The following is a 72,089-nucleotide window of genomic DNA, read 5'->3' as shown; positions in this document are numbered from 1 at the left end:
TATCTGGTCAGTGCACACCTTACCATTGATTTAAAGCGGTTTTGCTCAAATGCATGTTTTTTAATGCAAAATGCATCTTCGAAAGAAAAGGCTATGTTTGATCTGCCTTCTCTGCAATCCAAACGCACCTCAATAGAACATGTAAGGGGGGAGGATTTACTAAAACTGGTGCACTCAAAATCTGGTGCAGCTGTGCATGGCAGCCATTCAGCTTCTAATTTTATGTTGCTCAATTAAAGTGGTTGTAAAGGCAGAAGTTGTCTTATCTTAACCACTTAAGACCCGGACCATTCGGCTGGTTAAAGACCAGGCCACTTTTTGCGATTCGGCACTGCATCGCTTTAACTGAAAATTGCGTGGCCGTGCAATGTGGCTCCCAAACAAAATTGGCGTCCTTTTTTTCCCACAAATAGAGCTTTCTTTTGGTGGTATTTGATCACCTCTGTGGTTTTTATTTTTTGCGCCATAAACAAAAATAGAGCGCCAATTTTGAAAAAAAATTAAAATGTTTTACTTTTTGCTATAATAAATATCCCCCAAAAATATATGAAAAAACAATTTTTTTCCTCAGTTTAGGCCGATACATATTCTTCTACATATTTTTTCGTAAAAAAAATCGCAATAAGCGTTTATTGATTGGTTTGCGCAAAAGTTATAGCGTCTACAAAATAGGGGCTAGTTTTATGGCATTTTTATTATTTTTTTTTTTTACTAGTAATGGCGGCGATCTGCGTTTTGTATCGTTGCTGTGACCTTATGGCGGAAACTTCGGGACACTTTTGACACATTTTTGGGACCATTGGCATTTTTATAGCTATCAGTGCTATAAAAATGCATTGATTACTGTAAAAATTTCACTGGCAGGGAAGGGGTTGACTTTAGGGGGCGAGGAAGGGGTTAATTATGTTCCCTAGGTGTGTTCTAACTGAAGGGGGGGTGGACTGACTTGGGGAAATGACAGATCGCTGTTCATACATTGTATGAACATGCGATCAGTCATTTCTCCCCCTGAAACGACCGGGAGCTGTGTGTTTACACACACAGCTCCCGGTTTTCGCTCTGTAACGAGCGATCGCGGGGGCCCGGCGGCAATCATGCCCGCCGGGCACACGCGTCGGCACCAGGGACGAGCGCCTCTGGCGGCACGTGCGCCCCTAGTGGCTGAAATGCGAAATGACGTTATATTACGTGATTTCGCACAGCCAAGCCCACCTGCTGCCGTAAAACTGCTGCGGCTGGTCGGCTGCATTCTATGCATAAAGATTAAAAACCTTCTGTGTGCAGCAACTCCCCTCAGTTCCCCTAATACTTACCTGAGCCCCATCTCGATCCAATGATGTTGCACAGGAAGCTCGGCTGCCCTGGACTCTCCCTCCTAAATGGCTGAGACACAGTAGTGGGCACCATTGGCTCCTGCTGCTAACAAAGTCAGTAAGCCAATGAGGAGAGATAAGGGGTGGGGTCGAGTGTCTGAATGGACACATGGAGCAGCAGCTCTGCTTGGTTGCCCCCACAGCAAGCTGCTTGCTGAAGGGGCACTCAGCAGGAGGAAGGGGCCAGGAGCGCCGGCGAGGGACCCAAGAAGAGGAGGATTGGGTCTTCTCTGTGCAAAACCACTGCACAGAGCAGGTAAGCATAACATGTTTGTTATTTTTAAACAAAGAAAAACAAGACTTACTTTAAGCATAAAAAACCTGGAAGCTGATGCGCACTGGAGCAAACTGAAGCAACGGCACTTTTGTGACATCATTGCGGCTTCTGACAATCACAGCGCCGGAGCCGCGATATCCGTAAGTAACCCCCGGGAGAGAATTTTGGTACGAGGACCGATGCGGGGGCTTCGATGTAAGGTAAGTAATTCATAATGAGCTAGTATGCTATGCATACTAGCTCCTTATGCCTTTGTCTTGCATGTTTTTTTTTTTTTTTTTCTAGGGTTTACAACCACTTTAATAATAAAAAACGAATATCAATACTGGGAATGCTTATTAAAGCATTCCCACTAATAAGCAGGTCAAAAACACTCTCTGAACTGTCATCAGAAATGCATCAAATAACATTAGAACATCACAATCACAGCAAGGCCTTGTTCACACTTGCTCAAAATACCGACGCTTAACAAACACGCCTATAACGTTAATGTGAATTGTTTGTTGAGTTTAATGCTCAGTTAAGGAGTGTTAAAGGTGCATTAAAAACACTCCCTAAATGCCCTATGCATGTTTGACGCACTTTAAAGGTGTATTAAAAACGCTCCCTAAATTCCCTATGCATGTTTAAAGCATGTCAAAGACACATTAAAAACACACCCCAGATGCATTTTTTGTTCCTGTTGTGAACAAGGCCTAACGTGCCACAAAAGCATCGCAAACACACTGCAGATGTGTACATGCTGGTGCAGTACCATAGCCCTAAATAGCAAGCGTTGAGATGCTTCAACTCCTTCCAAACTCCACATAAAGCTTCATTTTTGAAGTGCAGCTATGCAATGCAATTCAAATGTTTCATGTTTTGATAATGTGAGCTGTCCATATTCTTAAAGTGGAGGTTCACCCAAAAACTTAATTTTTAACATTAGATTGAGGCTCATTTTGTCAAGGGGAATCGGGTGTTTTTTTTTAAAATCAAAGCAGTACTTACCGTTTTAGAGAGCGATGTTCTCCGCCGCTTCTGGGTATGGGCTGCGGGACTGGGCGTTCCTATTTGATTGACAGACTTCCGACAGGCTTCTAACGGTCGCATACATCGCGTCACGACTTTCCGAAAGTAGCCGAACGTCGGTGCGCAGGCGCCGTATAGAGCCGCACCGACGTTCGGCTTCTTTCGGCTACTCGTGACGCGATGTATGCGACCGTCGGAAGTCTGTCGGAAGCCTTCAATCAAATAGGAACGCCCAGCCCCGAAGACCATACCCGGAAGCGGCGGAGAAGATCTACCTCTAAAACGGTAAGTACTGCTTCGATTTTAAAAAAAAAAATTCCCCTTGACAAAATGAGCCTCAATCTAATGTTAAAAATTGTTTTTCGGGTGAACTCCCGCTTTAATTGCAGATTACTTTACTAGGAGTTTGAGGAGAGGTAAAAACGCGCACCAAACTCCTGCTTTCGATGCCAGTGTAAACAAGGTATAACTTTGATGAAATAACTGTAACCTCCTCACATAGTTTCCCTCTGATGCATTGTTGTTCAGTCGACTAGTCGTGTCCAACTCTTGGTGACCTCATGGACCATAGCACGCCAGGCTTTTCTGTCCTCCACTGCCTCCCGAAGCTTGCTTAACTTCATGTTCATTGATGCATAGGACTGTAAAAAATAAATATGTACAGAATTGTTGAGTTAAGCAACTTTTCTGTGCTTTGTAAGGCTTTCAGCTGTGAGCATTTTCCAATGGCTAAAGGCAGAAAGATTTCACATATGACTACTCACAGCTTGCACCCTTTTCCATCTCTCTTCCCATATGTCAGAGAACTACAAGTGAGAGTTGATACAAGCAGTAAGATGCAACTCATGCCTCATATGTAGCCTTCAAGAGCAATATGAAATACAGATGTCTTCAAATGGCTTCACTGGCTCATTCACACTGGATAAACGCCAGTCACTGCTTGAGCACATAGAAAACAATTGTTATAAAAAGTAAACAGTACTGTGCAATACCACCTAAAAAATACAGTGCAGTCTTGCTACTTAATGATTCGTGTAGAAGCCTTTAAATTATAACATGCAAGGAACAATAACATCAAATAAATAATATCAGTCCGTGTATACATTATGAAATGTTCTTATTTCATAATGTCCACAGTCCTTGAATTAAGAAAGTTTATATATCAAACTTCAAATCTTCTCCTTGTTTATAACCGTGTTCCAATATCACCTTAAGGCTAAGTTCACACTGCCATTAAAAGCAGATGTATGAGAGGCATTAAAAATGCCCCTCAAACGCCTATCCAAATGTTACAAGGGAAAGCACATAGGGCCAGATTCACGAATAATTGCGGCGGCGTAACGTATCGTAGATCCGACAGGTGTAATTGTTTTACACTGTCGGATCTTAAGATGCAATACCGCGGCCGCCGCTGGGGGGAGTTCGCGTCGTAAACCAGCGTCGGGTATGCAAATTAGGAGTCACGGCGATCCACGACGGTTTTTCGCGTTCGCGACGTCGCCGCTAGTCTAGTTTCCCGTCGCAAAGTTACACTTTTTTTTTGGTGCCTGGTGCCTTTTTTTTGGTGCCTGGTAGATACGTTACACCGCCGCAAGTTTTCATCGCAAGTGCCTGATTCACCAAGCACTTGCGATGAAAACCTACGCCGGCGTAAGGCGGGCCAATTTAAATGGGCGTGTGCCATTTAAATTGGGCGCGCTCCCGCGCCGGACCTACCGTGCATGCTCCGTTTCCAAACTCCCGCCGTGCTTTGCGCGCCGTGACGTAATTTTTTTCGAACGGCGACACGCGTAGCGTAATTCCGTATTCCCGGACGGCTTACGCAAACGACGTTGATTTTTAAATTTCGACGCGGGAACGACGGCCATACTTTAGACAGCAATACACTTGCTGAGTAAAGTTAAGGCACCAAAAAAAAAGTGTAACTTTGCGACGGGAAACTAGACTAGCGGCGACGTAGCGAATGCGAAAAACCGTCGTGGATCGGCGTAAATCCTAATTTGCATACCCGACGCTGGTTTACGATGCAAACTCCCCCCAGCGGCGGCCGCGGAATTGCATCTTAAGATCCGACAGTGTAAAACAATTACACCTGTCGGATCTTATGGCTATCTATGCGTAACTGATTCTATGAATCAGTCGCAAACCTGTGAATGGTGCACTTATAAAACAAACAAAGTGTATAATATAATAATAAAATTATATAAATGATCCTCTAAAATGAGGAATATCACAAAGTGCACAACCACCACATATGGCACTGTAACAACCAACGTGATAATGCAAACCAGAGTGAATCAAATAAACTGAAAATAGTGAATATAAATGTCCCAGGTAACTGGCATGAAGAATTTCAAGAGGCAGAGATAAACCATAGATCCATGTACAGGTGTTGTAGAGAATCCACAAAGTAGCTGGGCTCACAGAGCGCTTACCTCCCTGACGTGGGGAAACAGCATGAGAATCCTCAGATGGATTATGGATACCCTTCTCTCTCTCTGGATGGGCAGCTACGATCCTGGATATTCTCCCAAAAACGTGTCCTTCTCTCTGTGTGTCGACTCAGGGCTTCGCCAAAATGGAGGCTCCGTGCCCAAACATTGACAGGAAATCCACGAGGTATTAAAAAGAAGAGAATCCAATAGTGTAGTAGTTCTCAAAGGATTTTAATGAAATTCCAAAAGTATATAAAAATGCTCAGCATAAAACTAAAATTCAGGCCCTGATAGACGTGACCGGAAGTGTCGTGACATCCCGTCCGCACATCCGCAGCTTGTTTGCAACTTGTTTGCCCACGTTTGAATTTTAGTTTTATGCTGAGCATTTTTATATACTTTTGGAATTTCATTAAAATCCTTTGAGAACTACTACACTATTGGATTCTCTTCTTTTTAATACCTCGTGGATTTCCTGTCAATGTTTGGGCACGGAGCCTCCATTTTGGCGAAGCCCTGAGTCGACACACAGAGAGAAGGACACGTTTTTGGGAGAATATCCAGGATCGTAGCTGCCCATCCAGAGAGAGAGAAGGGTATCCATAATCCATCTGAGGATTCTCATGCTGTTTCCCCACTTCAGGGAGGTAAGCGCTCTGTGAGCCCAGCTACTTTGTGGATTCTCTACAACACCTGTACATGGATCTATGGTTTATCTCTGCCTCTTGAAATTCTTCATGCCAGTTACCTGGGACATTTATATTCACTATTTTCAGTTTATTTGATTCACTCTGGTTTGCATTATCACGTTGGTTGTCACAGTGCCATATGTGGTGGTTGTGCACTTTGTGATATTCCTCATTTTAGAGGATCATTTATATAATTTTATTATTATATTATACACTTTGTTTGTTTTATAAGTGCACCATTCACAGGTTTTTGCGCTCATCATTCATTTATTCATCCAATTGTTTGTTGTTAGCACAAGTCAGATTTGAGCAGCATTTATTTATTTATTTATATTTTGTTTAAGTCACGATTTTCATTCCTCACCTTATTAGTATTGGCGAGAGCTTTAGTCTTCCCCCTTTTTTCAGTGGTTCCTTTTTCTGCAACTTCCAGGTTTCCTCAATCCACCTCCATCCTCATCACTCCCTCATGAAAATGTAATTAAAAAAAAAGATGCCGCTGTCTGATCCAGTCAGCAGCGTGTGACATCAGTAAACACAAACTCAAACCCGACGCACATTTCGTCCTATCAGACATCATCAGGGGCCTAAATTTGAGGGAAAAAAATATAACCTCCTCACATAGTTGCCCTCTTATGCAGAGGACTGTAAAAATACATATATACAGAATTATTAAGTTAAGAAATCTTCAATGCTTTTGTCTGGGAAGAATTCTGAAAAGACCTGGCACATATGTTCATATCCAATATGCTACATAAACAACGTCCTTGTCCTCTGGGCAGGCTGTAATGTATTGCCAGATCCCGGCAATATACAAAAAATTTTGGAAAAAACTGCGTAAGTTCCCCCAGTCCATTACCAGGCCCTACAGGTCTGGTGTGGATATTAAGGGGAACCCTGTGCCAAAATGTAAAAAAAAAATGGTGCTCCCAAAATCCATATCAGACCCTTATCCGAGCATGCAACCTGGCAGGCCTCAGGAAAAGCGGGGCACGAGAGCGTCCCCCCTCCTAAACCGTACCAAGCCACATGCCCTTAACATGGGGAGGGTGGTTTGGGGTCCCCTACTCATTCACCAAAAAAAGTGTCAAAAGTAAAAATGACAGGAGACAGTTTTAGACAATCCCTTTATTTAAAAAAAAGTGTCCTGCGATGTCCATCCATCTTCAATCACGGCGTCCAACGGTCCAGAGAAAAAAAAAACTCTACCTCCATGGGAGGCATCCCACCAACTGCAGCCTTTTCACAGTGACAGCTGTTATATAGCTGAGGGCAGGGCCAGCCAATGACATAAACAGGTGACCGCACCCCTCTGATGTTATGTGACATCACATAATGTCAGAAGGGGCGGGGTCACCCAGTTACATCATCGGGAGGCCCTGCCCTCAGATGTATAACAGCTGTCATCCTGAAAAGGCTGCAGTCGTCTGGGTTTTTCGGTGGGGGGGGGGGGGTGATTAAAGATGGACACTTTTTTTAAATAAAGGACTTAAAACTGTTTCCTGTCACTTTTACTTTTTCACACTTTTTTTGTGAATGAATAGGGGTACAATGTACCAGATACCCATTCACATAGGGGTGGGCTGGGATCTGGGGGCCCCCTTGTTAAACGGGGCTTCCAGATTACGATACGCTCCCCGCCCACAGACCCCCACAACCACCTGGCAAGGGTTGTGAGGAAGAGGCCCTTGTCCCCAAAGCACTCTCCCAATTTTGAGTCCATTTGACCTGCCCCTTTTCCTTCGGCTTGCAAGGTTGCGTGCTTGGATAAGGGTCTGGTATAGATTTTGGAGGGACCCCACATAATTTTTTTCTATTTTGGCATGGGGTTCCCCTTAAAATTCATACCAGCCCTGAAGGGCCTGGTATGGATTTTGGGGGGATCCCCACGCCATTTAAAAAAATTATAATTGGCAAGTGGTTCCCCTTAACATTTATGCCAGACCCAAAGAGCCTGGTAATGGACTTGGGGGGGAGGCACGCCGTTTTTGTCAATGATTTTTATCTATATTGCCAGGATCCGACAATACATTACAGCCGCGACCAGTTTTAAATAAAATGATTTCCTTTAGAAATGTCATTTTGCTGTGGTACTGTTATGAACATGGGAAAGATGCGCTACTTTACAGGCAGACTACGGAGACCCCCCCAGTCACGATATTTAAAGGAATGTTTTATTTTTATTGTTTTACTTTAAGTATTATTAAAATCACTGCTCCTGAAAAACTGCCATTTTTAAAACTTTATGTGGCATTAATATATGTCCTCTGGGGCAGGACCCAGATCCCCATACACTTTTTATGGCAATAACTTGCATATAATTCTTTAAAAATTAGCACTTTCGATTTTTCACGTTCATGTCCCACAGACTTTAACGGTGTTCGCACAAATTTTTTGCCTGTTTGCATGTTCTGCTGCGAGCCGAACTGGGGGGTGTTCAGCTCATCCCTACTTGAAAAGAGGAAAATAACATTTCTGGACTTGGTGGTGGAATTTGTTGGAAGAGGAGGGGTTAATACCAGATTGTTTAGAAAGTCAACAGCTACTAACAGCCTTCTGGATGCGAGTAGTTTTCATCCTGGTCCCCTCATTCCAGGTATCTCAGTAGCACAATACCCAAGAGCACGTAGGAATTCTTCATATATAGTGGGATTTGAGGTGGAAGCGGCTAATCTACGCAAGAGATTTCTGCAGCAGGGATATAAAAAGAGATGGCTCAGCAAAGCCTATGAGAGATCTAAGAACTCAAACAGTGAGGAGTTTATTTTTAGGCAGAGAGAGGTTGATGAAAATTCCTGGAACACAGCTAGGTTAAGCTTACAACAAACAGAGCTTACGAATGAAGTGAAGAACATCTGTGCCAAACACTGGCACTTACCAAAGGAGGACTCCTTGGTAAAAAAAAAAAAAATCGCCACAGAGCCACCAAATTTAACCTATAGGAAAGGTTGATTGCTAGGGGAAATATTAGCCCATAGTGATATTAAATAGGTACCCCCCCCCCCAGGCTACAGACATGTGCAGGAATGCTTAAATGTGGGAGATGTGAAGTCTGTACCTTCATGATTGAAGGGGATACTTTACTCTTACCAACGGGGAGGACTTTAAGGTGTAGGAAAAAAGGCAGAATGTAACGCTATGGGGGTGGGCTATTGGTTCTCTGTGCCTGTGGATAGTTTTACATTGGAAAGACGATACGCACAATATGCAAGAGGTTCCAGGATTACCTATATGAGATTTCAACGTATCACCTTAAAGGAGTTGTAAAGGAAAAAAATGTTTTTGCTGAAATTACTGTTTACAGGGTATAGAGACATAATAGTTAACTGATTCCTTTTAAAAACATTAAAAATAGATAAAAATCAATCATATAATGTACCTTTAGTTTCAGTTTAGTTTTTGCATCTAGTTTCGTCTTTGCATGTTGTTCCTGCCTCTGTGCTATACAGAGCCATAGAGCAGTGATGGTTTGGAAAACGAAACTAGAAGCTCCCGGTACTGTGGTCATCAGGAAACAGACAACCAGGAAGTGTCCAGAACAGAGAAGAATTACAGCAACATCAGAGCAAAAACAAACAATGAGGACATGAAACCAGGACTGTAGTAAGGTAAAGGAAGCTATTTAGCTAAAAATAAAAATCCTTTAGTGACCCTTTAAGCTCCCTCTGGCCAGACATGTGTGTCTGGAGCACGATAGAGACCCTAGATTACTTAAATGTTGGGTTCTTGAGGTTGTCCCCCAGGGTACCAAGAGGCGGACTTCGATAAGTTGATCCTTCAATGTGAAACAGATGGAAATGGGAATTGGAGGCGACCAAACCCCGGGGATTGAACGACAATCTAAGTTTTTCCCCCTTTTTGAACAAATCATTCAGATTATGCTCTGGAGCCCTGCAACATTTTTGTTCTTGATAATGTTGTCCTTCCCCCATTTCCTTTCTCTCTTTTTTTTGTATATACTATTTAATCTTTACAAAAAGATGCACCTACCTAATATGATCGATCTTTAATTAGTGGATGTGGGGGTTGAGCCCATCAATAAGAAATATATTGTATTAGGTCTGTAGAAAAATACACTGTTGTACACTACATTACTTTGACATAGTTTAGATGGGCTTACTACATTTTCTCCAGGAAAATGGATTTGCATGTGCAATCAATGTGCTCACATCAGGAACTTTGATAAATCATTATCCAGAGCTTATATGCATGAACAAGCCTTTCAAAACAAGGCCCAGGCCTAGGGCAGCACTTTGCAGGGGGGCAGCACGGAAAGAGTCCCTGCCGGCCTGCGCTACACTGTTAGTGTAACACAAGCTGCTTCTAATTTTGACTGTCCTATCATCCTGGACCACAAACCTTCCTCACTGTGCTATATGTTTTCTGCTGCACCATTCTCGTGGCTATATCTTCTTAGTCCTCTCCATAAAATGATCAGAAATTTGTGCTTAAAGTAGAACTATAGGCAACACTTTTTTTTTTTTCATTTTGGATAGAGTAAGGGAGGGTTATAGCCCCTGTCAGTTAATTTTTTTACCATCTCTGTCCCATTGCAGAGATTTCCCTTCATTTCCTGCCCCATAGCCAAACAAGAAAGGAGAGGAAATCTATGAAAATTAAGGGAAACCAATCCCCCGGCTCATGCAAAGCATACTATTTGCCAGCATCCACTGGCCTATATAAGATTAGGAGCTCCTCTCACAAATTGCTTAATTATCGTCAGCCCCCTGGTACCGCTTCCTGTTTGCCGGGTGTTGTGGTGCGATAAGCTGCCATAAATGCGCACATGTTGCTGCTGTGTGGAGATATGGGTGAAGCATTACTTTTCACACTTCAAACAAAGTTAACCACTTGCCGACCGCTGCATGTTGATATATACGTCAGCAGAATGGCACGGCTGGGCATATGGACATATGGGTATGTCCCCTTTAAGATGCGGCATTGTGGACACACACACGCACGCTGCAGGCAGGGCAGAAGCACGCCCATCGCGAGCTCCGTGAGTGTGACTGCAGGTCCCGCGGACTCGATGTCCTCCAGGAGTCCCTCGATCGTCTCACGGAGAGGAAGAACGGGGAAATGCTGATGTAAACAAGCATTTCCCCATTCCATTTAGTGACAGGACACTTATCACTGCTCCCTGTGATCGGGAGCTGTAATCAGTGTCGTGTCACATGTAGCCCCGCCCCCTACAGTTAGAACACATCTCTAGGACACACTTAACCCCTTCAGCGCCCCAAACTGGTTAACCCCTTCACTGCCAGTCACATTTACACAGTAATCAGTACATTTGATCGCCGCCGTTACTAGTAAAAAAAATATTAATAAAAATGCCATAAAACTATCCCCTATTTTGGAGATGCTATAACTTTTGCGCAAACCAATCAATAAACGCTTATTGCGTTTTTTTACCAAAACATGTAGAAGAATACATATCAGCCTAAACTGAGGACATTTTTTTTTTTATATATGTGTAGCGCCTGGTTACTTCCAAGTAGCGGTGCTATTGAAATTTAGAGGGTGATCAGAGTATTAGTAGACTCTGATCCAGTGGCGGCCCGTCCATAGTGGGCGCAGGGGCGCCGCCCCCCCCCCCCAAAGCTACTCATCAACAAAACAAAAAAAATGAAAAAAATAAATGACATTTTTTTTTTATAACATGTCCCTTTAAGTGTGTGTGGGGGGGGGGGAGCGCCGGCCACAGAGGTGCTGTGGGAAGCATGATGTCATCGAAATCGTGAGATTGGGCAAGCAAATCTATCGGCTGGCTTTTATACTGCCCACGGAGCGCAAAGCTCCGCGCTCGCACAACCACTCTGTGCTGGATGTGTCCTGTTGGTGGTTAGTGATTGGCTGGTCCATAGGACTTAGGGCGGTGCTTTTATCGGACCAGCCAATCACTTCCGGTTTTCTCAGTGACTCATCCTCGCTAGTGTGAACATCGGGACATCTCACTGAGCTGCTAGCAGGTAATTAGGCAGAGAACTCTTGTGTTGTGCTGTCAGAACGTGCAGCAGCAGTGTCCTGTGTGTAGTGGATCTGGGATGTAGAAGGAGGGGAGAGTACAGTGAAGGGCTGAGAAGCTTTTAGCACATTTCCTGGGGACAGTAATCTGGATGGGGCTGTTAGTGTTATTACACATCTCCAGTATGTGTAACACGAGGGCCCCCAGCTCTGCGACCTCCTAGAGTCATGCAGCTCATGCTGTGTGTATAGGTCTGTATTCTCTCATCTCTCTCTCTCTCTCTCTCTCTCTCTCTCTCTCTCTCCTATATCTCTCTCTTTCTATTCCAAATCTATCTATCTATCTATCTATCTATCTATCTATCTATCTATCTATCTCTACCTATCTATCTCTATCTATCTATCTATCTATCTATCTATCTCTATATATCTATTATATCTCTATCTATCTATTCTATCTATCTCTATATATATATATCTATCTATTATATCTCTATCTATCTATCTATCTATCTATCTATCTATCTATCTATCTATCTCTCTATATATCTATCTCTATATATCTATTATATCTCTATCTATCTATTCTATCTATCTCTATATATATCTATCTATTATATCTCTATCTATCTATCTATCTATCTATCTATCTATCTATCTCTCTATATATCTCTCTATATATCTATCTATTATATCTCTATCTATCTATTATCTTAATCTATCTATTCTATATCTATCTATCTATCTATCTATCTATCTATCTATCTATCTATCTATCTATCTATCTATCTATCTATCTATCTATCTATCTCTCTATCTATATATCTATCTATCTCTCTATAATATCTCTATCTATTATCTTAATCTATCTATTCTCTATCTATCTATCTATCTATCTATCTATCTATCTATCTATCTATCTATCTATCTATCTATCTATCTATCGATTCTATATCTATAGCTATCTATCTATCTATTCTATCTATCTATCTCTCTATATATCTATCTATTATATCTCTCTATCTATCTATCTATCTATCTATCTATCTATCTATCTATCTATCTATCTATCTATCTCTCTATATATCTATCTCTATATATCTATTATATCTCTATCTATCTATTCTATCTATCTCTATCTATATATATATCTATCTATTATATCTCTATCTATCTATCTATCTATCTATCTATCTATCTATCTATCTATCTCTCTATATATCTATCTCTATATATCTATTATATCTCTATCTATCTATTCTATCTATCTATATATATATATCTATCTATCTATTATATCTCTATCTATCTCTCTATATATCTATCTATTATATCTCTATCTATCTATTATCTTAATCTATCTATTCTATATCTATCTATCTATCTATCTATCTATCTATCTATCTATCTATCTATCTATCTATCTCTCTATATATCTATCTATTATATCTCTATCTATCTATTATCTTAATCTATCTATTCTATATCTATCTATCTATCTATCTATCTATCTATCTATCTCTCTATCTATAGCTATCTATTATATCTCTATCTATTATCTTAATCTATCTATTCTCTATCTATCTATCTATCTATCTATCTATCTATCTATCTATCTATCTATCTATCTATCTATCTATCTATCGATTCTATATCTATAGCTATCTATCTATCTATTCTATCTATCTATCTCTCTATATATCTATCTATTATATCTCTCTATCTATCTCTCTATCTATCTATCTATCTATCTATCTATCTATCTATCGATTCTATATCTATAGTTCGGGATTTTCCTAGCTACCATGACGGAAAATCTGAGTTATATGATGACAGGAGGCGAGTATCTTGCATTAATCTTTCTTTTTAATGCTCATAGCAGAAACATAACATTTATTTCTTTAATAAAAATGTAGAAAAATTTCTTCAAAACTACAATACCCAGCAGCCCCGGGGACCCCTCCCCCTAGGCCACAGTCTCTATATAAGGGGCTGTCTGGGTCTCCTCCTCCTCTTTCTTTGTGCGATCTTTTGACATAACGTAAGCTTGTCGACTTGAACTTCGTTCCGTGTTGCTCGGGGACTCCTCCTCCGATGCTGGAAACCGGACCAACTGGGCCCTTGAACTTTCAACAGGTCGGCTATTATACCGTCAGGACAGTGTTCAACTGGAACAAAACATAAGACCCATCATTCGGGAACTGCAGAACTTCGTATTACCGTCCGTATAGAGTTGGTCTCCACCCTTCAGTAACCTGGAATGAGAAAAGGTATCGTGATAGGGGTGGGTCGGGTGGGAAGATACTCGCCTCCTGTCATCATATAACTCAGATTTTCCGTCATGGTAGCTAGGAAAATCCCGAATTATATTTCAGACAGGAGGCTTCGTATCTTGCAAGTTTAAAGCTATCATACATTATACATACATGTAAATATACAATCCTTAAAGTATAGAAGTGGAGACATGGTCCTGTGGTCGGAAATAATATTGCCGAAAGGTCGTTTCTGATGACCAATCTGCTGCTAGTAAAAGGTCCGAAAGTGAACCACCTGATGTGACCACTTTGGTAGCCATGGCACCTCTAGAGGAGTGAGCTCCAAAGAGCGATACGTCTATCCTGGTCAGTTCCATGGCCGTTCTCACCCATCTGGCTAGTGATGCTGAAGACACTGGGAGGTGAGGTTTCACGTATGAGATCAATAATTGATTATGATCAAGTGACCGCAGGGATGCAGTTCTTGATTCGTATTGTTGAAGACATCGAACCACACAGATATGTGGATGGTCAGGAAAGAATGGATAAAATACTGTATGAATTCCCGTCTTTGTCCTACGAACCACGGAAAAACATACCCCTTCTGGCGAAAATTGACGCCGGGATATGTCTAATGCCCTAACATCTGAAACTCTTTTGATGGAAATCAGACATAGAAGGGTAGCGAGTTTAATCGAAAGCTTCTTCAACGAGAGGGCGTCATTGTCCTCCCAAGTGTTGAAAAGTTCCAGAACCCTGTTGACGTCCCACGTAACTTGGTATCTAGGCCGAGGGGGGCGTTTGAACTTCACCCCCCGGAGAAGCCGACAAACCAAGGGGTGTCTGCCTACAGGCAAAGTGTCTACAGGGCAATGATAAGCCGAAATGGCTGATCTATAGACATTCAATGAACTGTAGGATTTACCGGTCTCATAAGAATCAGCTAGATAGTTCACTATGTCTGATATAGGTGCATGAACGGCATTAATTTGCCGTCGATCACACCAACGAACCCATAGGGACCAGGCAGATCTGTACGCCGATCTAGTCCCTGGGGCCCAGGCCAGGGCGAGGAGGTCTCTAGCCGATTGTGAAATATCGCAATCGGTGTCTCCGACCCCGAAACCAACCACGCTAGGAGATGTAGGTTGCCGTCCAGTATCAGTGGATGATAACCTCCGGATGTGTTGGACAGGAGGTGATGAGAGAATGGAAGTAGTCGAGGGTAATCGATCGCCATTCCCAGGAGAAGTGGGAACCATGGTTGAGTCGGCCACCAAGGGGTGACCAACACCACTGTCGCCATCTGACTTGCCACCTGGAGGAGTGTCCTGGTGATCATGTTGAATGGAGGGAATGCATAATGCGTCCCCCGCGTCCAGAATTGTCGGAACGCGTCGACCGCTGTCGCCTCTGGATCCGGCCTCCAGCTGTAAAAGCGTGGTAGTTGCCGGTTGAGGCGGGAAGCGAAGAGGTCCGTGTGTAAAGGAACCCACAGGTTTTGTAATGATAGAAAAACCGTACGATCCAGCGACCAGTCGCTGGAGTCTGTAAGATACCGAGAGTTCCAATCCGCAACCGTGTTGGATATGCCTGGAAGGTATTCTGCTACTGGGGTGACATTTATGGAAAGGCAGTATTGCCAAAACTCGGACGCAATGTCCGCCAGAATTTTGGATTTTGTGCCTCCCAAGCGGTTGATATACTGTACCGCTGCCACGTTGTCCATGCGTAAAAGTACGCACTTGTTGGCTGTATGAGGAATAAAACTCCTGATCGCAAAGTATGCTGCCAGAAGTTCCAGGGCATTGATATGGAGGAGAGACTCTCTCTCGGACCATTTCCCTCCGGTGGTAAGGTGTCCGCATCGGGCACCCCAGCCTTGGCGACTCGCGTCGGATTCTAAGATCACGTCGGGGTAGGAGTTGAAAATCGTCCTGCCATTCCATACCACAGCGTGGCGAAGCCACCATAGCAATTCCTCTATGGCGTCTGGGTCCAACGGAACTTCGTCCGCGTAGCGTAGGCCTTGGCGTAAATGTAATGTTTTGAGTCTCTGTAGAGCTCGATAGTGCAAGGGGGCCGGGAATATTGCTTGAATAGAGGCCGATAGGAGGCCTACTATGCGAGCTATCACCCGTAGGGATACTAAGCCTTTGCGTAACGTGGCTCTGATTTCCTTGCGAATCAACGCCAATTTTGACTTTGGCAAGAGAAGCATAGCCTGTTTGGTGTCTACTAGAAACCCCAGGAATTCCATCTCCTGAGAGGGATCCAGGGTAGACTTCTTGAAATTGATGAGGAACCCGAGTTCCGTCAATAGGGAGACCGCCCATTGGCTGTGTAATGAGGCTTGTCGTCTGGAGCGTGCCAAAATTAGCATGTCGTCCAGATAAATAATTAGGCGAACGCCCCTGCTCCTCAGAGCGGCTACTACCGGTTTGAAGAGCTTGGTGAAACACCAGGGGGCTGATGACAATCCGAATGGGAGGCAGGTGAATTGCCACATTCGGTCCTTCCACCGAAATCTTAGGAAGGACTGAGATTCGGTGTGCATAGGGACAGTAAGGTACGCGTCTTTTAAATCTATCTTCACTAGCCAGTCTCCTGGCCAGAGGAGGTCGCGTAGCAGATGGATGACCTCCATCTTGAAATGGCGGTAGGCCACATGTTGGTTGAGTTCTCTTAAATTTATGACGGGGCGGTAGCCACCGTCCTTCTTCTTGACCAGGAATATGTTGCTGATAAACCCGGGCGAGCAGGGATCTACCTCCCGAACCGCCCCTTTGGACAGAAGCTCTTTGAGTTCCTCGTCTATTAAGTCCACATTTTGGGAAGAAAAATGGATGGGTTGGGGTATCACATTCATGGTCGGGTGAGATAAGAGTTCTATCCGGTATCCTGATACCGTATTGAGAATCCACGCGTCTGCCGAAATCGTGGACCAGACGTGGGAAAAATACATCAGCCTGCCCCCCACCAGTGTGTGTGGAATTGAGTGTAGGTGTGTACTCACCGGTCGGAGGTCTAGACCTTGGGAATCCACGTCCCCCGCGTCCTCTCCAGGGACGTCCTTGTGGCGGGAAGAAGGGAGCTGGATGGGCCATAGGCATGGCGTATGGTTGTGGAGCAGGCGTGTACTGCTGGCTAGGTGGTCTAGCGTAGGGCCTGTATGGGGCAGTGCGGCCGGTAGAACGCCCTCTGCTTCTACCGGCCTTCCCAAAAACCTTGCCAGGTTGTGATTTCCTCAGCGAGGTCTGTGCCTTGTCCAAGCTTGAGAAAAGGCTGATGAACTTATTGATGTTCTTGATCAGATCATCCCCAAACAGTAGACCATCTGCGGATGGTCCTGGTTCGTTTTCCGCTAGGTGGCTGAGTTGGGGGTCCAATTTCATCAAAATGGAGCGGCGACGCTCCACTGAGCAGGTTGTGTTTGCGGTACCCAATAGGCAGATTGCGCGTTGGGCCCAACCTCTCAACTGTGTCAGGTCTATAGGTTGGGTTGTTGAAGCCGCTTGCTCTGACAAGTTTAGGATTTTAGTGAGTGGGCCTAGTAGGTCCAGTATGCGGTCCTGGATGGCTTTGAAGGACCTCTCAATGCCCTTTTTGGCATACTTTCCAGATCTCGTAAGATATTTTAGGAGCACCGGGTCTATTTCCGGGGTGCTCGCCACCTTGTTTGCCACGTATGGCCTGGGGCATTCCGCCCGTAGTTTGTTGCGGTTTGCCCTGTCTAAGGACCGTCTGGTCCATAGTTCGAGGTATTGGGCCACATGGGGTAATGGGGCCCAATCCCCTGAGCGAGGGTGTGATATTTCGTCAGGGTTAAAAAGAGATTGACCCTGCGAATCCAGAATGGCCGTTTGTTGCACCTCGGTGTTGGCGTCCTGACATTCCGCCGTAAACCCCGCATCATCCTCATCCTCTAGGTCTGAGTCAGAGGTCTCGGCTCTGTCAGATACCTCGGACTCGTCTTCGGACGTCTCAAATGAGTCCGGTTTAATCCGCCTGGCGGATTTTTGCCCCCTTTTTAACTCCTTGGGGTTCAAGGGTCGGTTTGGGTCATTTGAATGCGGGGTGCGGCAGACCGGTTCGGGTCCTGCCTGGGGCACATTATAATCTTCCCCTGCCGGGGAGTCGAAGTGCACTGTTAAGTGCTTTAATTTCTGGGTTGCTTTACCCTTAGGAGGGTGGCATCCCGAGGTGGACGGTACGGTCTGATTTACAGTATTGGCAGCCAGTGCTGCTTGGATGGACTTGTTAATCAAGTCCTGTATTTGAGTCGTGGATATCAGGTGTGAAACATCTAGGTCCACCTCATCAGACAGTCCAGAAAAGCCAGACGCATGACCGTCCGCTGCCATTTCCACACAGATAGTCTTGATATTTTATTTACTTTAGTATAATTATTTTAGGTTTTTAATTCAGAGATCGTCAGGGATAAATCACTGACACTCAATCAAGGGTTAATTTATCTTTATCTGGTATGAGTGTACCGTACAGTAGTACAGTCACTGGGACTCAAGGGAGACTTGTACTAAACAATTGGAGGGAAAAGTGGTGTAATAGTATACAGCACAGCCGTGCAGTATACTGGCAATGGGGGTTGGGGAGAGACGTTCCCCCAAGCTATGCAGCGGTCCCTGAGGTATTTGGGGAGAGATGTTCCCCAGAACAATACAGCGGTACCTGTGCCTTTAACGTTTCCGATGGGGGGGGGAAGCGGTAGCGCTATTGCCTGCCAGCAGTGTGCCTCTGTCTCCGTCTGCTCGACAGTGGAGGAGAGAGGGTACTGCTCGTGGAAGTCCCCGGCCGTAATCTCGCGAGATCACGGCCGGGAGCGCTGTGATAGGTCGCCTGAGAGCTGCAGAGTGACGTAGGCTCTCCTGTCACTAGCCGCGCCCTCAGGCAGAGAGAGAAAGCCCGCGAAGCGGTGCGCACGGGGGGGGGGAGCGGGGGAAGACGCTGCAGAGGGGACAGGTTGCTTGTCAGACCATGACAGGAGAAACGCACTATGCTGACAGAGAAGGAAAATAGAACCGGGATAGCGATCAAACGCAGTAACCCGGTCCTAGAGGGACAATAACCTGTCACCAATGTATAAAAAGATAAACAAACATATATATACAATATTTAAGACAATAATTATTAGACAAAATTGACAATAATATAACACAATAGAATGGTGTACTTATCTTGCCATGAGCAGAAAGAAAGAGGAGGAGGAGACCCAGACAGCCCCTTATATAGAGACTGTGGCCTAGGGGGAGGGGTCCCCGGGGCTGCTGGGTATTGTAGTTTTGAAGAAATTTTTCTACATTTTTATTAAAGAAATAAATGTTATGTTTCTGCTATGAGCATTAAAAAGAAAGATTAATGCAAGATACGAAGCCTCCTGTCTGAAATATAACTATAGCTATCTATCTATCTATCTATCTATCTATCTGTCTATATATCTATCTATTATATCTCTATCTATCGATTATCTATCTATTCTATATCTATATCTCTATCTATTCTATATATTTATCTATCTATCTATCTATCTATCTATCTATCTATCTATCTATCTATCTATCTATCTATCTATCTATCTATCTATCTATTCTATATCTATCTATTTCTATCTATGTATCTATCTATTCTATATCTATATCTATCTATCTATTCTATATCTATCTATCTATCTATCTATCTATCTATCTATCTATCTATCTATCTATCTATCTATCTATCTATTCTATATCTCTGTCCGTCTGTCTGTAAGCCCAATCACGGGTGAGTGACGTTGGGGGGGGGGGGGGGGTGGTTGTGATTTTGTTTGCGCCCCCCTAAAAAAATGGAGCACCAGCCGCCACTGCTCTGATCCAAATTGTTATGTTCAAAACAGGGTCTCTGTCTCAGTTTGGCTGTACTGTGGGCTCATTCTGTTGTTGCTGGGGTGGTGTTCCACCCCAAGATGATAGGTGGCAGCAGTGGAGTCGAAACTTGGGTGCTTTTTCCCAGCAGCCAATCAGGGGGCAGTTTCCTCGCTGGGCATGCTGGAAGAGGGTATTTATGGGACAGACGCCATTGAGTCTGGGTCTTCTTCGTCCAGTGTGGCACCCACCTTTAGGGTGGCCACATCACAGCACCCCGGCGTTATGGCCTACCTGGCCCGGGGTGCCAGGTGCGTTGGTCCGGAACGTTTGAGCAGCGACGGGGACCCAGTGATTGACTGGGTTCCCATTCTTGAAGATCCCAACCGGCATAGATGTTCGGTGGGGAGTCCATCTGCGGAGAGCCAATGAGAGGCTGGCTGTCCAAGAGGATTTCGATAAACCACCGGGGATCAAGGTAGCCAGACAATGAAGGATTGATCACCTGTCAGTCGGTACCTGGGCGACGATAAGGAGATCCAGGCGTAATTCTTCAAGGAGGATTATCTCCGTAATTGCAACCAGTGAGGGCCTGTGGCAGAGGTCGCTCCCTGGGTCCATTTCAGGAGGGTCTGTGGCAGAGACTTTTCCCCAAGTTCTAGTCTATACCAGGAGGGTCTGTGGCAGAGACTTTTCCCAGAAAAAGGTTTGAGTGATACTCCGGCTGTCAGGTCAGTGAGAGAGGCCTGTCCGGGTACGCTAACCCACTCAGGAAAGGGTAGTGCAAAAAGTGTTTCATATGGGAGCAGGAATGTTTCCAAATACTACGCCTGAATCTGTGGTTCTCCTTCTTCTCTATCCTTTCATCACCAGTTTATTGTTTTTACCCGGCTGGGTAATAAAGAGCACAGCAAAAGACACCTGTTGCGGACATTCCTTTACTACTGCTATATGTACCATACACCCCTAGGAATTTGGAGAGCCACGAGGTAAATGTGCCACCCAAAACAAACCAGCAGCTCCCCTGGGGTAGTGCTACAGTGCCTGCCGCCGAGAATGTGTTTTTAGCACGACAGCATCGCGCTGATTCTCGGCGACATGGTGCCGACATCTCGCACTCACTGGAATAGTAAAAGCACATTCCAGCGAGCACGTCATAGAAGCGACGGGGATCCGACTTGGATTCCCGCCAATTCTACACGTGTGCGGCGTTTAGTATGCATTCTGAGAGGGAGAACTCCCCGCCGGATTTTAAATAAAAATTCGGCATGGGTTCCCCCCTCAGGAGCATACCAGGCCCTTAGGTCTGGTATGGGATGTAAGGAGACCCCCCTATGCCGAAAAAACGGCGTAGGGGTCCCCCTACAATCCATACCAGACCCGTATCCAAAGCACGCTACCCGGCCGGCCAGGAAAGGAGTGGGGACGAGCGAGCGCCCCCCCCCTCCTGAGCCGTACCAGGCTGCATGCCCTCAACATGGGGGGGTCGGGTGCTCTGGGGCAGGGGGGTGCACGTCACAGAAGAGCGGGCTGGCCGCCTGCTAGTACAGCGGCGGCCAGCCCTGAAGGAGAAGGCACCGGACAGCGGGAGGAAGAACCGGGGTGCGCAGAGTCAACAGCGGAGAGCGGCGAAAATAGAAGAAGACTCCTGGAGAGCGGAGAAGACCCCCGGAGAGCAGAAGGAGAGCGGAGGAGACACCCGGACAGCGGAAGAAGCCCCCCCCCCCGGAGAGCGGAAGAGAACCAGAAGGCGGTGAAGAAGCCCCCCCTGCTGAAAGAGCTAAAGAAGACAGGGGGAGCCTCCGGAGCAGACTAATAAAATATTTTAATACCCTGTGTTGTTTATTTGTGTTAACACTTTTCTTGCAGGTGAATGGGTAGGGGTACGATGTACCCCGTACCCATTCACCTAGGGTGGGGGGCCGGTATCTAGGGGCCCCCTTATTTGAGGGGGCTCCCAGATTCCGATAAGCCCCCCGCCCGCAGACCCCGACAACCAATGGCCAGGGTTGTCGGAAAGAGGCCCTGTCCTTATCAACATGGGGACAGGGTGCTCTGGGGTGGGGGGGGCCCGCAGTGCGCCCCCCTGCCCCAGAGCACCCGACCCCCCCATGTTGAGGGCATGCAGCCTGGTACGGCTCAGGAGGGGGGGGCACTCGCTCATCCCCACTCCTTTCCTGGCCGGCCGGGTAGCGTGCTTTGGATACGGGTCTGGTATGGATTGTAGGGGACCCCTACGCCGTTTTTTCGGCGTAGGGGGGTCTCCTTACATCCCATACCAGACCTAAGGGCCTGGTATGCTCCTGAGGGGGGAACCCATGCCGGATTTTTATTTAAAATCCGGCGGGGAGTTCTCCCTCTCGGGAATGCATACCAAATGCCGACGCTAGAATTGGCGGGAATCCAAGTCAGATCTCCCGTCGCTTCTATGACGGCTTTGTCTCCATCGCGGCAAGCCAGCTCGGTGCTGGCCCCCGCGATGGGGCTCGTAGGTGCTCAATCTCGCCGAGAAAGGCAGCGAGATTGACACAATATCGCGGTCACCCACTGTACATATATTTTTGGGGATATTTATTGTAGCAAAAAGTAAAAAATATCGATTTTTTTCAAAATTGGCGCTCTTTTTATGTTTATAGTGCAAAAAATAAAAACCGCAGAGGTGATCAAATACCACCAAAAGAAAGCTCTATTTGTGGGGGAAAAAGGACGTAAATTTTGTTTGGGAGCCATGTCGCACGATCGCGCAATTGTCAGTTAAAGCAACGCAGTGCCGAATCGCAAATAGTGCTCTAGTCTTTGAGCAGCCAAATAGTCTGGGGCTGAAGTGGTTAAAGGGGTTGTAAACCTTTGTGTTTTTTCACCTTCACCAGCGCCCCCCCCCCCCTTGTTTTACTTACCTGAGTCCCGAATTTCCGTGATCCCACGTCGCCGCTCTCTTCACGGCTTCTTGGCTCTTCAGTGGATAGATTGATAGCAGTGCAGCATCCCCTCACTGTGGCTAACTGCAGCCCAAAACAGACAGCTGCCTGTCTGCATGCTAAAATGGAGCGTTTAGCATGTGGGCAGTGTGAAAAAATAAGCCCTTAATCTGATTTCTGTTTTGTTACCCTTGTACACTCTTTGCAAAATAACTTGATTCTTAAATTTGCTAAGAGTCTGTCATCTGTGAACATTTATGTTTTAATAGTAGACGACTTATAAACAGATACCTGTATATTGTTCTTGTTAAGTGTAACTATGTTATGCAATGTGTTATTGCAACATATACAAGTATTTATTACCTTTTAGTCCCGTTAACATCGGTGCAACTTGTCATGCGATTTTACATTTCCAAATCACATGACAAGTCGCACACCATTGCCGGCAATGAAACGTTCATGTTGCCGCGACTATAAAATAGGTTCCTGCACTACTTTTTACCAATTTCATTGCGACTTGCATAAACTTCTGTTAAATGAAGTCGCAAGCCACAATAAAATCTCTAGAGAAAATCCCACTGATGTGCGGATTTGAAATCGCGCTGAAGTAGCACGATTTTAAAGCCCCACCGGTGTGAACCAGGGTTAACAGAGATTACAGTAATGCCCCTGATAATGCCTTCTTTTTCCTTCCTCTCCAGAATGATGGAACCATCTTTGTGCATGCATTATCCAGGGTTAGTATCTTCTTCTTGGACTGCGATCCTAGCTCCATATGACGTCAGGTCGACGAAACCGGCCGAGCGATCTGATAGAATGCCACAACACTTCCGTGTTTACATGTATATGATATGCTCTGTTAAATCTACTAAATTGTGAATACTTATTTGACTATATAAAAAAAGCTGATTATTTTAACCAGTTAGCAACCGCCCTATAGACAAAATACGTCTACAAGGCGGTTGCTTAACTCTTAAGCTGCTGCTGCTGCTGCGGGCTGGATCTGTGACACATTCAGTCACAGATCCAGCCATCGATCCCTCCCTGTGCAATACTCTGCAGTACCAGCCATACTCTGCAATGCCCCCACACTCTGCAATGCCCCCACACTCTGCAATGCCCCCACACTGTGCAATACCCCAAAATACTCTGCAATGCCCCCACACTCTGCAATGCCCCCACACTGTGCAATACCCCAAAATACTCTGCAATGCCCCCATACTCTGCAATGCCCCAAAATACTCTGCAATGCCCCGCAATACTCTGCAATGCCCCGCAATACTCTGCAATGCCCCGCAATACTCTGCAATGCCCCGCAATACTCTGCAATGCCCCGCAATACTCCGCAATGCCCCGCAATACTCCGCAATGCCCCGCAATACTCCGCAATGCCCCGCAAAACTCCGCAATGCCTCCCAAAACACCACAATACTCCGCAATACTCCGCAATACTCCGCAATACCCCACAATACTCCGCAATACCCCACAATACCCCGCAATACCCCGCAATACTCCGCAATACCCCGCAATACCCCACAATACCCCGCAATACCCTGCAATACCCCACAATACTCCGCAATACCCCACAATACTCCGCAATACCCCACAATACTCCGCAATACCCCACACTACTCTGCAATACCCCACAATACTCTGCAATACCCCACAATACTCTGCAATACCCCACAATACCATGCAATACCCCACAATACTCTGCAATACCCCACAATACTCCGCAATACCCCACAATACTCCACAATACCCCACAATACCCTGCAACGTCGTCTATGGGGATTTTTAAGTAGCGAAGTTTGGCGCCATTCCACGAGCGTGTGCAATTTTGAAGGGTGACATGTTGGGTATCTATTTACTCGGCATAACTTCATCTTTCACATTTATGCAAAAGAATGAAGAAAAAATACTAAATTTGCCAAATTTTATAACAGAAACAAAGAAAACAAATTTTTTTTACAGAATTTTCAGTCTTTTTTCTCTTATAGCGCAAAAAATAAAAAACCCAACGGTGATTAAATACCACCAAAAGAAAGCTCTATTTGTGTGAAAAAAAGGACGAAAATTTCATTTGGGTACAATGTTATATGACTGAGTAATTGTCATTCAAATTGTGAGAGCACCGAAAGCTGAAAATTGGTCTGGTTATTAAGGGGGTTTACGTGCCCAGTGGTCAAGTGGTTAAAACGTTATTACACTATTTGGGACCATTCTTCTCCTCCATATGGGATAACCACTGGGAGCACCACCAGGATCACAGCAGGTTGTATTATTGCCAGAGTGCTGCACAGTGGCATACACTGTGAATGCTGTAAACCCCAAGAGGGGGTGAAATCCGGTGAGTGCGGGCCACATAGGAGCACAGTTTGAGGGGGGTCACTGTGTGAAATAAGGAACTAGACGTTCACAAAGCACTTTTTCCTCATATTTTTCTTTTAATTAATATTTTTTTTTTATTACTTATTTTTTCTGTCATTTTTCATGCACACGTTTGGATTGGATATCCTTAATAATCCATACGAAGCACAAGGACTTTATTAATGTGCACTATTGCATCTGCATTTGATCATTATATTGTATTTATTGGTGGGTTTTTTTTACATATTAAGCACAGGTGCACTTCATACCAATAGGGTAAATCCATTACCCACATTATCAGTATTGCTCGTTATATTCATGTATTAATTAAGGTAGCGCCACTCCTACCTCTATACCTCACTAGCTCAGAGATTACACAGTAATTTAAATCCTGCAGCATTCACAAATATCTGACAAAGATAAACCCTCGCTGCAGCCTCTCAGCTTGTGATTAGCTACAAAGTTACAAGACTCATTGTTTCCTTCTGCCCGTAGCAGACTGATGACATCATCTGACCTTAGGCAAGGTCACTGGAGTTCAAGGACATCTTTTACTGGATAAATTGTATAGCTTTAACAACTTAACCTGCTAATTAACTGGCAATTGCTCGGTCATGCAACACTGTACACAAACAAGTAAAGTGTGTTAATACAAAGTTAAAGTGGAGTTCCACCCATAAATATAACATTACATCAGTAGTTTTAAAAAAATGTCATTAGTCCTTTACGAAATTTTTTTTTTTTTTTTAGATGCCTTCAAAGTGTTGTTGCTAGGCAGAATAGTTAATCTTCCCACTTCCTGCACCTAGGTGCTTAATGCTTCCCAACCTACACCGCACAGCCTCCTGGGAATGTAGTGGGTGTAACTTTCCAGGAGTCTGTGCACTCCCCAGTCTCAAAGAATCATGTGACTTGCTGAAACCTGATCTGACACTGCTTGTGCAGCACTGAGCATGTCCGAGATCTGCAAGGCTGAAATCCAGGAAGTCATACAGTCTGGCTTCATGATGCCCACACTTAAATGGCCCCAGTCAATTTCTATTTTATAAAGTGTCTAAATGCTGTAACAACCTAACAAAACAGACCTTAGTTTACAGGCCAACTTTACTAGAATACATTAAGCTTGTGTATTACAGGGGTATTTATATTTAAAAAGTGAAATTGTGGCCGGAACTCCGCTTTAACCCCTGAGGTTAAGAAGTGGAGAGTGTCAAGAAGGAGTAGCAGCCAGTTCAGAAGTGGAATGGTGGTGGCTAGTCGGAATGGTCCTGATGTTCGAGTTGAATGTAAGTTTGACTCGAATATCGGGTGTTCACAGAAGAACCGAACATTTGGGGCGTTTGTGGCAAATTCGAGCACCGTGGAGCGCCCCATAATGCACTGCGAGATCGCAGTGCATTGACAGCTGCTGATTGGCCAAAACATGCACCTGACCTGCATGCTTTTCAGCACGATCTGCTGAGAGAGCAAATTTATACTGTTATACACTCACTTACATTGTAGCAAAGTGTAATTTCTTCAGTGTTGTCACATGAAAAGATGTAATGAAATATTTACAAAAATGTGAGTGGTGTACTCACTTTTGTGAGATACTGTATATATATGTTATACCTGAAGAGCTCCACATGTACTGTCATTTTAAGGCTGGCTCCACCCAGGAGTGATGACAAGGGTCAAGGGTTATGGTAGCCATCTTAGAACACATGAAAGGGAGCATAATAAGATAAGATTAACAAGGGCGCCCCCAGATCCCGCCCCCCCCCCCCATGTGAATGGGTATCGGTTACATTGCACCCCTACCCATTCACCAAAAAAGTGTGAAAAAGTAAAAACCACAACAGACAGTTTTTGACAATTCATTTATTAAAAAGAAAAAAAGTGCCCCACAATGTCCATCCATCTTCAATCACGCCCCCGATGGAAAATAGGAAAAAATAAAAAAGCTCTGGCTCGATGGTAGGCCTCCCGGCAACTGCTGTCTCTTGGCTGTGACAGCTGTTATATAGGCAAGGGCAGGGACACCCGGTGACATAATTGAGTGACCCCACCCCCTTCTGTTGTCATGTGACATCAGAAGGGGCGGGGTCATCCAGTTATGTCAGTGGGTGGCCCCGCCCTTGCCTATATAAGAGCTGTCAAAGGGAAAAGACAGCAGTCGGCGGGAGCCCTCCCATGTTTGGGAGACGGTCAGCTGTTGGTTTTCCAGCATGCATTTCCAACAACAGCCGGTCGACTTCTGTCAGACAGACCGACATACACACGGCCAGAATGTTAGCAGTTTTTTTGAATGGGCAAATGCCTCCCAACATTCTGCCCATGTGTATGGGGCTTTAGGTTTGTGTTGCCTCTGTGTAGATTCACACTGTATTTTTCCTGCTAATTTTATAGCTGTCACGAGAACAAAAGGTTAGGGGAAATCTTCTAATGATGTCACTTGTTCCAGTGACAGTAGTCTGAAGCCTCGTACACACGACCGGTTTTCCCATCAGGAAAACTGCCATGAGAGCTTTTGGCCGGGAAAACCGGCCGTGTGTATGTTCCATCACAGTTTTCCGGACAGGAGAACCAGCCCTCTTTTTTCCCGCCGGGATTCCCGGCGGTTTTTAACCCGGCAGTTTTCCTATGGGAAAAACTGCGATGGAGCATACACGCGGCCGGGATTCCCGACCAAAGCTCTCATGGCAGTTTTCCTGTCTGGAAACCCTGTCGTGTGTAGGGGAAAAAGTTACAGAGCAGTTTCTTGGTTTTCCCCTCTGGTTTCCTGGCGGGAAACCCGTACGTGTGTACGAGGCTTGGGAAAAGATATCCCCTAATTTGGCAGAGATTTTCACACACCTCAAGTAGTGTCTCCTGATAATAAGTGGGGGGGGGTCCCAACAAGACACAAAAAGCAAAAAAACTTACAGAGGTTCTAACCTTTTTCTACTGTATTCAAAGATAAAAAAGGTTCTGGGTAAAGATAAAGCAGATCACAAACTGTACTATTACACTATTTCAAGGGGCTTAAATTTCGCCCCCGATGGAAAATAGGAAAAAATAAAAAAGCTCTGGCTCGATGGTAGGCCTCCCGGCAACTGCTGTCTCTTGGCTGTGACAGCTGTTATATAGGCAAGGGCAGGGACACCTGGTGACATAATTGAGTGACCCCACCCCCTTCTGTTGTCATGTGACATCAGAAGGGGCGGGGTCATCCAGTTATGTCAGTGGGTGGCCCCGCCCTTGCCTATATAAGAGCTGTCAAAGGGAAAAGACAGCAGTCGGCGGGAGCCCTCCCATGTTTGGGAGACGGTCAGCTGTTGGTTTTCCAGCATGCATTTCCAACAGCAGCCGGTCGACTTCTGTCAGACAGACCGACATACACACGGCCAGAATGTTAGCAGTTTTTTTGAACGGGCAAATGCCTCCCAACATTCTGCCCATGTGTATGGGGCTTTAGGTTTGTGTTGCCTCTGTGTAGATTCACACTGTATTTTTCCTGCTAATTTTAAATGCTGTCACGAGAACAAAAGGTTAGGGGAAATCTTCTAATGATGTCACTTGTTCCAGTGACAATAGTTTGAAGCCTCGTACACACGACCGGTTTTCCCATCAGGAAAACTGCCATGAGAGCTTTTGGCCAGGAAAACCGGCCGTGTGTATGTTCTATCACAGTTTTCCGGACAGGAAAACTACTGGAAAAAAAAAAGAGAACCAGCCCTCTTTTTTCCCGCCGGGATTCCCGGCGGTTTTTAACCCGGCAGTTTTCCTATGGGAAACACTGCGATGGAGCATACACACGGCCGGGATTCCCGACCAAAGCTCTCATGGCAGTTTTCCTGTCTGGAAACCCTGTTGTGTGTAGGGGAAAAAGTTACAGAGCAGTTTCTTGGTTTTCCCCTCTGGTTTCCTGGCGGGAAACCCGTACGTGTGTACGAGGCTTGGGAGAAGATTTCCCCTAATTTGGCAGAGATTTTCACACATCTCAAGTAGTGTCTCCTGATAATAAGTGGGGGGGGGGGGGTCCCCAACAAGACACAAAAAGCAAAAAAACTTAGAGGTTCTAACCTTTTTCTACTGTATTTAAAGATAAAAAAGGTTCTGGGTAAAGATAAAGCAGATCACAAACTGTACTATTACACTATTTCAAGGGGCTTAAATTTCAGTTTTAAAACAAACAGCAGTCATGTCTACCAAATATATGAGCATGCTGCTTTCATTATAGTCTAATTAGAAGCTCAGTCCTAATTAAATGGAAATGGTTCATCAGTAACAAAGTTGCTCAGAAAATATACTGAGATGGACATATTTTACATTCCACAAATATAACTAGCTTATCTCCAGTGGGGAAAACGATTGAATGACAATGACGTACATGATGTAAACCAAGAGGGTAAAAAGTCAGCTGGAGAGAAAAATCTGTTTAAGGAGAATTGAGAGAGCCTGCATCTTTTAGATAAACACAAGATCATTCCACTTCTCAGCTTTCCGTGAATTTTGTTATGTCTATATAATAACTGCAGGAGTGGTCACCTGCTGAGAGCCTACTCTGCATATGCTCTCGTAGTTCTTTCCAGAAGGAAAGAAGAATATTTGGAAAATGAATAGAGATTTGTGATTGCAGCTGCAAAGTGATAAATAAACTGTGCCCTCTTCCGTATCCCCTTGCTTTCTTCAGCCCACACAGCTGGTTTGATGTCTGTTTGGTTTCCACCTGATTCAGGCTGTTTTACATTTAGGACAGTAAGAATTCTCTGACCTTCAGCTGAAGGCAGAATGAACAGGGAATATTTATGCAGATTGGTAAGACGAATCATTGCTCCATGTTGAGAATAATGCACCTGCAATGTGCTATGTCTGTACAAACATGATGACCCAGTGTCCTCAAAATTAACTCTTTCTTCAGAAAGAGGACATAAAAACAATAACTGAAAAAAAAAAAATCATGAAAAAAGCACATACTTCTCAAAGACAACAAAGCTGAACATACTGTGGCTACATATGGCCAAATGTAGGGAGAGATGAGGTTTACCAAACCATAGAGCTCACCAAACCAACAATAACAAACTCTCTTCCTCTCTCTCTCTGTCCTTCTTCAAGTTCTCTCATCCCATCCCCTCCCACCGCATTTCTTTTTCTTTGCTGCTTGTCATGGCCAATTTTCCTCCATCCTTCCCATTTGTCCATCTCTTCCCTGTATCTCATTAACCTTTCTTCTCCTACTTCTTATGCCGCGTACACACGCTCGGAATTTCCGACAACAAATGTTCGATGGAAGCTTTTTGTCAGAAATTCGGACCGTGTGTAGGCCCCATCAGACATTTCCTGTCGGAATTTCCGACAACAAAAATTTGAGAGCTGGCTTTCAAATTTTCCGACAGCAAAATCGTAATGTAGATGGCATATTTGTCACGCTGTAACAGACTGAAAAGCACACGACATTAGCAGAAGAAGCCCAAAGGGTGAATCAATTGTTATGGAACTTACGTTTTATTGTGCCGGCGTACGTGACCGCGTTCTTGACGTCCGCAATTTCCGACAACATTTGTGCAACCGTGTGTATGCAAGTTTGAGCCAACATCTGTCGGAAAATTATCCACGGTTTTGTTGTCGGAATGTCCGATCGTGTGTAAGCGGCATTAGCCTTCCTTCTGTGTGCTGGTCATTTTTACTTCCCCCCTACTTCTTCTCTTATTTCCATCATCCCTCTTCTCCTATGTCATCTTCCTCTTCCTAATTCTCGGTTATCCTTTCCCATATTGTTGTCATTTCTATTTCTCTGCTGTCCTTCTCTTGCTTTTTTTCCCCTACTTCTCTGAAGTTCTTCTCAGCCACTCTACTTCTATCCTTGTCACCCCTCCTCCTCAGCAATTCTTCTTATTCCAAATCCACCTTATCCTCAGAAGTCCACCTCACTCTTTTAAAGTCATTCTATCCCACTCTGATTGTCATCCCCGCTTCTCCTCCACTATTATTTTCCCTACTTGTTATCCAGCTACTCCTTCCTTTCTGCCATGCTTCCCCTTCACTCATCTCAGCAATATTTCTCTTCTCTGCTCGTAATCTCTCACCTTTGTTTATTCTACCACACTATGAGCCATCAATGTAATTGCTAGATACAAATTTCCACCACAAAACCAACCAGAAGTCTTAATATGTATGGATCTGGAATATCACCTTTTTTTTAGATCACTGCTTATATTACAACAGGGCAGGGCTTTTTTTCTCAGATAATAGGTGCAGGAACTCCCCCTTTCTGAGTTACCCCTCTTCCTTGCCCCTACCCACCTACCGAGCACCTTCCCTTGGTTCCATCCTATACCCACCTCCCAGTACCGCCCCTTTTAGACAATACAGAACCAAGTATCATTTTGTGGTGCTAAGATATTTGTATGGAATTTGGTAATGATATCAAGAAAATCAGTAAAATAGATCCCCTGCAGCCAGCAACAATAGATCCCTCTAACAACAATGGACCACCGACAACAAAATCCCCCCCCCCCAGCAACAATAGACTCCCGGCAGGATCAACAGATCTCCGCACAGCCAGCATTAATAGACTCTCTGACAGCCATCAACAATGGAAAAAGAAAAAACTGTGCCAACATAAATTATAGCAAAAAAACATATAATAAATCAAAAAGAGTCCAATTAGGTTGAAAATGCCTCAGATTCGGAAATCGGGACAAACAACACCCTGGTGCACTTGTTATCCTTGTGAACCACCACCACATGGAGAGAGGCTTACCAGATGATAGATAAACACCAGCAGTAAATGAAAATCCACAGCAGGATAGACCAAAGTATATGGAGCCACAGCAGGGTTTTGAATCCTCAGGTTAGGAAGACACCGGACCCGTATCAGGCAGCCAATCCATAAACCATGGTTTATTAAAAATGTATATAAACCTACTTACAAACATCTGTGTAAATAAGGCATGTAAAATCAGATGCCGGCCGGCATAACAGGAGCTCTTCCTCCTAACGTAGAACGCGGTGACGTCACTGCACGCCGCCCCAGACGTGTTTCGTCATATGTCTGACGTTTTCAATGGGGATCTGATTTTACATGCCTTATTTACACGGATGTTTGTAAGTAGGTTTTTATACATTTTTAATAAACCAGAGTTTATACGTTATTGCGCTATGATCCGGTCTCCTTTGTTATACATGGTTTATGGATTGGCTGCCTGATACGGGTCCGGTGTCTTCCTAACCTGAGGATTCAAAACCCTGCTGTGGCTCCATATACTTTGGTCTATCCTGCCGCGGATTATCATTTACTGCTGGTGTTTATCTATCATCTGGTAAGCCTCTCTCCATGTGGTGGTGGTTCACAAGGATAACAAGTGCACCAGGGTATTGTACGCCCCGATTTTCGAATCTGAGGCATTTTCAACCTAATTGGACTCTTTTTGATTTATTATATGTTTTTTTGCTATAATTTATGTTGGTGCAGTTTTTTCTTTTTCCATTATATTTGTGTTAGTCACATGTGATTGCTGCCTTCTAGGATTCATATCTGCTACTGTTTTTTTGGTTAGCGCAATTTTTTCTTCCATGTAGCCATCAACAATAGACCCCTCCTTAAACAGTAGATCTCTTGCAGCAACAACGGACCCCCTGCAGCAACATAAGATCCACCCCAACAACAATAGGCCCCCCACCAGCAACAATAGACCTCCTCAGCAAAAGTAGACCCCCCTGCAAAATTTGGTCCCCTTCAGTTAGAATAGATCCCCCAGCAATGAGCATCAATACCCTACAGCACACCCCAGCACCCCTTGCCATTACATACAGTCAGTCCAGGAGGTGCCGGAACTGCGTTCCCCCGCCTTCCCGCTGAAAAAAAAGCCTTGCAACAGGTATGGGGAATATTGACAATGACACATTTTCAGACAACATTCTTTTTTGAATTGTGAAAAAATAAATTGATGGCTCTATGGGGGGACATTTCCCAAAACTGGAGCACTCAGAATCTGGTGCAGCTGTGCCTGGTAGACAATCAGCTTTTTACTTCTGCTTGTTCAATTAAGCTTTGACAAAAAACCGGGAAGCTGATTAGTTTCTTTGCAGAGCTGCACCAGATTTTGCACTCCAGTTTTAGTAAATAACCCTGTGACAGACCAAGCTGGGGAAGAGGGGACTAGGGGCAAGCCTCCTACCTACGGATTATGACCCATGGAGAGATCAGATAGTTCTCTAATTATTATTATACATGAGTATATAGTGCCAACAGTTTGCGCAGCGCTTTACAACATGAGGACAGTACAGTTACAATGCAATATAATACAGGAGGAATCAGAGTGTCCTGCTCGTTAGAGCTTACAATCTAGGAGGGAGGGAACAGCTATGTGATGAACACAGAGCGAGGCTTGGATTAACTCTCTGAATAAGGAGGACAATAAAGCTTCCCTTCTGGAGTGGATGGAAAGGTGTAATATTAACCACTTGCCGACCGCCTACCACATATTTACTGCAGCAGGTCGGCTCTATTGCACAAAATCACATATATTTATGTAATTTCATACAAAAGCCACTGGGTGGCGCACCGCCAGAGGCGAGGATACAGGGGATGCCAATCAGCGGGTCCTGTGGACCCGATGTTCGCTGGCCACCGCAACCATTCCCCAGAGGGGCATAGCTGGGATCTGCCTATGTAAACAAGGAAGATCCACATTATGACAGGGAAGAAGATGAAGATCTTGTGTTCCTGCTATGCAGGAACCCCGATCTCTGTCTTCATCCAGTCAGAGCAACCCCCACAAAGTTAAAAAGCACTCTCTAGGAGCACACTTAACCCATTGATTGTCCCTGATGTTAACCCCATCCCAGTGTCATTAGTACAGTAACAGTGCCTATTTTTAGCACTGATAACTGTATAGTGTCACTGGTTCCCAAAAAAGTGTCAAAAGTGTCAGTTAGGTGTCCGATTTGTCCACCACAATGTCGATGTCCCACTAAAAATCACTGATCGCCGCCATTGCTAGTAAAAAAAGTAAATAAAGAAAAATGGCATAAAAATATCCCATAGTTTGTAGATGCTATAACTTTTGCACAAACCAATCAATAAATGCTTATTGGTTTTTTTTTTACCAAAAATATGTAGCAGAATACTTTTTGGCCTAAATTGATGAAGAATGTTTTTTTTACATTTTGTCATTGGATATGTTTTATAGCAGAAAGTAAAATATATATATATTTTATCCCCCTAGTTACGTAGGGGGATAAAGTCAGGAAGGCTGTATGAGGCCCAATGATTTCAAACAGTGTTTGCATGACAAGGCCCGCAAAAGATTTAAATATATTTTTTGGTAAAAATTATTATGTCATGCCATACAGTGTTTATCTTTGGTTGTTGTATTCATAACAAAAATAACCTTTGCTTAACCTAAATTCCCTGTTTGCATTGCACAAAACGATACAAATTTATGATCTAGTAAATCTTATCATAAAATGTCCCAGTCTGTGACCCTATCTTCTTGTGTTAGTTATAAAGATATCTTGTCAAGCATATTTATGGCTTAGCCACACTTGCATATTTCCAGCATACAAACATCCAGATGAAGCAAATTTGCTTCTAAGGGTCACTTGTCAGTCAGAAACAATCCACATATGCAAAGTCGTAGTGGACTTGATGCTTTCTGGAAGTACCCTGTCTCTACCAAAAAAGACTTATATACCTATTTTTCTACCCTATGGTAAAACACAAGATTTACCTTTTTAAAAGGATCATTCCAAGCCTACAAGTCTGCAGAAACCATTTTTTGTTTGTGACTCTTTCAATTGTAATACATTGGCAGAGCCTCAAGAGTTAATTAAAGTGAACACATGACAATTTATACTGTATAAACTGTGATTGGAGTCATGCTTACGAGAAGTGTACACTGCCACTGGATCAGTTACTTCTGTGTTTAGAAGTACTTTAAGTTGTTGGGACAACAGTGGACATCATATAGAGATGGGGTCTACCTACTTCTGGACTTTCCATTCTGGATACAGTATAGCTATCATACACACAAACATTTAAAAAAACGAGCTGTAAAGCTAGTACCGACGCCAGGAAAAAAGGTGTTAAAAACTCTATTTTATCTGTGTTTTGCATTGACGTCAATGTGCGTTTAGCTGTGCTAGTTTTCAGCCACATTTCTCTGCCTCTATTCAAAATCAATGGTTCTCTAAGGGAGCCTATTGATTTGAATAGAAGTGGCACCAGAAGTCAGATCAAAATCCGATTTGCGGTGCGACTTGTGTGTTGAGAATCTTGAAGGGGAACCCGACAAAATGTAAAAAAAATGTTTGCGTGATGTTCCCCTCCAAGATGATACCAAACCCTTTGGTCTGGTATGGATCTTAAGGGGAACCCCCATACCAAAAAAAATTGCTTGGGGGTCTCCCCAAGATCCATACCAGACCCTTATCCTAGCACACAGCCCGGTAGTTCAGGAAAGGGGGAGATGATTGAGCGCCCCCTCTTCTCCTGGACCATACCAGGCCACATGCCCTCAACATGGGGCTCTGCGCCCCCCACCCCAAAGCTCTTTGTCCCCATGATGATGAGGACAAGGGCCTGTTCCCGACAAGCCTGCCGTTAGTTGTCAGGGTTAGTTAGTTGTTAGTTAGTTAGTTAGTTGTCTGCGGGCGGGGGCTTATCAGAATCTGGAACCCCCCTTTAACAAGGGGGCCCCCAGATCAAGGCCCCCCACCCTAAGTGAATGAGTATGGGGGTACATCGTACCCCTACCCATTCAGCTAAAAAAAGTGTCAAAAATAAACACACTACACAGGTTTTTAAGGTATTTTATTAAGGCAGCTACGGCTCTTCTCCCTCTTCTGGCAATGTCTTCTCCCTCTGCCGGTCCTTCTCCCCTCTCCAGTTCTTCTCCTTTCTGCGCTGTCTTCTTGATCTTTTGCCGGGACTTCTTCCTCTATTCTTCTTCTGATGTTGACTCAATGCGATCTCCCAGTGTAATGCTGGGCCAGCCGTATGCAATGACTTATAATGGCATGAGGAGGGGCCACCCGGTGATGTAATTTGAAGGCCAATGCGCCTTGTGATGTCACTGTCTGGAGCATGATGGACTGATGATGTGGCCTCCAAATTTCATCATCACCCCATGACAATATGAGTCTTAGCACACAGCGGACCCAGAATTGCGTCAAGTCAACATCGAAAGAAGAACAGAGGGAGAAGACCCGGCAAAAGAGCGAGAAGACCCGGGGCAAAAGAGCTAGAAGACAGCGAAGAGAGGAGACCTGGCAGAAAAGGGAGAAGACAGTGCAGAGAGGGATAAGAACTAGCAGAGGGAAAAGACATTCCCGGAGGAGGAAGAAAAGCCAGAGAGGGGTGAAGAAATCATAAGAGACGCCGGAGCTGATTTAATAGATTACTGAAAAAACCTGTGTGAGGTTTTTATTTTTTACACTTTTTTGGAGTGAAGGGGTAGGTGTACAATGTACCCCATACTCATTCACCTAGGGTGGGGAGCCAGGATCTGGGGGCCCCTTGTTAAAGGGGGCTTCCAGATTCGGATAAGCCCCCGCCCACAGACCCGACAAAAACCGGGCAAGGGTTATCGGGAAGAGGCCCTTGTCCTCATCAACATGGGGACAAGGTGCTTTGGGGTGGGGGGGCACAGGGCCCCCCTCTCCCAAAGCACCCACCTTGCATGTTGAGGGCATGTGGCCTGGTATGGTCCAGGAGGGAAGGCGCTCGCTCGTCCCCCCCTTTCCTAACCTTCTGGGCTGCATGCTCGGATAAGAGTCTGGCATGGATCTTGGGGGGCCCCAGCACCATTTTTTTGGCATAGGGGTTACCCTTAAGATACATACCAGGGGGGCGTGGCTTAGCGATGGCCGAGTGAGGACGTTCTCTATGTGAGCTCCTGGCTTCCCCCCGGCTCACCCCGATATCCAACGGACCTACAACACCACCATGCATGGCATGCTAAACAGCAAAAGACCCCGACCCGGACCATCACCCCGCAGGAACAGACCGATCACCCTGAGGAGCGGTATTAGAAGATTCCTCTGCGAGCCTCATCACCCAACAGCCGACGCCATTGCAGAGACTCCACGTGCGTCTCCCCCGGCGTTCTGCTCCGCTCGCACGCTGACTCCCCTTCCCACACCTGCAATGGACACTGACCTGTCCCAGGGAATCCCATCGATCCTCCGACCACCCGCACGGAGCTCCACGCAACACTCTGTCGACATGCCGGACGACCTCCGCTCCATCCTACAGGCCCTCCCCACTAAGGCCGACATTGAGGACCTCGTCCGCCGGGTAGAGGAAGCCCACGGCCGCGCCATCCAGGAGGTAAGAGAGGAGCTGCAAACCATCACTGAACGGGTGGATACGGGGGAGGCGTCCATCTCCTCACTGGAGCGAAGAGTGGCGGTGCTTGAGGGCTCATCACTTGGGTGCGGAGGGCGCCCCCCCCCCGGATGCGCCTGTGCACCCCCCCCCTCTTTTTGGCTATGTTCATGGGGGAGCCTCCGGCGGAGCCACCTAGACTGTGGGAGGACCGCTTTGCGAGACCACGGTTGCCATATAGGAGACCTGACTTTGAGCGCACAGCTGGACGTGCTCCTACGGAGTTGCCGCTACACAGTGCCCGGAGGCCCCCAACCATTAGGGGAGATGTTTGTCGATCCCCCCCGGCCATGTCCCGATATGGTCTCAAACTCACGCTTAACCGCTGACTCATCTTGACCCTTAGTTTGGGGTGCTGAACGGGAGGGGGGACATGTTGGGGGGCCTTGGGAGGGGGGGATGCGGAATGGTCATGTGAGGGCTTGCCAGGATGCCCACATGGCGGAGCCTACTTTGCCCCCTGGGGGTAGAGAGGTGCTATGTTCTTAAGCCCAGGAGGGGGTTGGGCGGGCGGCCCCTCACGGGAGGGGGTGATCCGGGCTATTTTGTTGGTTCAAAGTTTAACTGTTTATTCTCATATGTGCATTATGACGGTTTAAATATGTCAATGATGGCGCTTGTCTGATATTAGTATATTATCTGCATGCATGTTACGGTGTATTTATCTGTTTTATGTTATTAAGAGTTCTCCCTTTATTGGGGGACGGGGTGGCCAGGGGTGGCCGGTGGGCCTCTCACTGGTTGTCTCTTTCCAATCCGACACTCCAATACCAGCTTCTGTTCTGGTGAGTGTCTAGGCACGGTGGTGCCCACTCTCTTAGTGTACCATACCTACTTATCTTTGTAGGTCTTTTGACTGTACTAAGTCTCCTCCGGAGGGAGTGCTTGGATCTCCAGCCACCTCCTCTTTCTCTCTTCCCCACCCTCCCCTATCCTACACCTCCCCACCTCCCTCTTCCCTCTACCTTCCCTCTTTTACTACCCTCTTCCCTCCCCCTTACAGACAGGGTGATGGATTCTATTCGGGTGGTATCTCTGAATGCCAGAGGCCTGAACACGCCTGAAAAGCGACGCATGCTTCTCAATGATTTGAAGGGGTCCCACGCTGATGTCGCCTTCATTCAGGAGACTCACTTTAAACATGACAAACTACCCATTCTGAAAAGTAGACTATTTCCACTGACTTACCACTCCACCAACCCTACAGCTAAATCCAAGGGTGCTACAATCTTGATCTCCAACAAAGTGCCATGGAAATGCCAGGCGGAACTGATAGACCCTGGAGGACGGTTCGTCTTCCTGAAGGGCCTGATAGGTACCACATTACTCACTCTAGCGACTATTTACGCCCCGAATGACCAACAGGCCAAATTTATCTCATCCACCTTAGATAAATTATTGGACTTCATGGAGGGTCAGTTGATTCTCGGCGGAGACTTCAACGCCCCCCTGATTCCTACCTCTGACACGTCGTCCGGACGCTCGACGTTACCCCCGACGCAAAGAAAAAGCCTGCAGAGATGGGAAACAGACCTTAACCGGACTTTCTCAATGGTGCAGAGGCAACGCATCATCACCTTAGCTATAAAGTCCTCCTCCTGCACCAGACTTCAGGAAACTAACTTTAAACTCTTTTCCAGATGGTACCTTACGCCCACCAGGTTACACAAGTGTTTCCCCTCTACGTCGGACCGCTGTTGGCGGTGCGGGGTGGAGGCGGGCTCACTACTACACATTTTCTGGTCCTGCCCAAGACTGGCGAACTTCTGGGCAGAGGTTCGCCGTATTACACAGACATTCACGGAGTATGTGATCCCGGATGACGCGTCGTTTTTTCTGCTGCACTTGTCAACGATGTCGGTCAAATCCTACAAAAAATCGTTAGTATGCCACCTTGTGAATGCCGCCAAGGCGTGCATCCCCCTCTGCTGGAAGCAGCAGTGCCCGCCGTCGGTTGGGTGCTGGCTGCGGAAGGTGGAGGAAACAAAACAGATGGAGGATTTGATTCTCACTGCGCAACATAAACACGAGGCCTTTACTGAAGTATGGGGTATCTGGAACGTTTTTATTTTCTCGGACGAGGGAGCATCCCTACGAGGGTCCTGATGTCGCGTTGGTCGGAAGCGGTGCCGTCTACTTCCAACCCTGTCTGTATCCCCCATTCCATCCCCCCCCTTTTTTCTTTTTTCCTTCTTCCTTCCCCTTTTCCCTTTTCTTCTCTCTGCTACACCTGATCTCACTTTTACTTCTATTTAAGATAAAATTAAGCACGGGGAGGTTCTGGCTCTTTGATGCTATCCATGTTGGTATAGATTGCAACATACATGTCACTGTGACTGATCTCTAAGCATATCTAAATACAATGTCATCTTACAATGTTGGCTGAAATGTATACATAACCCTTTTGTACTTCTCTTTTAAGGACATGTATGTCTTTGTTGTAATGTTGGAATTTCTCCATGCGTGCTTTCTCAATAAAATATATATTTGCAAAAAAAAAAAAGATACATACCAGACCAAGGGGTCTGGTATCATCTTGGGGGGACCTCACGCTAATTTTTTTTACATTTTGGCAAGGCTCCCCTTTAAGATTCTCAGCACACAAGTCGCATTGCAAGTCGGATCATCTTGATCCAACTTCTGGTGCAACTTTTATTTAAATCCATGGGCTCCCATAGGGAACCATTGATTTAAATAGAGGCAGAGAAACGCTGGACAAGGCTTAAAACTGTGTATACAACGTTAAGCCTTGTTAAATCGCATTTAACAACTTTTACCGGCATCTGGCGTTTTTACAGCTCTAGCACTGGAGCCTCAGAGGTCCTGTTTTTTTTTTTGGAGCTTACAAATGCCAATGCCTGTTACAGCTCAAAAATGCCATGGAGTGTATGAGGCTATTGAATAACATGGAGTGGGGTTTTTAAGCTGCAAAAAAAGCTAAAAAATGCTGCTGTAATAAATGTCCATGTGTATGAGGCCCAAGTGAAATTTCACTTTCACTGAAAAAAATCTTCTATAGGATAATATACAGGATGATATACATTGGGGTAGATTTGGTGAAGAAGTACAGCATATTCACCATTAAAGAAGATTTTCACTTATTTTAGGAAACAATAATGTGAAACAAAGTGCAAAGTATACCCAAGCTTGTGCAAGGCATATTTTAATTTTTTTTATTTTTGCTTGCATATGATTGCATGATTGAAATTGTGCTGGCTGTACTAATCCAATCTTATGTAAGCAAAAATTATTAAACAAAAATTGCATATATATAGGTACATTTTGCAAAGTGAATTTTCACTTTGTTTCACTGAATTTATGAAGATAAGTGGAAATTCAATAAAAAAAGTGAGAAGTCTTGTTTTCCATACTTGTATTTCTGTTATACTTACAAAATATTGTATGATTACTTGTACTGTATTATTCTCAATAAAATATTTGAAAGAGGAGAACTAATCAAGAATTGGTCATATAGTAATTATGTTCAATTTGCTAAAAGGTTTATGCATAGTCAGCAATCATGCCAGCTGTTATAAAGAATATTACATGGCGTTCTGCAAACTTTGGCCACAACACAATTATTGCTTTTAAGTTATTCTGGAAGAAATAACTATTTTATAAAGTTATTATGGTGGGAGTGGACCCAGCTCTATAATATGCTTTTTCTTAACAAGTAGGTCATTAGGCCTCATTGATTTATGATAAATAGTTTTTTTTGTCTTTTAAGCTTAATAAATTAATTTAAAAAGGTCAAATGTTAAACAGAAGTTCTAGAAACAGCAATTACATTTTGGAGAATTTTTTAAGCAAAACTTACTGAAGACCAACAGCAGGCTAAGATTGTTTGAGACTCTTGGTCAGGGGTCTCAAGCAACTTCACTCCTTTACAAAGTTACTTTTGATTATTTGGTTTGTTTTCTCATGATCTCAGATTAATGATGGCTGAATTCATAGGATGACTGTTGGCTGGATTGGTCAACAATCCACATGTCTGTAGCCTTCTTCAGATCTCTAATCCTTGGGGGGGGGGGGAGCAATTGACCACGTTGGATAATTTTAGCCTATTATTATTTTAACCCTGAGACAAGGTAATGTCATAGCTTTCTGTGCATGCATCTTCCTCCCTCCTTAACATGGATAATCAGTCAAGCTTTGGCAATTGAAGTCAATTCTAAAAATATAAAAAATATGCAATGCAAAGGTGAGTGTATTGTCAAAAACAGTATTTTTCTGTTTCCAATTTTTTTATTTTATTTAAGGTTTAAATAAAGTGTAACATATATGTAGTGGTACCCCTGTAAAGGCTGCAGAGTGATGTGGCCCACCTGTCAACCTGCCCAGCCCGACATTCACTTCCACTTATGCCAAGACAGTAAACAAGTCCATCAGCTTTCTTTTTGTATTTTATTAAGGGATTAGAACTTGGATGGAGTTAAGGAATTCATGGGATGCTCAGAAAAAGATTTTTGCATGGTTGGGACAATTTAGATATTCTCCCCCTGCACAACACTTGCTTCAGACTATCTCTGCTTCTCCCTCCAGCACACTTCTCCAGGCACAGATAGCACATGGTTAGGTCTGATTCTGGTTTCAGCCAGGCCTTAGCAAAGTTCCTTATTACAGGTAGGGACAGAGGGCCCCTATAGTGTAGCAAAAGAAAGTTCTGGTGCTAGTTGGTGGACTACTGACCCCAGTTAGCGTGTTGCAGACCCATCACCACCAGTAACATCACAGTCTCTGCCACTGGCTCTATATCCATCTCAGGCTGCCTCCCAGTCCGCTATGGCATGCCTCTCCTAGCTCTCCCGACTGTCACTCACCGACACCTGAAGAATCCCCGTTGTCCTCTCCTGCTCCTGTTCAGGACACCCCTTGGGTTGTGTGGAGTTCCTTCACTGCTCTGAGCCCCTGGCCCAAGGTCACCCCCCAGACTGGTCCCCCGACAGCCTAAAGCCTGATACACACGATCAGATTTTCCACAGACAAAGCGTAGGACCTTTGTCTGAAGGGTGTTGGCCATGAACTTGTCTTGCATACAAACAGCATAGAATTGTCGGCCAGCAAACAGGAAACAACATGGTTTTTCAGCTCTTTAACACCACCCTTTGGGCAACTTCTGCTAATGTTGTGTTATGGTTAGCATTGCTTCTAAGCATGCGTGTTTGTACTTCTGTATACATGATCAGATAATCCGACATCACACATTTGGTGTCGGGAAATTTTAAAGCATGTTATCCAACAATCCGACAACAATTGTCCGATGGAGCATACAAACGGACGGATTTTCCGACAAAAGCCTGCCATCACACGATCGTGTGTATGAGGCCTAACACTCCATCTCCAGTTCTTCCACCCGAACAACTCCTTCCCAGCCAGTTTGACCCTGGGTATTTAAGGAGACCTGCCCCCTGCCAATCTAGATTGAGGATTGGTCAGGGCTCCTCAAAACACCCCAGGCATCTCCACCCTTCTTCCCCTCCTTCTTTGCAGAAGCCTCTAGGAGCAGAAGGGAGGTAACCAAAAGATGATGCTTTCTGTGAGTCACCAGCCTACTTGAAGCTACTCCCAGCGCCGCAGATTAAAAAAAACAGGCCTAGGCCTGCCTAAATGTACATGTTCTTCACAAAAAACTCACTCTAGCACCTACACTAGGTAGAGAGTGCTAGATATAATTACTTTATTCTAAAAAAATAAAAATAAATGTTTAGGGACTAGGAGAGTGGGGGTGAAGTGATTTATGATTGTGGACAGGCAGATGTCTGTCTTAGAGCCAGTGTCCATGATACAGCTCAACCAGTGTTTTGGTGGCCAGCTGTGGCGAGTGAAAGCTACTGTATACCTCTTTCTATTAATATATACTCATGCAGAGCTTGTGTTATTGATGCTTATTAGAGGCCTTTAACATTGGTTCCTATACATGGAGAGGGTTATGAAGTATATTTAGGCATACAGATAACATGTGGGGGCCACAGAATTCCATGTCACGGCTTAAAAGAAAGCTTTGCTAAAAACATTGATATAAAATATATGTAACTCCCACGCAAGCCATTATGTTTTAAAATGCTATACAAAGCTTCAGTTTCAATCCATAGCAAGCCAGCATTTTCCAAAACTACTTTGAATGTAATTTTCTTGTAATTGTGCCAACTCAGGGCATTTTAAAATGTAATTTTCTGCTCAATTGATTGGCTGGTGTTTTCGGCAGGTTTCTTTTTTCTTACTACAACAATGGGATTACTACAACACTCGAAAAAGAGAAAGTAATTGGAATGCGTGTGTTAGTATCTGCAGAATGGGAACAGTTTTAGATTTTTAAGTAAACAAAGAGGGTTTACTGACATCAAATAAAAACTTTTTCGGCAGAACAGTTTAAAAGCAGGTAAAACATCCAGCAGCGGCTCGGGCCGATCAGCTGGGGCGTGGTGACGTCAGGTATTATTGCTGATAATACCTGACGTATTATAATACCACGCCCCAGCTGAATACCACGCCCCAGCTGACATCACCACGCCCCAGCTGATTGGCCCGAGCCGCTGCTGGATGTTTTACCTGCTTTTAAACTGTTCTGCGGAAAAAGTTTTTATTTGATGTCAGTAAACCCGCTTTGTCAATAAAGGGGCTTTTGATTATTTAAATCCTACTGCACCATGAAGCCTTTTTTGCTCTTCCTTTAATATATCTGCATATCACGCTATTGGGAGTGGAGACTGCCTGTAATAGGATTCATTGCAGCCCTTGGAAGCCTGGAGAAAAAAACGGATACACTACTACACCAGTGCCGAGCTACTGAGGATCCCCTTGAGTGACCCCTGGTCTGCTGAGCTTCTAAGATCTCCGTAATAGAGGTCCACCTGATCTGGTAAGCGGTCCCTCTGTTTAAATGTGTACCAATGGCTGAAAATTTGGATGTTAATTTTGGATGAAGTTTTCACCTTTTCTCCGTGATTACAGCAAATCACCATCAGCTGTAGTGGACACTAATTTGGTTTAATACCATCAGTATTTATTTATTAATTGGGTTCACAATCCTATATATATTTATATTTATTGTTATATTTTTATATTTCTACACCAGGACACTTTGTTTGTTTGCACTTTTTTGGTTGCGCATCTTTTACCTATTTTTTGACAGGGTTTTGTTCACGCCATGAATCGAGGAGGGAGTATTGGTTGAGGAGTTGTTGATAAGAGAGACACTGGATGTTTATGGGGGTGGGGATTTATCCAAGATCGGATATATCAATTGGTTAGAGTCGCCACAATCAGTAGAACTTCGAATTCGGAACACAGAACTTCGAATTCGGAACACAGAACTTCGAATTCGGAACACAGAACTTCGAATTCAGAACACAGAACTTCGAATTCAGAACACAGAACTCATAATTTGGAATTCAGAATTCAGTATTTGGAATTTGGAATATACAGTGTAATCTGGAACTCAATACAGAGCTCAGAATATGGAATCCAGAACTCAGAATTTGGAAAATGGATCTTGGAATTCAGAATTAGAAATTTGGAATTTGGAACTCTGAATTCAAAACCTGGAACACAGGACTGGGAATTTGGAAAACAAAACTCAGATTGGAATTTAGAGTTCGGAACTTAGAACTTGGATATTGGAATTTGGAACTCAGAAGTACAAATTTGTAATTCGAAGCTTGGAACTTGAAAATTGGAATTCAGAATTTGGAAATGTAGAACTTAAAATTCAAAACTCTGCCTGACAATCTTGCTGAAAATAGCTGTGATGTGATATTTGTTGTCCTTTTTTGTTATGACATGCTATGTTCTGCTAGATATTATATCAGTGCTTTGATTTAGTTGTCTACCATTATTGAATGTGTTTATCTTTCTAGTTTCTGTACCTGACAAACTTTTAAAAACCTGCAATTAACATATGGAACGTTGAAATTTCAAAACTCAGAATTTGAATTCAGTGCTTGGAATTTTGAATTCGGAATTTGTTACTCAAAATTCAGAATTTTGAAATCAAAATTTGGAATTCAGAATTTTTTATTTGTAGACTGCAATTTGGAATTCAGAACTAGGAATTTAGAATTTGGAACTCAGAACTTGGAAGTACGAATTCAGAACTATTTAAAGATGAATTTAAAATTTAGAACTTGGAATTTAGAAATTGGTATTTGGAATCCAGAACTCAAAATTTGGACTTTGGAACTTTGGGTTCAAAGTTCTGAATTTGAAAATTATAATCTGGAATTTAAAACTTGAAATGTAGAAGTAATCCAACTTTAGGATCTCTGCTCAGGTAATTATTCCCGCATTTGGTGTGTTCCACTGAGGATGCAGGTCAGGCTAGGAGTCTGCCCTGACTCCATGTAATTCACAGAACAAATAGAGAAATATCTCAGCCACGGCATGAAATGTGGGAATTTGCAATGCAGAACTTGTAAAGCAAAACATAGAATTTGGAATTTAAGGTTTGGAATTTGGAATTTAGATCTTAGAATTCAGAGCTTGGATTTTGCCATTCCAAACTTGGAATTAAGAACTCAGAGTTTGGCATTCAAAACTTGGAACTCAGAACTTAGAATTTGGGATTTGGAATTTAGAATTTGAAACTTGGAAATTGGAATTTGGAACTCGGACGTCAGAACTTGAAATTCATAGTTACATAGTTACATAGTTAGTCAGGTTGAAAAAAGTCCATCAAGTTCAACCAAAAAAAAAAAAAAAAACAATACAATCTAATATACACAAACCTACACCCACAGTTGATCCAGAGGAAGGCAAAAAAAAACCCCAAGCAAAGCATTCTCCAAATTGCTACAACAGGGGGAAAAAAATCCTTCCTGATCCCCAGAGAGGCAATCAGATTTTCCCTGAATCATCTTTACCTATAAATGTTAGTACCCAGTAGGGATGAGCTTCGAGTTCGAGTCGAACTCATGTTCGACTCGAACATTGCCTGTTCGCCTGTTCAGCGAACAACAAACAATTTGGGGTGTTTGCGGCAAATTCGAAAAGCCACGGAACACCCTGTTAAAGTCTATGGGAGAAATCTAAAGTGCTAATTTTAAAGGCTAATATGCAAGTTATTGTCCTAAAAAGCGTTTGAGGACCTGGGTCCTGCCCAAGGGGACATGTATCAATGCAAAAAAAAAAAACTTTTTAAAACGTCCGTTTATTCGGGAGCAGTGAATTTAATAATGCTTGCAGTGAAACAATAAAAGTGAAATATTCCTTTAAATTTCGTACCTAAGGGGGTGTAAAGTAAGCATGTGAAAAAGCGCATGTTTCCCATACTTAGAACTGTCCCTGCACAAAGTGTCATTTCTGAAAGAACAAAAGTCATTTAAAACCGGACTCGCGGCTATAATGAATTGTCGGCTCCCAGGTCCCCCCAAATTCAATTACCAGGCCCTTCAGGTCTGGTATGTATATTAAGGGGAACCCCGCCCTCAATTTTAAAAAAAATTACATGGGTTTCCCCCAAATATCCATTCCAGACCCTTCAGGTCTGATGTGGATTTTAAGGGCAAATCCACACCAAATTTAAAAAAAATGGCGTGGAGTTCCCCCAAAAATCCACACCAGACCCCTTATCCGAGCACGTTAACCTGGCCGGCCGCAGAAAAGAGGGGGGGACAGAGTGCGGCCCCCCCTCTCGTGAACCATACCAGGCCACATGCCCTCAACATGGGGAGGATGTCCCCATGTTGATGGGGACAAGGGCCTCATCCCCACAACCCTGGCCGGTGGTTGTGGGGGTCTGCGGGCGGGGGGCTTATCAGAATCTGGAAGACCCCTTTAACAAAGGTAACCCCCAGATCCTGACCCCCCCTATGTGAATTGGTAATGGGGTACATTGTACCCCTACCATTTCACGAAGGAAGTGTAAATAGTTGTAAAAAACACACACACCGTAGAAAAAAGTCCTTTATTAATAAAAAAAATAAAAATCCAGCGGTGGTAATCCACTCGGCCCCGGCTCCCTGCTCCAACGTTGTCGGTATCCAGCGACGGGTGATCTCCTCTCCGGTCCAGCGATGAGAAGTTCATCCAGGATCCAGAGCGCAGCATCGCCCACCTCCTCTGTCCACCGGACACAGCTCGGCGAATGACGCGGCTGAAGCTGTGACATTTATTTTATTGGTGAGGCGGGGCCACCCGTCACGTGACCCCTTCCCCCTCTGACGCACCCTCTGCTATGTCACTGGGGAAGCCTGGCTTCCCCCTTGCGTCAGAGGGGGCGGGCTCACATGATGGGTGGCCCCGCCTCACCAATAAAAGAAATGTCACAGCTTCAGCCGCGTCATTCCCGGGCTGTGTCCGGCGGAGAGAGGAGGCAGGCAATGCTGCGCTCTGGATCCCGGATGATCTTCTCATCGCTGGACCAGAGATGAGATCACCCGTCGCTGGATACCAACAAACTTGGAGTAGGGAGCCGGGACCGAGTGGATTACCACCGCTGGATTTTTATTTTTATTGATAAAGGACTTTTTTCTACGGTGTGTGTGTGAGTGTTTTACAACTATTTACACTTCCTTCGTGAAATGGTAGGGATACAATGTACCCCATTACCAATTCACATAGGGGGGCCAGAATCTGGGGGTACCCTTTGTTAAAAGGGGTTTTCCAGATTCTGATAAGCCCCCCGCCCGCAGACCCCCACAACCACCGGCCAGGGTTGAGGGGATGAGGCCCTTGTCCCCATTAACATGGGGACATCCATGTTGATCATATCCCCCCTTAATCTCCTCTTCTCAAATGTGAATAGATTTGGTTCCTCTAATCTTTCCTCATAGCTGAGCTCCTCCATGCCTCCTATCAGTTTGGTTGCCCTTCTCTGCACTTTCTTCAGTTTCCTGATATCCTTTTTGAGAACTAATATATTCATTCATATATCCATCCATTCACTCATTCATCCATCTATCCATTCATGCATTCCCTCATTCATTCATCTACCCATTAATTCACTCAATTATCCATCCATCTATCCATTCATTCACTCATTCATCGATCCATCTATCCATTCATTCACTCAATTATCCATCCATCTATTCATTCATTTGTTGACTCATTCATCCATCTATTCATTCATTCACTAACTCACTCATCTATCTATCTCTCATTCACTCACTCACTCGTCCATTCATCTATCCATTCATTTATTCTCTCATTCATTCATCCATTTGTCCATTCATTCACTCATTTATGCCTCCATCTATACATTAATTCGCTCACTCATCCATCCACCCATTCATTCACTCATTCATCCATTCATTCATATATCTATTCATTAACTCACTTATCCATCCATCCACCAATCCATTTATCCATCTATCCATTAGTTTACTCATTCATCCATCCATTCATTCACTCATTCACCCATCGTCTATCCATTCATTCACAAATGTATTAATCTATCCATTCATTCGCTCATCCATCCATTCATTCATCTATCCATTCATTTACTCATCTATCCAGTCATACATTCATTCATCCATTCTTTCATCTATCTATTCATTCTTCCATTCATTTATCTATCCATCCATTCTTGTCACAATACAAGAAGAATGGATTGAAAAAATAAAGGATATTCTGATGGCATTATTCTAACCCTATATTTCCCACACTTTAGTAACAAGCCAGAGCTCTTGTACACTGCTGATTCCTGCATTGTGTGCATAGTGCACTCCTGATCTCTGCATTGTGTATGTATGGCACTCCTGATCTCTGCATTGTGTATGTATGGCACTCCTGATCTCTGCATTGTGTATGTAAGGCACTTCTGATCTCTGCATCGTGTTCATAGTGCATTCCTGATCTCTGCATTGTGTATGTAAGGCACTCCTGATCTCTGCATTGTGTATGTATGGCACTCCTGATCTCTGCATTGTGTATGTAAGGCACTCCTGATATCTGCATTGTGTATGTAAGGCACTCCTGATTAGGGATGAGCCGAACACCCCTCCGTTCGGTTCGCACCATAACCTGTGAACTTTAGAACCCCGTTAAAGTCTATGGGACTCGAACGTTTGAAATCTAAAGTGCTAATTAAAAAAGGCTAATATGCAAGTTATTATCCTAAAAAGTGTTTGGGGACCCGGGTCCTGCCCCAGGGGACATGTATCAATGCAAAAAAAGTTTTAAAACAGCAGTGATTTTAATAATGCTTAAAGTGAAACAATAAAAGTGAAATATTTCTTTAAATTTCATACCTGGGGGGGTGTATAGTATGCCTGTGAAGTAGCGCTTGTTTCCCGTGCATAGAACTGTCCCTGCACAAATTATAATTTCTGAAGAAAAAAAAGTCATTCAAAACCACTCGCGGCTATAATGAATTGTCGGCTTCCAGCAATACAGAGAAAAGTAATTGATAAAAAAAAATGTGTGGGGGTCCCCCCAAATTCAATTACCAGGCCCTTCAGGTCTGGTATGGATATTAAGGGGAACCCCACGTCAAATAAAAAAAAATTACGTGTGGTTACCCCCCAAATGCAGAGCAGCGCATCACCTGTCTCCACCGGAGACACCCTGGGAATGATGCAGCGGGAGCGCAGTGACAGTTTTTATGTAGGTGAGGGCGGGGCCACCCGTCACGTGACCCCACCCCCCTCTGACGCAAGGGAGAACCCAGGCTTTCCCGGTGACATGCGGATGACCCCGCCCCCTCTGATGTAATTCAGGTTTGCTGACAGCGTTGGAGCGGAGAGTGGATTACCACCACTGGAATCTTTTTTTTATTTTATTTTTTTATTTTTTTATAAAGGACTTTCCCAACGGTGTCTGTTTTTTTTTTACAATTTGTTACACTTTCTTTGTGAAATGGTAGGGGTACAATGAAGGGGCCGGGACCTAGGGGTCCCCTTTGTTCTTCCAGATTCCAATAAGCCCCCCGCCCACAGACCCCCACAACCATGGTGCTTTGAGGGGTCACAGACCTAGTTTAGTTTGCTAGGCTGGCAGGTCCTGAATAAATGTTTAGTAATTAAATATCCATGAAAGTTGTAAATTATTGGTATTACAAGATAGGATTTTGGTAAGCAAGGGTTATAAGTGGCCTTCAGGTGATTGCACACTGGCAAAGCAAAGCTAAGCACAGCATAATGCCTCAAATTCTCATCATGCCTTCAGTTTTGTAGCAATCAGTGATACAAGTTCATCTAAAGTTAAATGAGGTTTATTGTATTTATATTAATATACTGTATGTGCTTAAAGCATGATGCCAGAAATTATTTTACAAAAACAACAATTTCACCGGCTATGCATAACCCTGCAATAAATTGCCTTTTTGGCAATTTTTTTTTCTTCTTGTTATTGTGGAACCTTTCTGCATGCCAACCATGATTACATTGTACTGAGCAAATGTACAAAACAATATATTTACTTGTACATGACTACACAATTTTGCTGTTTGCTTGTGGTTGAATTAAAGGGCAATAATGTTCATTATGAACATCCAATTTTGTGTTTTCTTTTTACTTTTCCTCAGACACGATTGGATATTTAAAGTGAGACTAGATGCTTCCATTTAAAAAAAACATTATAAACTGAACATCAGAATAACAGTAAAACGCATATCTGCACTGCTGAAATTATGCGCATACATTTATTAATGCTAACAACAAAAAATATTCAATAATGAATTTCCAAGGTGATAAAGCCTTGGGAAAACAATCTTGTAAATGCCAAATATTGTCTAAATATAAGAGCTTGAATCTTGGTGTGCTTTGAGTATTTCTTCCTGATTTGTGGAATAATCGAATGTGAATCATTCCCTTTATTCAATCTAATGCCGCGTACACACGATCAGAAATTCAAACAAGAAAAGTTCAATGTGAGCTTTTGGTCTGAAATTCCCACCGTGTGTAGGCTCCATCAGGCTTTTTCTGTTGAAATTTCCGAGCTGGTTCTCAATTTTTCCGACAAGAAGAGTTCTGTTTGCAATTCCAACGTGCAAAAAAAACATACATGCTCGGAATCAATTCGACGCATGCTTGGAATCATTGAGCTTCATTTTTCTCGGCTCATTGTAGTGTTGTACGTCACCGCGTTCTTGACGGTCGGAATTTTGTGTGACCGTGTGTATGCAACAAAAGTTTGAGGCAACATTCTGTCGGAAAAAAATCCACGTTTTTCTTGTCGGAATTTCCAATCATGTGTATGTGGCATAAGACAATATCTGCAGCAGCTCTCCTTCACCTTTTCTATAGTTGAATAATTGGCTGTTTTGAAGGAACAAAGTCCTGGTACTGAAAAATATTGTCAGAGTTTTTTCCCTTTCCCTCTCAACACCCACATTCCTATAGGCCAGTGATGGCAAACCTATGTCACGCGTGCCACAGCTGGCACGCAGAGCCATCTCTGTGGGCACGTGAGATGAATCAGGTTGGCAACGGGAAGAGCCCGACAGCAAGCAGCAGCGAGGTGCAGGAAACGATCTGCCCGAGTGAATGGGCGGCCCCGCAGCCTCCACATGGAAGGTTACAGACCTGAGAGCATGGGACGGAGAGAAACAAGCAGCAGCGAGGTGCAGGGAACCATCTGCCTGAGTGAGTGGGCAGCCCAGCAGCCTCTGCACGGAAGGTTACAGGCCTGAGAGCATGGAAGGGTGAGAAGAGCTTCACCGCTTACTTGACGGCCGAAGAGGGGCACAGCGGGCACAGCATCCCTGGTGCCTTCCGGAGCCTGGACGCCTTAAACCTCCTCTTCAACAGTGAGGCCCGGAGAACAGGCGGAATGTGGGCCCTGAAAACGAGGACAGGCGAGAGGCGCAGGCTGTGAGGTAGCCGCTGGATGGAACAGAGCAGAGAGCTCTCCCGGATCAAGGACGGAGACAGGTACCGAGCACAATTATAAACTGACTACCTGCAGACAAAGACTGGGCAGGGAGGCAGAGCAGGGATGGCAGGATAGGACAGAGATAGAGGCCTCTCTCTCCTCTCAGTCCCCCTCCTTCTCTCTATGCCCCCTCTCTCTGTCCCCTTCCCTCTGTCTAACACCCCTCTCTCTCTCTCTATCTCTCTCTCTGTTCCCCCCCTCTCTCAGCTCCCCTCTCTATCAGCATCTCACTCTCTGTCCCCCCTCTCTCACACACCCACTCTCTGTCTCCCCTCTATCTCACACCCCCTCGTCTCTCAGAACCCCTCTCTCTCTCTCACACACACAACCCCTCTCTCTCTCTCTCACAGCCCCTCTCTCTCTCACACACAACCCCTCTCTCTCACACAACCCCTCTCTCTCTCTCACACACACACACACAACCCTCCTCTCTCTCACACACACAATCCCCCTCTCTCTATCACACACAACCCCCCTCTCTTTCTCTCACACACAACCTCTCTTTCTCTCACACACAACCCCTCTCTCTCTCTCTTACACACACCCTCTCTCTCTCACACAACCCCCCTCTCTCTCTCACACAACCCCCCTCTCTCTCTCACACACACAACCCTCCTCTTTCTCACACACACACACACAACCCCCTCTCTCTCACACACACAACCTCTCTTTCTCTCACACACAACCTCTCTCTCTCTCTTCCACAACCCCTCTCTCTCCCACAACCCCTCTCTCTCTCACACAACCCCTCTCTCTCACACACAACCCCTTTCTCTCTCACGCAACCCCCTCTCTCTCACACAACCTCCCTCTCTCTCACACAACCCCTCTCTTTCTCTCACACAACCCCCCCTCTCTCTCTCACACACAGCCCCTCTCTCTCACACACAACCCCTCTCTCTCTCTCAAACACAACCCCCTCTCTCTCACACACACAACCCTCCTCTCTCTCACACACACAACCCTCCTCTCTCTCACACACACAACCCCCCTCCCTCTCACACACACAACCCCCCTCTCTCTCTCACACACACAACCTCCCTCTCTCTCTCACACACAACCCCCCTCTCTCTCTCACACAAAACCCCTCTCTCTCTCACACACAACCCCTCTCTCTCACACACAACCCCTCTCTCTCACACACAACCCCTCTCTCTCACACACAGCCCCCATCTCACACACAGCCCCTCTCTCTCTCACACACACAGCCCCTCTCTCTCTCTCTCTCTCACACACACACGCCCCCATCTCTCTCTCTCTCTCTCACACACACCCCCTCTTTTCACTCAGCCCCCTCTCTCGCAAATTGCCGTGTTGGCACTTTGCAACACAAAACCAACTTATTTATTTGAGTTTGGGCACTCAGCCTCAAAAAGGTTCGCCATCACTGCTATAGGCCCATCACGATAATCGACTACATCCTTGGTCGATAGGAATGTGTTAGAGACTGGAAAGTTAGATCAATACCAGTATAGTATGTACTTTATACCTGCTAGCAGGTTCTTTATTTTTAAGTGACTGAGCCACTTTAAGTGTTTACACTGAGATTTCTAGAAGGTGAATTCTCTCTGGAAATCTGGTGTATTCAATATATTGAACCTGCCCTTGACAACTGTGATTAGCTTAGTGTTTCTCAATTCCAGTCCTCAGGCCCCCCCAACAGGTCAGGTTTTCAGGATTTCCTTCAGATGAAAAGGCTGTGGTGATTACTAAGGCAGTGAAACTGATCAAATCACCTGTGCAAAATAATGGAAATCCTGAAAACCTGACCTGTTGGGGGGGCCTGAGGACTGGAATTGAGAAACACTGGATTAGCTGCACCCCATATTACTTGTTTATTATAGTCACTCTGACAATTGGTTGTCGTAGGGGTTTGACTCCCTCAGTCTGTGCCTCATTTACTGGACATCATCCTTGTCCTTTAAGAATTTTGTTAACCTCATATACTCAATTTACAGACACTTGGAACAAAGTATATTTCTTTATTTGTTCTGGCTTCAGTGCATGACAGGAATGTATATGGACATAAACAGGTCCCAAACACAAGAAAAGTACTAATAGCAGCTGCACTGTATCATGAAAATACTTAAAGGAGTTGTAAAGGGACAAAAAATCACCTTAATGCAATCTATGCATTAAGGTGAAAAAACATCTGATGATGCCGCCCCCCCAGCCCCCGTTTTACTTACCTGACCCCTCGAAAGTCCCGCGCTCGGTCCCGAGATCCTCTTTGCCGCTCAGCCTGGCCGCTAATTGGCCAGAGCGGATGGATTGAGAGCAGCGCAGCCATTTGCTGGCGCTGCTGTCAATCACATCCAGTGAGGCGGTGCGCCGAGGGGCGGGGCCGAGTGATACAGTGAGCGGCTATGGCCGCTCACTGTATCACAGGAGCGCGCCCGCAAGGACTCATCACCATGCGAGCTCTCTCGCATGAATGTGGTGAGTTCTTGCGGGGAGGACCAGAGACAGCCGCCGAGGGACCCCAGAAGATGTGGATCAGGGCCACTCTGTGCAACATGAACTGCACAGTGGAGGTAAGTATGACATGTTTGTTATTTTAAAGAAAAAAAATGTCTTCCTTTATTAACCCTTTAACTTTATGAACCATACAGCATTTTTCATAATTCTGCATTGGCTTCACTAGGCAGCATCTCTTGTTTTGGGCCTTTACATTACCATATATATTCTTGACATTTTCTGTATGGACTGCTTGTTCAGAACTGTGTCTGGCCAAGCAATAGTATGAATACTACGAGTTAGCAGGGTCAGTGTGCTTCCGCAATGGTCTTTGGCTCTCTTCTGATCACTAGATTTGAGTCAACATGGAGAAATGTCACTCCTGTGATAATTTTGTGTGTTTCAAATACCATGCTTAGTGCAAAACATAGTGCCAGAATATGTGTCAGTTTATGCAGGACCCTACCCCTGATTAATAATACAGGTGTTATGTGCTATTGTAGGCTGAATAGTTTGGGACAACAAAATAAGGTTTAAAACCAGGTCCAAACTGGTCCCATAGCTTTGTAGCTGGGAATGAACCAAACTACCCGAAGTTCAACGAATTTCGAAGAAGTTCTAATGTCAAACCCAAACCCAATTAAAATCAACATGAGCCCAATCTGTCAAATTAAAATCCCACATTTCTGAGCTAATAGGAAAAGAGTTGTAAAAAATTGGGTTTCACTTTTAAAACTCAGCTGCTCTATAATCAGACAGGTATGTCAAGAGATCACAGGCAACCCTCCCCCTTCTACTCAGATCTCAGGTGTTCTCAGAGGAAAAACTTCTCTCTTCTCCTTCTGAGAACAAATGTTCTCCGCTTCATAAACAGTGTGTCAGGCCCCGTACACACGTCCGAGAAACTCGACGAGCAAAACACATCGTTTTGCTCGTCGAGTTCCTTGTGAAGCCGCCGAGGATCTCGGCGAGCCAAGTTTCCCCATTGACTAACGAGGAAATAGGCCCCGTACACACGACCGAGTTTCTCGGCAGAATTCAGCCAGAAACTCGATGGGAGCCGTATTCTGCCAAGAAACCCGGTCGTGTGTACACTTTTCGCCGAGGAAACCGACGAGGATCTCGTCGGGCCAAATAGAGAACATGTTCTCTATTTCCTCGTTGTTCAATGGGAAATTTCGGCTCGCCGACATCCTCGGCGGCTTCACAAGGAACTCGACGAGCAAAACTATGTGTTTTGCCCGTCGAGTTTCTCGGATGTGTGTACGGAGCCATAGAGAACATGTTCTCTATTTGGCTCGACGAGTTCCTCGTCGGCTTCCTCGGCCAAAAGTGTACACACATAGAGAATAAAGAAAAAGTTGCGCTAAACTTAAAAAACAGATGTAGGAATATAGCAGCCAGCACCAACAATGGACAGTGTTGTATGAAGAAACAAAAAAGGAAAAAAGTGCAGCGCTAAATACTATCTGGAGTGAAACCAAATATATGATCAAGGTATTTAAATCAGGTGCCCCAATTAAGGAGCAAGTGTAAGAATATATAAAATTGCACTAGACCAATACGTGTAAATATCAAATAATGTGCAAGAAAAATTTAAATACTGAAAAATAAAAATCAAAGTAAGTGTGATACCAAATGGTACCACCAGGGTACTTCACACTCAAGTGAAAATGGATATGTATCACAAATAAATATACCACGAAGATACGTCCAAAGATATATGATCAAAGGACAATGCTGATAGATGTTATAAATAGCAATGTACATAAAACAATCCAAAGAAACCAAGGAATGGAAACTTTGATGATAAAAAGTCCCAATGTAAAAATGAACAGAATCACATTAAGGCAAACTGAATTGCAAAAACGTGTAGAATAAGTCCATCAACACAGGAATCGGATACTTCAGTGATTTAAACAGGTAGTAAAAGCCCCATCGGCGGTCAATCTCATAGGATCCACAACAACATCCAATCGATACAGATAAAAGTTGGGTACTCTTACCGGATGGCGTGGACACACACGTCAGCGACGGTGTGTCAATCGGGCGTGTACGAACTCCTGGAAAACGATGATGTCAATGGGAGACCTTTGAGCCAATAGACAGTCGATCATCAGAAGCCGAGTGGATCCAAATGTGAGAGAAAATCCTTCAGGGGAAACTCATGGATAATGGCATTGTGGCAGGTAGACCCATCATAGAATCATGTAAGGAAAGAAAACACACACAACTTCACATAATGTGGTTACTTCCAGTAAAAAAGCCTCTATTAGGCATAAAATGGTATACAGAAAAATGGGCAAAAAATAAATAAAAAATAGGATAAAAAGTACAAGACTGCGGAAAGACCAGTACAGGTGATCACATGGATAAAGTAGCGTGGTAAGCAAATAGCGTATGGGCTTATGTACCCGACATGTTTCGAGCCAGTAGCTCTTCAACTGGGGCATGAACCCATACATATGCCCCACGCCATATATTTATACTACTTCTATGAGCAATGATGACATTAAGCCGAGACAGCTGTAAATGGCAGCCAGGAGGTTTAGACCAATCACAGCGGACTCCTGCTGACAGCACCCACTGCTGTCAGCAAGGAACGAACAAAAAGTCCAGTGTCTATCCCCCATTATCCATGCAGGCAAAGTCATTGGTCCATAGGGCGATCACATGGCATACATACGTAGCCACGCCCACTCTCGGCGGCGTTAACACGCTGCCGACGCAGCGTCCCCAGACTCCAAGCCAGGCATTGGTGGAGAGGGCCTCCACGGGCACAGCTATGAATCAGAGCACAGGTCATGGGGAACGCGCGCGTCATCACGAACACCCGCGATGACGCAATCGCGTCGTACACACGACCGGGTTTCTCGGCAGAATACGGCTCCCATCGAGTTTCTGGCTGAATTCTGCCGATTTTTCTCTGAGACCTGCTGAGAACTGAAATTAGATAAATTATCTCTGTTTAATAAACGTACACCGTAGCCATTAAAGTGTTTGTTAAACCTTAAGAAATAACAAAAAAAAAACACAGATCCTGTTTCCTTAAAACATGTTATACAACACAGTGCTTGTGCTGTGTAATTTGGCCCCTTCTATCACCTAAAAAACCTGGCTGATCCTGCCTGGCTATACCCTCCCCCCTGTAAACTGACCACAGTTTATCATGCTGCTCTGACACCATGGTCAGTTTACGAGCCTCCATCATCAACAGCCCTGCTGTGTCCTTCTCTGTCCTCCCCCCCCCCCCCTTCTGCCTGTCTGCTCATGTCAGTTCCGGCCCCCTCCCCTCCTGCTGCTTTTATACTACTACTACTACTACTATAAAATCCTCTCATCCCCTCTATAACATAACAGTATGTATCCCTGTGCCTGTGTTATATAAAAAATATATGCCAATCTGTACCTATATCAGAGCGGCTCCTGGCACTCACATGTTTTCTCGGCTCTCTCTCGCCTCTCTTCCCCTTCTCCCAGGTTGATATCATCGGGAGTGCTCAGCCCTGTCCGCTGGAGCTGTCAGCCAGGCAGAGGAGATAGCCGAGGAGTTACGTTAGCACTGGGAGCCCCTCTGATATAAGTACAGATCTGCATATTATTTTGAATAACACAGGCATTGGGACACATATTGTTATGTTACAGAGGTCATGGGAGGTTTTTATAGTAGTGGCTTAACAACCACTTTAAGGTATTAAGATTGTGCCTTATGAATATACAGCTTTATTATGATTTATTACAGAATAAAAAAAGTAACAATGTTGCTTTAAGCAGTGAAAAAAGTTCTGTCTATTTATAACACTATGATTGCAGGTTGCAGACATCCTTTTAGTTGTCGTCATCACTAGAAATTATTTGGGGTTATTCACAAAGTATAGGCTAAGTATAGGCTAAGGTGGAACGTTACAGCTTTAAATTGAAGGAAAACAGGATTATGACTGTTTACTGAAGAACAACTGACCTTATTCTTAGTTTCATACCCTGCCCTGAAGGTTTCCGCAATCAAAAAATATATCAACACTTAAAAACAAACTTCAGCTCTTCCAGAACCTCCTTTGCATTAGTCAGATGTTCTGCAATCCCATTTATACAGAATGTGTAATCATAGTGAAATCTTGGCAATAGCATTAAGGGCATCAAATTCATAAAGGATATTATTCTGATGAATCTATAAAGCTACATGTGGGCAGTATATTTATCAACTGCCCCCACGGAGAGCAGCTTTCCCTGGGGGCACCCGTGCGGGCTTGCTCACAAGTCCCACTGCTGCATCCATTGACACAGAGAGCAGGACTCAGCCCTGCCAACCCTGCTCCCATGTCACTAAATTAGATTGACAGAAGTGGGAGGCAATGACTCCTTCTGCTATCAATCTATCCAATGAGAATGGAGACAGCGGCTGGAGTCGCTGGGCTCATGCACATCGCTGGAACAGATGGGCTCAGGTAAGAAAAAAAGTGTGGGGTGGGGGGTCTGGGGGCAGCACAGAAGGTTTTTCACCTTAATGCATAGAATGTATTAAGGTGAAAAACCTGGAGACTTGACAACCCCTTTAATGCAGATGTAGCTTGATGTATGTGATTTAAATGACAGTGATCGATTCACCTGCAATGAATGCTTGATTAAAAAGTACTGTTTTATAAACAAAGTGTTAGCATAAGATTAACCACGTCTTTGAGCTTATTAGCTGAACCGAGTACTGGGGAATTTTAGTACAGCAAAGTAAGGATAGGACACCTAGTGACAGGCTCAGAAAGAAGTGAGTAGAGCTGACAGATGTGCTGTTGTATACATACAGCACGGAAAGTCTCAGCAGAGACTGAATTATGTAGGATAGGTGTCGGTGACAAGAAATCAGACAATGGCTTTCTTTCTCCAAGATGTGTATTACTAGGAGAAGAGATAGTGACAGCTCAGTTACATCACTTTCGACAAAAAAAGATAAGTTTGCTTTATGTAGGGCGAGAAGGACTTGATTGGTTTGCGCATACTGTAGGTAGGGGTTATGCCACCCACATCCTGCACCCTGCTTTTATCCCAAAACTTTCCTAAGGAAGCTTGTGCTCCAGGGAGGAAATAATGTTAACTAATTTAAAAGTATTGTATATATATTAAAGGGGTTGCAGTCCTCTTTCCCTTCCCTAATCCTTCCATTTTGCTTTTAAATGTCCTTATTTCTTCTGAGAAATTCTCACTTCCTGTTCTTCTGTCTGTAACTCCACACAGTAATGCAAGGCTTTCTCCCTGGTGTGGAGTGTCGTGCTCGCCCCCTTCCCTGGACTACAGGAGAGTCAGGATGCCCACTAACACACAGCTCCATTCTCTATCTGCAACATAGAGAGCTTCTTGACTCTCCAGTAGTCCAAGGGAGGCGGCGAGCATGACACTACACACCAGGGAGAAAGCCTCGCATTACTGTGTGGAGTTACAGACAGAAGAACAGGAAGTGAGGATTTCTCAGAAGAAATAAGGAAATTGAAAAGCAAAATCAAAGGATGAGGTAAGTGAAGGAGGACTGCACTAAGGTAAAGGAAGCTATTTAGGAAAAAAAATTGTACCTTTACAACCCCTTTAACCACTTAAGGACTGCCTAACGCCGATATACGTCGGCAGAATGGCACGGCTGGGCACTATCACGTACAGGTACGTTGCCCTTTAAGTGCCCAGCCGTAGGCCGGCGCGCTCGAGACCCGGTCCGAAGCTTTGTGGCCACGCCCACGGGACCCGCGAACCCGATCGCCGCCGGTGTCCCACGCTCGGGTCACAGGAGCTGAAGAACGGGGAGAGGTGAGTATAAACAAACCTTCCCCATTCTTCTCTGTGGCTTGTCACTGATCGTCTGTTCCCTGTTATAGGGAACAATGATCAGTGACGTCACACGTCTAGCCACGCCCCCCTACAGTAAGAATCACTCCCTTAGGGCAAACTTAACCCCTTAGCGCCCCCTAGTGGTATCACGGGAGCGCGCCCAAAATTACTCACCACCATGCGAGCGCTCTCATATGACTTTGAGCAGTACTTGCGGGGAGACAGCCGCCGAGGGACCCCAGAAGGCTTGGATCGGGGCCACTCTGTGCAAAACGACCTGCACAGTGGAGGTAAGTATAACATGTTTGTTATTTTAAATGAAAAAAAATAATTTCCTTTACTAACACTTTAAGTGGTTAAGGATAATATAAACCCTTTGTTTGACCTGATCATTAGAAAATGTAGGTTTTGATCCAGACTTCCTCTTATGAGCATTGGCTGCTTAAGGCTTTATTAAGATGATAATTCTACTAAGAATTTGGATATTATCTCTCATTCCCCAGTTTATATGAGTTATAATTTTTTTTGGGAAACTTACAAACCCTTATCTGTTATGGCAAAATGGCTAATCTAAGAAACATCATTCACAGTCTACGGAAAAAAAAAACATGGCCTGGCTATCTCTCACGTATTTAAATATTATTTGGCTGGTCAAGTGGAATCTTGATGTCAGATCTAGAGTGAGGAGTTTGCTCCTTCAAAAAATGCTGCCACATGGATTAGAGTGGGTCTGTGTACTCTCTGTGGGCTTAGAGGGTCATAAATGCAAGACAGATTAGCTCGCTGTGTATTTTCTCATTTATTCCCAGAATTTGGGAAACTGTTACAAATGTTATTTGTGAACTCTACCCTTGAGCTTTTCCAAGGGCAACTCTACCCTACAGGAAATATATTACCTGACAATCTCCCAGATCTAGATAACATATGGCAGGGATATGCAATTAGCGGACCTCCAGCTGTTGCAGAACTACAAGTCCCATGAGGCATAGCAAGACTGACAGCCACAAGCATGACACCCAGAGGCAGAGGCATGATGGAGGTCCGCTAATTGCATATCCCTGACATGGTATATACTACCATATACTATGCCATTCATTTAGAGTAGAAACACATGGTTAATAATCACTCATTGCCTTAACCACTGGATTCCTTGAGTTTTTTGCTCCCTTTAACCCCCCTTGAGTATGTTGGTTGTTGTTTAAATAAGCATTTACAGTGTAAACTAAAGTAAATAGTAGCGCCAAACAGTATAAATAAATAAACACAGCGACAGGTGATAGTGATCAACATTATTACATAAATAAACAACTAATAATAAAGTTTATTCAAAAATAGTCCATAAATGGGATCCCGTGAGTAAGTTGTTATGACGAAACATCGGGATGTGGCTATACGGCAACCAGTTTTTCATACTTGACGCTATACCGGAAGTGACGATCAGAGGATCACGATCTTTCGCTGGTGAGATTCAGTTCACCTATGCTGTGTCCACTGAGACCACATTACACCAGTATTTGCTGCTGCAAGTGGATGCCTCTAGGCTTCATTGATTTGAGCTTATGTGAGTGCAATGTTTGAAGCTGTTTTAATGGAATAAACGTTTTGATGCACTATTGGAACACTAATGTTTCATTATATATGGAGAGTGCATGACATCAGGTGTCAAGTCTGGATATTGGTTGATATCTAACCATGTAATGCCTCGTACACACGACTGGTTTTCCTGCTGGCAAAACTGCCATGTTTGCTTTTTGTCAGGAAAACCGGCCGTGTGTATGCTCCATAGCAGTTTTCCAAACGAGAAAACTGCCCGCAAAAAAATTAGAGCTCTCTTACAGCTCTCTTTTTTCCCGTCGTGATTCCCAGCAGTCTTTTTCCCGTCGTAAAAACCGCTCGTGTGTATGCTTTTCCGAGGGGAAAAAAACATGCATGCTCAGAATCAAGTATGAGACGGGAGCGCTCATTCTGGTAAAACTAGCGTTCGTAATGGAGATAGCACATTCGTCACGCTGTAACGAACTGAAAAGCACGAAGACTGAAAAGCGCGAATCGTCTCTCACCAAACTTTTACTAACACGAGGATCAGCAAAAGCAGCCCAAAGGGTGGCGCCATTTGAATGGAACTTCCCCTTTATAGTCCTGTCGTACGTGTTGTACGTCACCGCACTTTGGTCGTGCGGGATTTGGCATGATCGTCTGTATGCAATCCAGTTCAGTCCAGTCTCATTTATGGACTATATTTGAACAAACTTATTAGTTATTTATTTATTTATTAGTGTTCACTATCACCTATCGATGGGTTTATTTATTTCTACTGTTTGGTGCTACTATTTACTTTAGTTTACACTGTAAATGCTTATTTCTATTTATTTCATTTAAAGTTGCAGCTGTTGCACATTTAGGTTACTTTTGGTGCAGTGGTGGTACTTGAAGAGTGGGTATACAGATGTTTTTGGACCAGTTTTGTTATAGCATATGTAGTTTACCTTAACACAGGTGTTGGTTTCCTCTATTTGACTTGTGTTTGAAGAACATGTAAAACTCAGGTCAGTGAATTGGGTTTGACAATAATGGAGCAGTACAGGACTATTAAGAGACTGCATTTGACTTGTGTTGTGCTGCATTTCTTTGGATGCAGCATGTACTATAGTGCATTTGATCTGCAGGCACAGGCATTCATCTTTTCAAATGCTGTGTTTTACAAAAAAATGCAGCTGTTGTGTTCAGTCAAAAAGTGCCTATCAACTTCAGCAATTAATTTGTTAGCAGATTTTTGTTCTAGTATAAACCACTTCAATACAGGGCATTTTCACCCCCTTCCTGCCCATGCCAATGTTTCGTTTTCAGCGCTGTCCTGTCCCGTACACATGACCGGTTTTCCCATTGGAAAAAAAACGATGGTTTTCCCAACAGAATTCCTCTCAAGCCTGCCTTGCATATACACGGTCACACAAAAGTCCAGTGAACTTTTGACTGCCAAGAACGCGGTTACATAAAAGACGAGCAGAGAAAATTAAGTTCTATGCTTCTGAGAATGCGTCAAATTGTTTCCAAGCATGTGTATTTTTTTTCCTGTAGAGGAAAGGCATACAGAAGAACATTTTTTCCGCTAGGATTTTGTCCTGACAGGAAAAAAGACATCCTGCTGTCTTTTCTCAGTTTTCCTGTGGGAAAGAGTCCGATGGAGCATACACACGGTCGGCATTCCCGACGAAAAGTGGTATATTGCACAGAGCAGATAAGTATAAAATGTTTTACTTTTAGGGGGCGTGGTCTGGACATGGCCGTGTGAAGACGCAGCTTCTAGGAGCTCCCGGCCCAGACCGTCCCTTACCGGCTCTAACAGAGTAAAAATCGGCATGCAATCTGCCAAAAGGCGCAGGGGGAAAGCAGGATCCAGACTGACCCGATCCGGGGTGGCTACGGGCGAGATTCAGCAGTATTTTAAGCTGAACCATTGTACTTCTCCTGGAGCCCAAGCAACTGCACCGCGAGGCTCGCCACGTGGAGATCCTGAGGAGGCCCCGGACTGCAGCGAGTGGGCTGCAGCCCTGAACACCCCACCATCCCCGATCTGCTTGCCGGACCAGTCTAAAACACCCGCTTTGGAGATGGCCTCACCTGCGCAGCACCTAGACGGAGCTCAGCTGGAACCGGACATCCGAACCCTGCTGCAGGCGCTCCCCACGAGATCGGACATCGAGGCCCTCATACTCCGCCTGGAAGAGACGCATCGGAGAGACATCCAGGAGGTGAGGGCTGATGTCTCCACCCTAGCGGACAGGGTGACCACGGGGGAATCCTCCTTTGCGCGCCTGGAAACCAGGGTCTCGGAGTTGGAGAGAACCAGTGATCAACACCGGGAAACGGCCATCGCACTCCAGCTACACCTCGAGGAGATCGAGGACCGGAACAGGCGCAACAATTTGCGGATCCGGGGAGTCCCGGAATCAGTGGGAGCAGAAGAATTGGACCAAGCGGTGCAGACCTTATTTAGGACAGTGCTGGAGGATCCGCTGGGGGTCGTGGAGGTGGACAGAGCACACAGGACTTTGGGTCCCAGGTCGGAGGATCCGGAGAGGCCCAGAGATGTAGTATGCAGACTGCTCCGCTACAAACAGAAGGAGGACATTCTCCGCAGGGCCTGGGACCAGGGCGAAGTACCTCTGGAGGAGGCTCTAATCAAAATCCTACCTGACTTGTCTGGAGCAACCCTGAAGAGACGGGCGATGCTGAGGCCTATCCTGGAGCTGGCGAGACGAAGCGGCTGCACGTACAGATGGAGGTACCCACTGGCGGTGACATTCAGGAAGGAGGGCAAGGCCTTTACACTACAGACCCGGGCGGACCTGCCAGCGCTCTTCCGCTTTTTGGAGGAGGAACAGTTCCCGATACCAGACTGGCTACAGCTGCTTCCGCGACCGACAGGGAGATCCGGACCATCCAACTACCGCATCCCGGGTCAGCCGCGACAACAGAGAGGATGGAGAAGACGCAGAGCCCCATCAGGAGGAGAGCGCCGTGAGTAGGCCCTGGGCCACACAGAAATGAGCTCTGTTCTATCTCCCTCTGCCGCCCCATAGTTGCTTTTGCCCAGTTGACGATTGTGCCATTGACGTGGACCCTGCCCCGCTCCTCCTTGTCCCCCCCCTGGCTAGTGATGTTCATCTGCAAACTGTTTGTTCTCGGCCGAGATGGGGGGGGGGGTTACCTTTATTGGGGTGAAATCCTGGTGGGAATGTTAGGGGGGTATTCTCTACGGCCTCCCGCCCTCTCCCCACGGCCCCGTGATACCACCCGGCAGCCATGTGAACTGCACCTTTCAATTAGCACTTGCCTTCTATGCCCTGCTGCTGGGGGATGGTCCTATAGCTTTACCCTGATGGGGGCCGGGACGAGGAGCCCCCAGGCCATGTATCCCTGAGGACTTACCCACAGTACTGCGGAGATGGCTGCCCCCCCCTCCCCCTGATGTACAACGTCTCCCCACATGGCTTGGGGGAGATGGTGGATTTTGACCCTAAGGCGTGATAGGGCGGAGAACTTTGGGGGTATCCTCGCTGATTCCTCCCTCCTGGCAGCATGGGGATCGGTCCTTTGGACATGGAGGGGAACCCTTGTAGGATAGATGACTGCTTGTGGAGCTGCCGACCTCATTGGCCCTTCTGCGGAGGAACCACAGGGCTCAGGTCATGGTACATTAGAACGGTGATAAGGTCGGGCTCTTTTGCTGTTTTTTTAGCTGGGGGGCGGATGGGGGGATATGAGCTCACTGTGATACCATCAATTGCGCGCCTGCCAATATTAACGAGGAGAGGGAGAGAGGGACCGAGATAATGATGCATACACCTGCTTGATTCTTGTATTGCTCCCCCTCCTTTCACGACTGACCACTTCCGGTTGAAGTGCTCGGGATGCTCGTGGAATGATGGCTGGCACTGCCTACACTATTTGCACTGTTTGCACCACTTGGAAGTTAGATCATATGTTATTGTTCATTGCTTATGTCCGATGTACTGAATATGCAGATTAGCTATATACACTAAAAATGCCGTATTTTATCCTATCTATCTAGATAGCCGGTGGGGGATGGGAGGATCGGGAGTCTCTCTTCCCGGCTCTGTACAACCCGTTACCCACTTAGGACTGCGCTCGAATACCAGTGCTGCACTGGTGAGCGTTACAGCTAAAGTTAGCTTAACTAGCTCTCTATCTCGGCCGCACACACTAGTGCAGGCCTCCTACTCTCACTCTAGCTCTGCTGGGTTCTCTTACCCAAACTCTCAACCTCTTCTCTGCCCCTCTTCTCCCCACCCCCTCCACCCCTCCCCCCCACCCCCAACATCTGAAAACATGGACGCGCTTACTATAATCTCGTTAAATGCGAAGGGACTGAATACTCCGGAGAAGCGAAGAATGCTGCTTCATGACATGAAACGTCTGAATGCAGACATTGTGATGCTCCAAGAAACGCACTTTAGAGACAACAGTGTGCCCGTACTAAAAAAATAGATTCTATCCCACAGTCTATCACGCTACGTATGCCAAGGCGAAATCCCGAGGCGTCTCCATTCTGATTTCCGCAAGAGTGCCATGGTCAGCCGCGGAGACTGAGTTCGATTCTGAAGGCCGCCACCTTTTCCTGAGGGGGATGATAGGTACGGAACGGGTTACTTTGGCAAACCTGTACGCCCCGCACACCCACCAGGATAGATGGCTGAAACGCACACTAGACCGACTTACACACTTTACGACTGGACAGCTTATTGTGGGTGAGGACCTGAACACAGCCCTGACACCCTCAGAGGAAACCTCCGCAGGGGCTTCCTCGCTCTCGAGGGAGGAACACCGACGCATCTCCACATCGTTACACTCCTCACAACTCATAGACGTGTGGCGACTACTCCACCCAGGGGAAAGGGACTACACGTTCTTTTCCAGGCCACATAAATCGTACTCACGGATCGACTACTTCTTAATCCCCCACAAGCACTTACACGCGGTCAAAAACACCACTATTGAGTCAATAACGTGGTCTGATCATGCCCCGATCTTGCTGACGTACGCAGTCTTGGAAACTCATGGAGCACAGAGACGACCCTGGAGACTGAATGACAGTCTGTTGCATGACGCGGACGTTGTGGCTGACGTGGTTCGGGAGATCGGACATTATTTTCAAACAAATAGCACGGAGGATAGCGATCCTGCCATAGTATGGGAGGCACATAAGGCTGTGGTTCGCGGGATACTGATCAAACATGGGGCTAGACTGAAACGACAAAGGACAGAACAACTGACGTCCCTCCTTCAAAAGCTGCAGGGACTAGAGGTAAGGCACAAACAAACCCCCTCGGCAGAACTAGGTTCGGAACTCGATGTAGTGCGCAAGCAGGTCACGGACCTGCTGCACTACAAAGCCAAAGCGGCCCTGCAGATTTGCAGGAGGAGAGTGTATGAATCTGGGAATAAGTGCGGGAAGATGCTGGCACGAGCACTCCGTGAGAAAACCCTGGCGTCGTACATACCGCACGTCACCTCCACCGGGGGACATAAAAAGACATTACCCCACCAGATATCTCAGGAGTTCAGATCCTTCTACCAGATGCTGTATAACTTACCCCAACGACCTTCTGACACCGACAGGACGGCAGACTACTTAACGTCTTCTCGCATGCCAACTTTATCGACCGCGGCGAAGCAGCTGTTGGAAGAGCCGATTACCCTATCGGAACTCCAACTGGCGCTGAAGACCGCCAAGGCAGGGAAGGCCCCGGGCCCGGACGGTCTCTCTGTGCCTTACTACAGGACCCTCCTTCCTGCTCTTGGAGAGCGAATTGGTATCCCTATTTAACTACCTCAGCATGGGTAAGACATTCCACGACTCCACACTTTTGGCACACATAGCAGTAATCCCCAAAGACTGGAAAGACCCGAGCCAATGTGCAAGCTACCGTCCGATCTCCCTACTAAACGCAGATCTAAAACTTTTCACTAAAGTCATCGCCACGAGATTGCAACAACACCTCCCTGGCCTGATTCATCTGGACCAAGTGGGATTCGTCCCGACGCGGGAGGCCAGGGACAACACGATTAAGGTCCTTAACTTGTTACATGTCGCCAACACCACGAAGATGCCTTGCGTCTTCGTGAACACAGATGCCGAGAAGGCATTCGATCGGGTGGACTGGCAGTTCATGTTCGCCACCCTGAAACATATAGGCCTAGGCGAAAAAATGAGATACTGGATAGCGGCGATATACTCTAACCCGACGGCGAGAGTGAGAACAAATGGCATTCTTTCAGAGCCATTTGCCATTACAAATGGAACCAGACAGGGCTGCCCCCTCTCGCCCCTGTTGTTTGCGCTCTCGCTAGAACCCTTTTTGAACCACGTGCGGTTAAACACGGGAATTAAGGGGGTGGAGGTAGATAAAGCACAATACAAAGTCTCGGCATACGCTGACGACCTACTGTTCTCGTTGACGGAGCCGGGGACATCCTTACCGAATTTGATGGCGGAATTTGAGCGATACGGGGAACTGTCGAACCTCAAAATAAACTTGAGCAAATCGGTGGCGATGGGCTTGCATGTAACACAGCAACAACTTTCCCACCTTCGGAGCAAATTCCGTTTAAAATGGACAGAAGAGGCGCTGACCTATTTGGGAACTCGCATCCCACCCAGACTATCTCAAGTGTACAAACTGAACTTCCCCCCTCTCCTTAAGACCATTCAGGGACTACTGACGACATGGACTAAGGGGCTACACTCATGGTTTGGGAGGTGTAGCATACTGAAAATGACGATTTTGCCCAAATTTCTATACCTTATACAAGCCCTCCCGATACTCATTCCAGCAGACTACTTTAAACAAGTATACACGACTTTCAAAACGTTCCTCTGGGGGGGAAAACATCCCAGGATACATAAGAAAATTCTCTCCCTACCCAAACGACTGGGGGGCATAGCGATGCCGGACGTCCGAGCCTACTATTATGCGGCGCAACTGGGCCGACTTGTCGACTGGTGCCGCCATGGAGACGTCAAACTTTGGCCTGGCTTGGAACAGGCCCAATGTGATATCCCCCTACAACGAGCCCCCTGGTGTCACACCGTTATGCGAGGAGACATCAGGCGACACCCGCTAATAGGAAACACCATCGCGGTATGTGCGCGGATAATGACAAGGACAAACCTGAGCTCCCGAACCTCGCCATTACGCCCTGTGCTGGGTAACCCACTCTTCGAACCGGGCATAAGAGATGGGAAATTTAAAGCCCTGAAGGCGTTAGGCCTTTACCAGGTGTCCCATTTCAGCGAAGCGGGAAGATGGAAGACGAGGGCGGAGCTAATGGACCCGGGGGGAACCTACCGCTTAGATTTTTTAGGGACTAAGCAGCTGTCCCATTTTCTCGAAACTATGACACCCCCTCCCCCTGCGACGAGTCAACCTCTCACGGTACTAGAGGAATGGTGCTCAGATACGGGGGTCCTGCCACATACACTATCCCTTGCACACGAGCTGGTAATTATGCCAGGGACGGGTCACCGTCTCCCGTACTTCGCTGAGTGGGAACGATCGCTGAACTGTACATTCTCCGAAAAGAAAAGGGAAAAAATTCTATCTCACACACATAAATCCTCCATATGCACCAGAATACAGGAGACTAACTACAAGATCCTAACCGGCTGGTATAGGACCCCAGACTTGCTACATAAGATCTTCCCTGCGACGTCGGACAGATGTTGGCGTTGCATGGAAGACAAGGGCACACTGTTACACGTGTTCTGGTCATGTCCCCGACTCCGGAACTTTTGGACCGAAGTAAGGCGGATAACGCAACAGTTCACGGACCGTGAGGTCCCTGATGATCCAGCATTCTTCCTTCTCCACGCGACTGACGCCCCCACGCGGGTGTACAAGAAATCGGTAGTTTGCCATTTGTTAGATGCCGCCAAGGCCTGCATTCCGATCCGCTGGAAGTCAACGCTCCCGCCGACTATTGCCATGTGGTTGCAGAAAATAGACGAAATCAATAAAATGGAAGATCTTATCCTAACGAGTCAGGACAGACAGGAGGCCTACACAGATACCTGGCGTATCTGGAATATTTTTAAATACTCCGATGAAGGGGTAGCCCTCAGGGGCGGAAGTGCCTCAACCTGAACTCCTTGATTTCGTCTGTGGTATGCTATCTGCAGTAGTCGCGGGAGGTGACACAGTAATAACGCCTTTCCTGGTGGCGAACGTGAGGCGATGACCGTAATCAACACCCCCCCCCCACATACCTACCCCCCCCTCTCCTTTCAGCTCCCCTCCATCTCCCTTTCCTTTGCCTGTATTTTCTAGGAGAGTGCTCGCTCTCTACATCTACCTCTATTCACCCTCTCTACTCCTATTTTCTATATAAACCTGAAAAGTCAGGGGATCGGGCCCGTGGGACCACGGTGAATCGTTTGATTTTGAATAAACGGGTTGAGACACACATGCAGAAGAGAGGGAATATAAAGAGTGGGGAGGGCGGCGCCGTGAGGCGTGCAGCCATGTCCTCATAAAGATGGACGAATAGTCGACCCCTCCACTGTGATGATTAATATTACCCTATATTGTTTGAACTGTTCGTTTTTTTTTTTTTACATCTGTACTGTGTACCTTGATGTTTATCCCATTTACCGTACTGATGTTTGTAATGACGCAGTGGTCCCCATGGACCCCCTTTTTTCCCTGTTTATAAATAAAGAATTTAAAAAAAAAAAAATGTTTTACTTTAAAGCAAAAATATATATATATATTTTCGTATCACTCTAATGCCTTGTACACACGATCGGAATTTCCGATGAAAAAAGTCGGAATTTTTTCATCGGATACTCCGACCGCGTGTGGGCCCCATCTGACTTTTTTCCGTCGGAGTTTAGAAATAGAACATGTTTTATTTTTTTCTGATGGAAAAAAATCCTATCGGAAATTCCGATCGTCTGTGTGGAACCCCGATGGTGAAAAAAACACGCATGCTCAGAATCATGTCGACGCATGCTCGGAAGCATTAAACTTAATTTTTCGCGGCTCGTCGTAGTGTTTTACGTCACCGCGCTTTGGACGGTCGGAATTTGGTCTGACAGTGTGTATGCAAGACAGTTTGAACGGAATTTTATCCTGTCGGAAATTCCGATCGTGTGTACAGGGCATAAGACATTCCTGTTGCACAATGTAGCTACAGACACTCTTCAGCAAGTGTCTTCTCCATCTTCCAATGTCCCTCTTTTTATTTTAAACTGGAAGCTATGAATTGTATATTATCCCTAATGGAGAGATCAGAGTAGTCTCATTTTATTTAAATTTTCAAAACAAATTTCAAATTTTCAAACTGACAATGACCATTTCTACTACATTCTCCTGTTTGTGTGATTTGCTGCTACATATATGAAAATCGCTCCTGCTACATTCAGAACATATTTCACAGACATGTTTGTTTTATAAAATAAAGGTACACATATTATTATTTTGCTAATATTTATTGCTTCTCTTTAATCTCCAATATATAAACTGGATTTTTGAGAAAGTTCCCATCCCCTCTCCAACAAAATTACTTCCTTTGACCTTTCAAATTGATGTGCCCTAAAGATGAACCATGCAACAAAATCTAAAGTGTACTGGAATTTCTATTTATTTTTCAAGTTCTGTCCCTCTATAAATACATTCTGGTAAAACAAACTACATTTTCACAGAAAAACTGGAAGATGCACTGTTTATGCTTAGAGGTATACAAAACAGTGAGAGATCTACAATGGCTTTGGCTTTCGGACACATGCAGTATACACCTGCAGTTCATTTATTTCTGGGTAATTTTTCAACTTTTGTTTAAGTTTCTATGTAATGAAGAAAAATGAAACAAAAGTAGAAAAAAATAAAAAATAAAGGTTTTGTGCATTTATAAATTATGTTTATTACATGCACAAAGTTTATTAAAGGGGTGTTCCAGCCAATATTTATGTTTATTAAAAGTCAGCAGCTA

This window comes from Rana temporaria, chromosome 2, assembly GCF_905171775.1.
Source record: "Rana temporaria chromosome 2, aRanTem1.1, whole genome shotgun sequence".
NCBI lineage: Eukaryota > Metazoa > Chordata > Amphibia > Anura > Ranidae > Rana > Rana temporaria.
This window is presented reverse-complemented; position numbering follows the sequence as displayed.